Source organism: Lacerta agilis, chromosome 1, assembly GCF_009819535.1.
Source record: "Lacerta agilis isolate rLacAgi1 chromosome 1, rLacAgi1.pri, whole genome shotgun sequence".
Taxonomy (NCBI): domain Eukaryota; kingdom Metazoa; phylum Chordata; class Lepidosauria; order Squamata; family Lacertidae; genus Lacerta; species Lacerta agilis.
The window spans coordinates 76045941-76118029 of NC_046312.1; the positions used below are offsets into that span (position 1 = coordinate 76045941).

Sequence of the window (72089 nt, forward strand, 5' to 3'; positions counted from 1 at the left end):
AACAGCTTTTGCAATCTTCACCTGCTGTCAAGCAAAACAAACTGGATCCATGCGTTACTTCACAGTATGAAATCGAGAGCAGTGCTGGTCTTTGGAATGCTGCTACAGTAACAAGAGAAGCCCCAATACATGGAGGGAAAGCCCATGTTGTGGATCTTCCCTATATAAAGTGTGAGCATATGCTGCTTTGTCCAGAACTTCCCAAGCTACGCTGACAGCAGCAGAAGTAGCAGCACTGTTGTAGCTATCATGCCAAAGTATCATAATAATTCAATCAAAAATACTGTACAGTTTCTGCTGCAAGGAAATTAGGTTGTTGTTTTTGCCTAGAAAAAAGTAATACACCACCCAAGTAAGTGAATGAATTTATTGCATACAAGATCAATAATTTGGTCTGAAAGTGGCCAAATTTTTGCAGGGTTTTTGTTTTGTTTTGCATAAGTAATGTACAAGTAAGGGAATATAACTGGAGGCAATGAGAAGACAGCTGTGCACAGACTCACTGATTACCACACATTACAGCCTTCTCCAATTAAGCAACTGCTTGTTGTTCTGGGATGCTTACCCCGAGAACACAATTTCCCCATTCAGAAGAGCTCCCCTATTCATTTTAATGGAGGGCTCAATTTGCGTTTTTGAGTGCACATACGGTAGATCTGTTGATTGGTAAAAACTGCCTGTAAACATAAATCCATTATTGTGTGAAGTAGAAACTTGTAGAAAGCAAGCCAATGTTCTCAGGAATTCTGTATCTATGATTCTGTGTGAATTTCAGTGCACAGAATTGTAAAAGCTGTGCAGCCCTGATTGATTCTTCTTTAACTGTCTTTTCAAACCATTTGAGATGTGCTTTCAAATAAATGTTTAACTTAAATCCTTAAATTCTCCACCAGTTAATTTCTCACTCTAGTTCTAAAAAAGTGAACTTCTTTTTTTAAAAAAGAAAAAAACCTCAAAATATGAGCTAAAACAAAACCTTTTTAAAAAATCAATGATTTAAAACTAGGTTTATAATTTCCTATTTATTGGCATGAATGTTTTTCTAAACTTAAAAACCCTTCTGTAAGTTATCAATTTTTATGACAAAATTTCTCACAACACACAAATATTTACAACATATACATTTTTTCAGTCCTTTACACTGGATCTCAAAAGACAAACATTTTTATAGATCACCACAGAACAAAAGCTGTGACTTAGGTTTTTCTTTTAAATTTCATAAAACTATCATAAGTTAAAGTGAATAGGTTTCTTTAAATTCCTTGTAGCATTTTACAAGTGCAACAGAAAACTATGAGGATCCAATTCGGATAGCTGCAGTTCATTGGATAAATGTTGCCTGTTGTAATCACATTGTTTCACAGCAAGTTCTTGAAAAAATAAGCACCAATCATTCTTGCAAAGAACAATTTTATCTAAAAGTATCGAAAAAGTGTTAAATACAAGGTGTTTTAATTTACATAACAAGAAATAAATACACCATATCCAAACTTGGTATTCTGCATACTGCTACCTTTGTACATATAATGTACTAAAAGTCAGCAAACTGTCAACACCTTTTTTTTTTTTTTAAAGAAATCAATTTGACTTCAAACCAACGGTTTGCTACTATAACAAAGGCCACAAACAGTACGTCTGGGGACAGCATACAGTGTTAAAACTGACAAACTCCAAGGGGGAAAACATCTAGCAAATAAACTGAAAAGCTTTAGTTCATTGCTGGTGATATTAACATACTAGAAAACCTTAAATAGGCTGCTACTATGATTTTTTTTTAAGATTGTTTAGTCAGATGTAAGAGCAAAATAATGCTCTCACAGATTAAAAATAATTGTGAAGCCACATTATTGTGATTTAATTAACCTGCATGGAAACATTTGATGGCATTTTTGTAATTTTGCTTGAGCCTTTATTTTACAATAGAGCATTTTTCTAACTTAGAATTGCACATAAGAAGGCTATTAAAAAGTACAATAAAAATCTGCACAAATGACTTAAGGAGTCAGTATGCTGTACACTTTCTACAATATTATGTTGATATAAGTGAATAAACAATAAAGAAGTGCTTCCACTAACATTTTCAGAAAGTTCATCAGTTGAGGAATAATTAATTGGAATTTTGTTTTTTTTTAAAATGGACATCCTGTTCAGTTTAAGACCTGTAAGCTTATGCATTGAGCCTTAAAGACTGATCTTCTCGTCTCCTGGAAGAAATGTCAATATCTATTGAATCCTTGCCGACTATAAGCCTTAATCGCTTAGCTGGAGGCAGAGGAATAAAATCATCTTCAAAATCATCATCATACTCATCCTCTTCCTCCTCCTCCTCCTCTGCAGATGAAGAATCATCTACAGTCTCTTCTTCATATTGACTATAATCATCCACTTCCATTCGTGACTCTAACAGAGAAAGAGTATCACTACAACATACCCCGTTCTCATGGAGGTCATCAGAATATGTTCCCCTGTTTTCTTCTTCTCGCTTTAGCTGTATTTTTAATTTTGTTGAACTACTACTTGATCCTGAGTTAAACCCATTATTAAGCTTTGCTACATATAGATTATTATCCTTTTCATGGTCTTTACTAAGTTTGATGCTTATTTTTGAAGAACTCATGCCATCATCTTCTTGGTCGTTTGTCTTGCTGTTGCTATCATGCCGCCTCCGAAGGGTCAGTTTGGGAATCCCAGAGCTGTTTTCAAGGATTAATTGTGCATCATACCTTGTGATTCGCCTTTTCTTTTTGCTTTTCACAGTTCTAAACCGGTCCTTTACTTTGAAAGTGTCCGAAGTCACAATGGAGCAGCCACCGGAGGAAGGGACGCAGTCTTTATAGCCAATGGCTGAATCCACTACATTGTTCATCTCTCCTAGGTCAGAACGTGAACTGATCAAATCTGGCACTTTGTCCTTGCCAGACAAGTTGTGTGCAGGATCGGTTTCCTCCGTTTTCAAAGATGGCGTCACCATTCTTCCTTGTCGGGATTTCTTTTTGGCCACAACCCTGTCACTCTTCTGACACCTACCCTCCCGCTTGTGTGATGTCCCATGAGCCTGCTCACTCTCATGCATCACAAGAGACTGCTGCTCCAAGCTATCGGTTCTCATGCCAGTCAAATTGTTTTTATAGCTATTCAGCATATTTGGTTCAAGCTTTAAGTCAGAGGTCTCCTTCAGATTCATTCGTGTTCTCATTGACCTCCTTGTTATATACGTACAGGGTGATATCTCCCCAGGTTCATGAGCACCTTTCACTGAATTTAGTTTATATTCTCGTGCTGCATGCCTCGTTAAGCAGCCACCAGAGACGGCAACTTTTACTGGTCCCTCTGTGTCTTTTTCTTTCTTAATGGGCAAGTTTTTATACAAGACGATTTTAGGCTCTTTCAGAACCAAGTTTCCCATTTCGAGTTTTCGAGATGCATGTTTCTGCTCTGGCCTTTTGCACTGGTTTCGTAATTTTATCTTTGAAAGTAAAGGCTTTGCAGGCTTTTTCAATCTCTTTGGTACCCTGGAATTATTTAGATGAGTTAATCTGGATGAGGTAGAATTTGATGAAGCTGGAATTCTTGAAATAGACTGCCTTGTTAATGTTCTACTCTTACTGCTCTTTTTTACACCAATAGATTTGCGGTTAGCTGAAAGAGTAAACAGATTAAAGTTAGGTTTTCTTTCAAAGTTATTTCTCACGCCTGATTGCTAGCATGTAGTAATAACATTTCATCTGAATCTAAACAGGGGCTCTATAATACGTACATACAGCATACAGTGTTGAAGTTTAACTAAACCAGACTGTCCACAGAAAGTCACTGAATACTGCCTATGCAGACCTTTAAAAATATGGTTAAAATATTAATGAATAGTGATTAAAAATCACTAGCAAATCTATCCAAGAGAGCATAAGACTTATGGCTGCTATTTCTAAGCTACATTTGTAATTTTGGCTCCTAACCCAAGTTATCCACCAATAATTTACATTGGTATAACCCTATTAACTATAAAAAGTACTGTACCAGTATTCACAGTCACAAACTAACTGCATGCAATCTGTTCAGTTCTCCTTAAGCGCTGAAAAGAGAGAGCCACAAGAATCCCCGTTTTACTATGCACTTATTTCTTTTTAATGGACTATAATTACTTTGAGATACTGCATTGTCTGTGTTCTGCCTGTGGATAAAATACAAAATCTGTCTGATTTTTTTAAAAAAAGAACAAGTTTCTGAGCTTATCTACACTCAACGTGTTTCATTATTAGGATGCCTTTAATTTCATACTGGAAAAAGCTATCCTTATGTCTTTCTTGTGTCTAAGGCTCCAAGAATTCTGTCCATTTCTCACTTGTCAACATTGATTTAGCAGAGGGTTAGCAGACATGATGTCCATTAGATGTTTTTGGACTACAACTCCCACCATCTAGAGCACTGGCCACACTGATGGGAACAGTAGTCCAAGAAAAACTAGAAAGTACCACGTTGGTTATCCCTGATTTCCCATGACAGCAACAGTTTCATGGCTCTGAACAAATTTAAATTTTTGACCCTCTATGATTCACATATTATGATAATTTATTGCCAGACAATTAAAGCAAACTGAATGGTTATTTAAGTGACAGGCAAAGAGTATGATGAGAAATACTACCAAAATAGCTGACATTTGTAAAGATAAAGGTTTTCCCCCCCTACTCAACTTGCTAGCTTAACGCCAAGTCAAAAACTGCTCTGTAATTTTTAATGTTTATTTATAACGGATAATTATAACGATAGGGAAGACCCTTTTAGTACAAAGCCCCAGAAGTGGCTTAGTCATGCTGGCCACATGACCTGGAAAAACTGTGTGCTGAGCGGACAAACACCGGCTCCCTCGGCCTGTAAAGCGAGAAGAGTGCCACAACCCCAGAGTCATTCACAACTGGACTTAACTGTCAGGGGTCCTTTACCTTTATTAGTCATTTCATTACATTTTGAAGCATTGATTATATATATCCTAGAACCCTCTGTACTGACATAAATTTTCAGAGGCCTAACAGCACGTTATACTTCCAAACAGAATCTACCCCCAGCCCTCAACTTCTGAATGAAGAAATTCTAATGAAAAGCCCAAATTGTGTCTTCTTATAGGACAACAAGCATAGAAAAAAGACCTTCAAAAAGTTAGCTCGCATTGCTTACTTGCATTAGCTTTTTCCTGAGTGGTATCTGCATCAGTGTTAGAGCTGACAGACTGGCTGTCTGAATTTTTGCTGCTGTCACCCAACTTTTTAAGCCTGTTTAAACGTTTATCTGTTTCTCTGAGTCCGTATTTGCTATTGATTACAGGAGCAGGCGCAGGCAGTCCCACTCTTGATTTAAAAGCACCAGTTCCACGTCTATAAAAGAGAATAGAACATGTTAATAACTCCAGCATAGCAATAATAAAAAAGGATATCTGATGAAACAGTATTCTGAATCCCATGTCAATAACACATGTTTAGACAAATCTGAGCTCATGCCAACATTTCTACATTGTCAGCATTTCACTATTACAATTTTGAAGGAATTACTTGAACTAAAAATTACAGGAAATGATTCTTCATACTTTTCTGAAATTATTTCCCCTTTCTTTAAACATATAAATCTCAAGTGAATACACTATTTCTATCAATACCTGCTAAATATGAAATTGGAACCAATGTTTGTCCTTGATGTGAATCTGCAACTAGTGTAACAATGTTAGCATGAACAATCTCATTACACCTGGATAAGACCACCTGGAAACCCTATGTACCTGAAGATTATTGTATGAAATACAATAAAAGGAGCCGTTACATGTTAGCTCCTTTCCCTAGAGCTCAATATCACCCCTCATTATAGGAGAATACTCTTTCATCCTACTTGTGTTCTACAAATGAATGTAGTGTGGACACTAGGAAATGTGTACATTTGCATACCAGAGGTAAAGAAAAACATTTCCCCAAAAAAATATTTCCAAAACAACAGCCTTTTTTTAGCTTCCATTTCGAAGTATTTATAGAGGACAATAATGACAGTATCAGAGAATATAATCAAAATTACTTTTCATATGAAAAAGGTTTCTGCTCTTTGTGCATGAAGGTATGCACAGGTATGCACATCCTTGGGGAAGCTAATGCATAAAGGGAAACAGAATTTTCTAAACTCTGGATGATGGCATTGAGTATGAAAAGTCATACCTTCCTTTTTTAAAAAGCAACATAGCTTCTTAACAACATCTTGAACACATACTGAATAATTCAAGCAAATTTTAATACCGTCTTCTTTATTTCCAGGCTCTGGATGATAATGTTGAGTAGGAAAATTCATACCTTTATTTTACTATGAGTACCTTTACAAAATACAGAAATGCCTGCTTCTCGGTGAAGTTTCCATGATTGATTTTTTGACCACATGCATATACATGCAATACTATCTTCTGTCTGATAGTGTGGGATGTGCCTACTACCAGTCCTTTGTTCATTATCTGTGGTCCTAATCTCTCAGCTGTATGTAGTGATACCAAGTGATGGTACTAGGATATGTCTGGGTAGGCAGGTAGCAGAGAGTTATGAAGATGCTGCCCCAGTATCAGTGATGGTGGGCAAGGAAAGGTATAGTTGGGAGTGGAAAGGCTGATCATCTGTGGCAGAGGCCTAGATGTTTGGTCCCTGCACCCCATTTTAGCCCTCCCACTCCTCTAGAAGTTACTGGCAGTTTATCCATTGAGCCCACTGATCTGGTGGTGCAGTTACTAAATTCCACGTCAGTCCATAGTTTTTTGTTTGTTTTTTAAAAGTATTTTTATTAAAGATTTCTTGATTTACAAAAGTATGTGCAATGTCTCTCTCTTGTTTTTTTCCCATGTATCATTTTTTCAAATCAGTTTCATTTGTTGAGACATTGGGAAGAAGAGGGGGAAAGAGGTGGGCGGGGGTGGGGAGGATGGGTGGGGTTGGGTGACAATGTTTCTATTTTATTTAATATATGTAGGGTTTGATGTCAGCGTTGCTTGTGCAGGTTCTCTTTTGTTCGCTTGTCTTCCTTTGGTGGTGAGAGAGGTTGGGGTTGGCCTAGGGTGTGGTTGTTCATTAGCGATTGGCTGTGGTGGTCTCTGTTTTCATGTGTGAGTGGGGTGGGTGGGTGTTTTGGATCAGGTTAGCCATATTGATTTGTATGCTGTTGGTAGATTTTTGTCATTGTCTTGTTGGGCTGTGTGTGATAAAGGGGAACCATACCGGGGTGTACCCTGCTAACAGAAGCACCTGATGCAAGCTTGAACAGCTCTTTTGATCCCAAGCATAATCACTCTTGGGTTGATTTTCAAGAGCCTGGCTGACACAGCATGCAAATTTGCCTTTAGAGTAGGAACTGGGAGCCATGGCATAGAGAGAGATAGGAATTATACAGAAAGAGCTCTGGAGCTACTTCCCACACTTAATTCTACATGTCTACTGTGGTAGTGGGAGAGAGAGGGGAGAAGACGGGCAATCTAACCATTCTTTTCTAGTATTTTGGCACTGATGAAATACCTCACTCATGGCAATTCTTCAAGCACAGAGTGTGCTTGAATTTCAAGCAACAATTCAAATGCCATCTACTCAAAGCAGACCAGTTTTCACATGTTTTCTTTTCAGTCCTTATTTGGAGGACATCAGAGAAGGGCTCACAGATGGATTCAACAAGAATGCATGAGATATCAGTGTACCTCTTATGGAAGGGGAATGACTTTTGGATGCTGTCAAGTTCTTGCAAGACTAGCTGACACACGCACAGATCAACAACACAGGTGTACAATGAAACTGCATTGCATTTCAGTTCACTGTTTACATGACTAGAACATACCTTTCACATGTGTAGCATTCACAGAATTCATTATTTTCTCCAAAAAACCCATCCCCGTAGTAACAAGAAATTTCTTCTCCAGGTTCAATATCTCGCAGAGCTTTCACACATGCTGTATCCCGGCCAGTTGACACAAACTATGAAGGGCAATAAAGAACATGTAGTATTACTCAGTTAATCAAAAATAATTTTAAAACATCCATATATTTAAAAAGCTAGTTTGGAGGATTTTAAAACACCGACCACATACCTTACAGTTGGGTCTGCAATCTGAAAAAAAGTCCAAAAGAAAATCAATTAACTGCTGATAAGATCTGGAACACGAATAGTTACAAATACCTAAAGTAAGGTTTCATACTAATTTACTTATGGTAATACTCAACTGAACAATTAGGTGTATCACTAAGTAAGAAAAATATTGCACATTTTAAAAAAGTATTAAAGGTAATCTAGATAATTCTAATAAAACACAGGAGAGAAATGTACTCCAAATCAAGAAATAAATTAAAAGTATTCCTGAATATAACAATTAATTCCATTGTATTGTCTTTGTTTGTTACTTACCATGATTGATGAATGCAGCTGGACCAAGCCACAGTTGAGCACAATTCTTCCGTGTTGAGTACATGACACTGAAGTCATTCTCTCCATGTCTGAGCAGCATGTTCTCTTCTAATTCAGAGAGTTCAGCAATACAACCAACCAATAACTCTATTTTGTCATTTCGTTTCCTAACAAATGAAGGAAGAAACTGTTTAGTTAACAGAACAAACAATACATATTATTAATGCAGTCTTTCTCCAGCATAAAAATATTTTAACAGAATGAAATATAGTTGCATTCTGTACATTTGTTTGTTCACTTGTCCCCCTGGCTAGGCAAGGAAATCTTTTTTGATAACTTCTTATTAAAAAGCCAGGAGACTGTACATGGTATCTCTGAAGTGCAACAATTCCAACTAATCAGCTGTTCACTGCACTTCTAGTATATGTCATATCCAACAGTAATTCAGCTTCCTACAATCCCCAGAGAATGCTTCCCATCTGACCACACTGTGGTAAAGAAACTAACTATCATAGTAGAGCAGGTAAAGTTGTTCCAGCTGGGCAGTGGAATATGCTTCCAAAACGTGGATGGATGCATGCTTGATAGGGTGGGATCACTCAAAGAAATAAAAAAGTAGCACTGGAGAAGAGATAGCAGATCTGAGAAGCAATGGCTGCAAACAAACATTAAAAATTGAAAAAAATAGAAAGCAAGTCCCCCGCATTCTCCCCCATCAGCAAGTTTCATATCAGAAGTTGAACATCACGAGAACTTGGTGTAGCACTAATATTATTGCAATACTTGCCACTCTTTTGTTGCAACTATTTTGGCTCCATTTTGCTCTGATGAATACCGATTGCATGGCAATATTTCAAATCCACTGTCAGTTGCAAACATTCGTAAATAAATAAATACCTGCAGGGGGGAAAGGAAAAGAAATTATCCAGAACAGCTGCATTACTTGATGTGAATCAGTTGTTCCACATTTGGCAATTTGATTTCCAATGAGATTAGACAAGCGCCAGAAGTTTTAAAATGGACCTTAAAAATACTCTTATTCTCTGCTGCATTTATGGAACAATTTTGACTGGGTTGCAGAGATGATGATAATAATAATAATAATAATAATAATAATAATAATAATAATAATAATAAAATCTTTAATACGGTCAAAGACCAGCAAGATTGCAGAGATAGAGTTGCTGCTTCTATTATGTTATATTGTTGTTTGATGAGTGTACACAGCTTTTTATGTGGTCAACCCTCTCTCACAAACTCACTTCACATAACTTTAAACTAATGAAAAATACAGACTCAATGTGGATTTCATAAAACAATCCCTTTAACATTGTCCTTAAACTCACTCAGTTGGTTAAAACATGGTGCTGATAATGCCAGTGTTGCAAGTTTGATCCCCATATGGGACAGCTGCCTATTCCTGCATTGCAGGGTTTGGACCAGATGACCCTCAGGGTCCCTTCCAACTCTATGGTTTTATGAAAGGTGCTATCTTTCACTCTTATGCTGAGAAAGGGAGGATGGTAAATATATTCATAACTGAAAAGAGTCTGGCCTTCATTCTTGAATATCCTAGCCCAAGATATCTGAAGCTGGTTTTGTCTAGACATCAAGTACTGTACAGCAATGGACTCTCCAGAGATCTATGGCTTGGAACTTAAATTCTATGCTTCAAAAAAAAAAAAAAAAGCTTCAATACAATACACTGAGTACTAGGTCTTATCTTTCCAAAGTACTTTCAGTCTCCAAGTCTTCTAGTGGAAAACGTATCACCACCCCACTACAATACTTATCACCACTACGAATACAAATTTAGGGTGGAATTCAACTAGTTTTATTTCAGTTTCAATGGGTGTACTCTGAGTAAAATGAACATGAATACCGCCCATACCTTACTGACAAGGCAAAGTTGTAGCCTGATTATTTTAATGCATCAATTCAATGTCATATATACCTTCAAATGGGAGCAGTGCAGACATAATGCTTAATCATGGTTAAACAATCAGCACCTGCCTATAACTATGGAGGGCATTTACTAAATAATAAATTATTTCCTATTATTCCTTCTGAACAGTCTTTTCTACTGCATCTATCTCCCATCGTTGGGCAAAAGATTCCTTGAATGCAGGGGTTTGGACTACATGTCCCTCATGGTCCCTTCAAACTAGTGGCATACCTACAGACCATTATAGCTTCGACCATGTTGGACAGTTACGTATGGAGAACAGTCTCCATAAACTTCCATTAAATTAATTTCTATTAAGTTGATTTTAAAAAAACAACCCAAAGCAGTATTTGCTGAAGCTAAAAGCAAGGGTAGACAACACAAGCAGTTTCAGTTGAGTAGCATTCACAACACCTTGTAAACCAAACACTAACTTGGACTTGGATTAAGTATAAATATACCTACATGTTCCTTGAACAACCTTTCCTGCATTTTGTTCTTGTTAAGAAAATAGTGCCGGGCCCAGTCACCTGATGTCAAGGACTTGAAGGCTTTTTCCAAGTGCTCATCTTTTTTAAAACGCTCAATCACCTCTTTCAGTTCCTCCTGCCTTCCTTTTATTGGTCGAAATCTAAAAAGCAAGATATTAGTCATGTTTCGCTTACTTTCTTTATATATGTCTAGAACAATTGTATCACTGAGAGAGGGCCATAAATGAAAATGAACATTGCCATCAGCAGGCTCTACACAACTCTTGAGTATTAAAGGAAATAAATGTAACAGAAACACAGCTATTAATTTCCTTATTTAGAGAGCTGTGGAGATGTTTATTTGGAATGTTGTATTCTAAGCAGCATACCTGGCAGCTGTTAACAGTTGGAAGTGTCCCATTAATGGGAATGACAAGAGTCTTTTCCTCTGAGGCACCTGCACTCATGTAGGAAGCCAGCTGTGCAGATGTAACATAGAGAACTTCGGTTATGGGGCGGCACAGAAATACCAAAAATAAATAAATAAATAAATAAACAAAACAAAACAAAACAAGTGCCAATTCTTGTCAGTCACGTTGTCTTGCAGCAGAGCAGTGTGGACTGACACATCCCACACATCTGGGTTACAGGGATTAGCAGCACTGAAACAACACAGTTGACCCTCAAAATTAGAGCCATTGGCACCAACCCTTAAAGATGCTTAACACAAAACACAGCTCTAAGTACGGAGGGGTGCTTCATTCCCTGTAACACTGTTTAAGAAATTACATTTCCAAACAAGCAAAGCCATAAACTAGGCATGGCACCAATCTGTGTACAGATTGTTGTAAATTTGTATAGCATCATCCCACAATCTATGACAATCTCAAGTATAATCTTAGAATGCAGACATAGCATTGCAGACCAATAGCCAAAAATGGTTACAAGCAAGCGGGCACTCTGTCTCCCTCTTGACACCAGCAGTGGAATTCAAAAATCTTGTGCAACTGATTCGGTATTCTAGGCACAAATTCAAAACAATGGCCACATTTCTAAGGTATGTAGTCTGCCACAGGAAGATTCCCAAACCTCTTGCCCTGATTGCTTAGAAAAGTTATTTCTTCTAGTGAAAATCAAACAGTTTTGCTAACACAAGCAAAGAATAAACTGGATGAGTTCCTCAAGGACTACATTATTCAACAGTCTCAGGAATTACTTTGAGAGAGAAATAGGAATGTATTGCTGAAATTTGTGCACACCAAGAAGTTAGGAAGTGCTGATCTTGGTCAGGATATGGACCTATGAAATGACGCTAAAGGTAAATGCAGTCAATGAACACATTGGGGGTGTAGTGTTTCCAGTAAGTATAGGGAAACATCAGTACCCTTGCACAAGACACTGGGGAAGCCACATCTGGAATGCTGGGATGTTGTTTAAAAAATATCATCCTGTGTTGCTGTTGATTTTCAGATGTAAAGATGAATCACAAGAACAGCTATAGGAATGGGCATTTTATCATTACAATTAAAGAACCTGGCCTGCTTAGGAGATCAGTGCTGGGGAAGTTTGAGAGAGACTTTCAAATATATAACAGCAGTAACGATTGGCCATGTTGTCAGGTATAAAAGTTGTTGTCCTCCAAAATGTCTGGAGGGCATCAGGTTGAGGAAAGCTAAAACAGAAGGTTAAGAAGAGTTTGGCTACAATAAATGATTACAAACTAGAACCTTAAGATTTCAGGTGGTAACAGGCAGGCATTGTCATTGGAAATACAAATTTCTAAAATTACAACCATTAGAAAAAAAGACTTACCTGGGTTCAAAAAATAGCAGTGTAAATCTATGAATACCTTGCAGTTTTATATTCTAGTTTCCCTATGTGAGCTACTGGGGTCAAAAAGCCACCCAACCCAACATTTCTATCAGAAGCATTAAGGCTGCAATCCTGAACACTTTCTACAGAGCAAGTCCATGGAGCTCAATGTGATTTCCAAGTAAACATGCATAGGATTGCACTGCACAACTGCTAAACAAAATCATTTTCAATATACTCTTGAAGTCCCCCTTTGTCCTTTCCTTCTTAATTTTGCTTTTGTCACAGGCCATAGAAAAAGTGTAAGTTCAAAATTTTCAAGGTGTACAGAATACTTACACCAATCCTAGCCATAAATCAAATATAACTACTACGTATTGAGAACCAATGCTTGCTTTTAGAAGCACATATCCCAATACAGAGTGACTTTAGATATGGATATGAAACCTTAAATATTTTCTAGTCTGGTGACAATAAATGTTAGTATCAATTTATTTGGGCTGAAAAACAAGTCAAAAGAGAGGAAGTGAAACTGTGTTCTAAACATTTTAAAGATATTTTTTCAATGTCTGCTTTCAATTAAGTGTTTGTATATGGGACAATTTGCATTTAATAATTCTCTCATTTTTATAATTCTTAACATGTTCTTAAATATTTCTTGCAAACCCGTTTGCAAATGAGTGTTTCTTACTTGAAAGTATCATGGATTAAGTGCTCATATGAGAGTATGCAAAAGAACCCAATCTTGAACTAAAAAAAAATATGTATTCACCATGGACAAATAGCAATATGCTTTTCAGCCACATGGAATTCTATGGAGTGTGTCTATAAGACATTCACCCATGCTTATAACTTGATATTAATAAAAAAAAAAGTACAGGACTCCACTATTAATTGGCATCTTGAACCATACAGCCAAGAGTATTTTCTTCTTGCCAGTGCTGCTTCTAGATAGCTGCCCCTATTCTAATCATATCTGTCCAAAGGGAACTGGTAGCTGTGAACCAGCCAAAGCTGGAAATAGGCACTCCTAGTCACTGAGGTCACCTAGGCCACAAGTCACCAATTTGGATCCAGGAGTAGTTCAAAGACCTTTACTGTACTTGGTATTAAGAAATTAACACTGTTGGCAGGGAATCCCTCCCAGGGAATTACTTTCAAAGATTGGCTGCAACAACAACAAAAACCCTCTCCCTGGTTTTCATCCACTTCACCTCTGATGATGACTTAGTCAGTCAGATGCAATAGTGTAGAAGGCCCAGCTCTGTGAAAAGAGCTTGGAAATTGACTGGGAGCCAGTTAAACTGCTTCAGTGCTGGTAAGAAACCATAGTATCACAGCTCAGCCCTAGTTAGCAGTCAGGTGGCAGCATTTTGAACTAATTAAAGTTTCTGAACTGTCTTCAATGGAAGGTATAGTTCATTACAGTAGTCCAACTCTCTGGTTACCAAATTAATAATAATAATAATAATAATAATAATAATAATAATAATAATTGATTTATACTCTGCCTATCTGGCTGTGTTCCCCCAGCCACTCTGGGTGCCTCCCAACAGAGCATTTTATGCAGCTCTCTACACAAACTATTGCAAGCAAAGTGACTTCTAATATGGGAAATAAACAAAAACAAAGGAAGAGCTCTCACAATCAAATATGCCCACAAGCAAAAATATTGGTTTCCACACTGAACAAATAGGAGAAAGAAAATTATTGGGGCTCTAGCCTGCATATGCAGAGTTCTTGAGGTATTAAGGGAATAGCATTTCCCCCAGCAAGGTACTCTGGTAATGCTGTCAAGATCACTTGTAGTAAATACTTATTCTCAAACTGATTATAGAAAAGGGGCACATTATTTAAAAAGAGTCATGGCTGACTCTGGGGTCACACTAGGTAACACTAGCTCAAACAGCATTGACTGGAAGCATAATCAGAAAGCAAGAATGGGTTTTTGGGCAGAACACAGAATTACTTAAGCATCTTACAAATTTATCAGAAAGAACTGATGGTGGGGGAAGAGAACTTATGACAAATAACTTTTAAAAAGAAACACTAATTAGGGGTTTCAGGGGCCTATTCCTCTTGGACTGTCACACCATAAGAACTGTAGAAAACCAGCAGCTGACGAATCGCGATAGACCTTCACAGTTGTATTTCAGACTTTATTGGAGTAGGCCTCAATTCAATGGCTCTCAGGATCCAAACAAGAAGTTATCCAGTTCAAGTGTATTCCCCAGCTCCAAATGTAAACAGGAGCACTGATTTTCACCCTCAATGAGTTATCCATCAATTACAAGCTATGGAAAACCATACCACGGAGGAAAGAAACCTGTGGTCTACGGGATGTTGCTGGGCTGCAACTCCAGTCATCACTCACCACAGGCCCCACTGGCTGAGGCTGTTGCGAGGTAGAGGCTGACAGTATCTCGAAGGCCACAGGTTCTCTAGCCCAGTGTTTTTCAACCTTTTTTGGGCAAAGGCACACTTGTTTCATGAAAAAAATCACGAGGCACACCACCATTAGAAAATGTTAAAAAAATTAACTCTGTGCCTATATTGACTATATATAAAGTAATTTTCCCACGGCACACCAGGCAACATCTCGCGGCACACTAGTGTGCCACGGAACAGTGGTTGAAAAACACTGCTCTAGCCTGCCATAGCAAGACAAGTCTAAGATGCCAGTCAAAGGAAAGGGATTGTGCTGCCAGTGTTAAGAAACACTTACAAACTGACTCAATGTGTGTTGCTTCCACACAAATGTTCAGTCGGTTATTAAAGAGCAAGACATCAGACCTAGCTCCCTAGGACTACTTTACTTTCATATCTTCAATACACATGATGACTGATGTCTCAAATTGTAAAGAAGTCAAAATGTATGTGTGGTTAGGCTGCGGACCAGCAAGTTGCTTTCTGCTCCAAAATTTGCCCTTTTTTAAAATAAAAGTGAAAGTTGAAAATGTAATATTCTGAAAATCTCATCTCTAACTCATCTTCTTCTTACTGCAGTGGTTAATCTATTCTGACTCTCTCGTGACCACTGTATCAGAAACCATTACTGAACTAAATGTATCAAAAACATCCCCAGCACAGGGATAGAGGAAGGAATTGAAGAGATTAATGAATATAGAGTGAAGACTTTTTAAAAAACAACAACAACAACAACTGTGATTGGATTCTTTTTTATAACCAGTTAGCTGAAATGTGTTCTTCAGAAATTCTTTAGTATTTTCATTTAGATGACAAGGTACACTGGCTCTGCCACAATCAAATCCTGGCTTAATAAGACAGGAAACGCATGTGTTTCATACACTTACACACAACCCTTCTGCTCCAGCTTTGTTTCTCTCTTCACGTGAGCAGTGAAACACATCAGGAGTGAACTGTAAATGAAAGTTACCTTTCAAATTCTGGCATGTCTGGAAGCCATTAACCAAAGTTCCCACGTAACAAGAAACTATGGTTAACAACCGTGTCCTGGTTTGTTTCCTCATTCATGTGAAGGGTGAGGTGGGAGCAAACGGGTTGCTTGCGAGTACAAGCAGCTCATGTATATCCCGGCTTATTAAACCATGATTTGATTAAGCAGATGTGGGCTCTATGTTCAAAAGATATCACTTTGGACCATATTTTGCAGAACATTCTCATTTTTTGTAGAGCATTATCTTTAAGTAGGTTTAAAGGTATTTTAAAGAGCAACCATTTTATGAATTAGAACATTTCCCCCACAAAGTCAAGATGCAGGAAGATCCAGAATTGAAATATTTAAAGCAACTTTCTTCTCAAGGGCTTATAAAAAAGCCTCCTATGATTCTATGAGTTTCAACCAGAAATAAGTTATCCTAATACCTGAAACTGCCACAATCTGACAGATTATTCAAACTCAATTTAATGTCTAAGCACAAAGATCTCATCTAATAAAACCAGCGTAAAGACAGCTACACAGAAACAAATCTCCAAGTTTCTTAGAATCCCCTCCCCACAGGAATCTCAAAACTCTATAGTGGCCTGCTCTGTATACCACAATAACCTATTGTTTAAAACAAACTGTGGTTTAATGTGAAAATGCATCTTACTGGCACATCCTACCTAAAAGTTCCTGGAGTGCTACCCCAACTCCTGCCACATGACAAGTCAGTCCAAGTCTGGTTTATTGTGCCATCCAAACCTGGACTCGTAAGATTTTTCGAAACAAGCCACAAGCAGCAACCTAAGTTTTCTTTAGTTTACAATTCACAGGATTACATGCAACAAAGTTGCTCTGTAACCAGAAGGACTTCTGCCTACACAGTGGGACTGCGTCTCCCCCCCCACCCCCACCCAAGACAAATCTGTTCTGAGGAGTCGTCTTGCTTCATCTGTGGTGCAGTTGCTGCGGAGTATTACAGAAGCTTCTAAGCTGTGTACACTTCTGAGCCAGTATGAAACGTAAGGTTCAGCAAGATGCTTTAGAGGTTGGCTATTAAAAGTGTTATTTATTATGCTGAAAACTGAGCTTAGTGCGAGGAAAGTAAAGAGAACTGGAACCCACCTAACTAAAAATTATATTGTGGGCTCAAGAATGTGAATTTTAACAAAAAAAAGATGCCTACTACAAAATACAACAATAAATGGAGAACTCACATGTTCAATCGGCAAATCATATTACGTCAAGCAAATCACCTAATGAAAGCTAATCTAAGTGATAAAAGGCAGCGATCAATCATTTAATGATTGATCGTAATGACTGTCCATATTGTTAATGAGTGAGATATCTAATCAGCACATGAATAGTAAGATGTGGGAACACTTATAGAATGGTCTGGATAATTCAAGATTTTGGTAGCTGAATTTCTGTAGCTTTGGTTACCCACAGGATTTAGCCTAAGCCCTCACCTGGTGCAGACAATGGAGATTAAATGAAATATGAATGAATGAGTCTACTTGGCCAAACATTCTGGTCCCAAGGGAATATTTGAAGCACAATTCCCAACACATTGTTTTATTTTAAATGTTTTTTTAAAAAAGCAAGCAGAATTTGAGAGCTCATATCTACATTTTTTCTTTACTATTGATACACACAAGGCTTTATGTTTTCTAGATAGATAAAGCAAAGCAAGTTACCTAGTGTTCATTTTATGTGTTTGAAAACCTAAATATGGATCAAGAACCAAACTAGTTGCTAGGTCATCGTTCTCACACAGCTCCTTGGCAGACATTCCAGAGGAAGGCACGTAGCGACTTTGGCCCTCAAATCCCGAACCACCACTACCTGCATAAATCAAAAGAAATATTAGTATTAGCCAAAATAGACTACTGACTTTTCTGGATCTTCCCCATTTAAGAGGCAATCCCATGAAGGACAACAACATGAGCAACAGCTTTGAGACCAATGTGATTTGTCCTAATATGGAAGTTCAAAGTGGAGGCAACATAAGGTGGGAGAATGGGTCTCTGCTGTATGACTCCAATCACATCCTGTTTTTTTATTTATACATCATATAATAAAATAATAATAATAATAATAAATAATAATAATAATAATAATGTATTTATTTATACCCCACCCATCTGGCTGATATCACTCTGACCTTGGGGAATTTAGTTTTTAATATAACAAACGAGGTCCCTAAACTTCAGTTTACACCAATTTATACCACATGAAACTATTTGGTGACATTATGAACATTCAGTGATGCTGAATTAATCATTAAGAGCCATCAAATGACACTAAAGTTTTTTGGTGTCATTAGTACTATTAAATATATAACTAGCACTAAACAAATATATTCTAAACAAGATTGGCACGGTGGCAGCAGTGATGCTATTCTAGAAAGAAGCTAGTCCTCTATCTTATTTGCATTTGACCAGTGGTGCCTTTCAGATGAAGCCTACGTGTCATCCTAAATGCCTTCACAATACTTTTTGCAAGAGGTATATTGTATTTCATTTTATAATTGTCTTGCTTTGCACATTTCCAGCTGAAGTGCACAATGTTTATTTAATCCTGAAAAGCTCAGGTTGGGAATATTATAGATTCCCTTTTGCATATGCAAAATAAATTATAGAAATTGCCATGCATGCATTTAATTGGTATCCAAAGTCAATATTTGGGTTTTCAAAAGTTTTGATCTATTCTGGTAAAAACAGGGAAGGAAGAAGGAAGAAGACATCAGGGACATACATTTGGAGCTGGTGAAATGAGTCATGGAAACTATATAACCTGCCAACCAGAGAGCTAACAATGTTTTCTGTTGGTTAGTGAATATTGAGTAGATAAAGACTGTTCAAATATTTTGAAGACACAATGGCCTTATACTTAGCACATGCTTGGTTGACTGTGACATGCAAAATTTGCTTTTGGGCAAATCTTTCTCTATTTTAATGAAAAAGAGCCACACAGCTATCTCACTTCCCTTCTAACATTAAGTAACATTAAATAATATTTGCTTAAAATTAATATATAATGGAAGCGCAGTTGGAAGCCTCAATAGTAGAGCCCTACTTAACACAGCAGAGTTGTTTCCAACTGTATGCCAGTAGTTGACTTGCAGAAAAAATGAAAAAAAACTGCTTATGCATTTAGTCAATGACCAGCACAATAAGGGAGCTGTGATCTCTTATGAGATTATGAATACTGTTCTGTGAAAGTGAAAAATCATGTAAGTAGACCATGTGCATGAGCTTTGTCTTGCTTAAAACGTGACCATGTTGTCAAAATTTATTAGCAGAGTCCCTTCCAGCTTCAGATTAGGCCTGAAACATGAGACAGAGCATCCCACTTGCTGTCCAGCATAGAGACAGATATTGAGGAAGGATCCCTATTCCCTTTTTAAGGCTCTTAATTCCTAGGTTCTAAAAGTGCAAAAGGAAAAGCAGGGCATGCTGTAGACAGATGGGAGCAGGGAAGCACAGGTGACCACCCTCTGAATAAGTATTTGTACCACTGCTTTTTTTAAAAAAAGTTAAAGCTAATAATTTCAGGCAGCCAAATTTTGTACCAACTTAAATTTGTAGTGGCACGTGAAATACAAACACCTGCATAATAAGAATGAGAATAAGAAACATTTTTCTGTCATTAGTTGCATATGGCTATGCAATACCAAAAACCTTTTAGTAGTATAGTGTGTCTTGGGGCACAATGGTCAACCTTTTCCTTACATATGATAGAGTAGGATCATCAGATTTTTATTAATATCTAAGACATAAGTAAATAGAAATTAAACTGAATAAGCACAAGGTCCTTGCAACTACGGTATTGCCATGAATGCCAAGACCACAATCCATGTCCGTGTGAAGTAAATAACAAATCTCTCACTGATTTCATAGCTGTAGACTGCAGCATAATCTGGGACACAACATAATGTGGAAAAATTGAGGTATGCACAATTTTTCTGATAATTCACATTTAATATAGAAGAATATTCACATTTAAGCATTTATTGGAACTTAAGATTTATTTCAGAAATAAAGAATTATTCAACCACATTAATCTGTCATGCAATAAAGCAATTTGTTAGCCAGAAACAATGTAAATATGTACAGAGAAAACAATAAACTCAACAAATACATTTATTACATTAAAAATGCACACAATATTCCATAAGGAAACAAGAAATTACAAATAATTAACTAGAAATCACTCCTATCACATTAGCATATACATACATCTGCTTGACCGTCTCTCAACGCCATTTTTGCCAGTCTTTGGATTTTCCTTTCCAGGGTGCTGCAATTTGGACTGGTTCTGATGGTGATCATTAGATAATCTGCTTCCATTTCTCCGGCCATTCACCACCATGTTCTTGGATTCTCCCAGCCACTTCATTCCCACAGGCAATTTGTCCCCGTTGCATTTAGTCCTTCTTCCAAAGGCTTTAAGAAGTTAATTGTAGTTCAGCTTCCTAGTAGAAACAGAATACACAATAGTTAAAAACTCTGTTGTAAGATGTATTTATTTATTTACTGCATATGTCAGGTGGCCTGTAACTGACATACTGTGGGCAATGCAAAGATTATTAGGTATTTGGAGCATGTAGAGACTGCTACTTAAAAATACCACAGCAGTGTACAACATTAAAACAAAAAGCAACAGAACATATAAAATACGGCTGAAAAAATATACTCAACAAATACTGTCTGTGAATGAACTCATCTTTACAGAAACCCTAAATCCCTATTGGCTTAAAAGAAAACGAGCTATTTGATCCCTATTGTACAGTGTATAGACATACTTGTAAATTCAGCTCAAACTAATCATTTTTGAACTACCACTACAATACATTTAACGGGTAAGTTGCCAGAGTTCTACAGTTGTACCTTGGTTCTTGAACGTCTTGCAACTCAAAGGTTCTGGCTTCCGAACACCACAAACCCAGAAGTGAGTGTTCCAGTTTGCGAACATTTTTGGGAAGCCGAACGTCTGACGCAGCTTCCGATTGAATTGAGAACCAAGATACAACTGCATATTACAGTTGATGACCATTTCATGCAGGGGTTCCATTCCTGTCCTCGGAGTGTGTATAAGCACACCCTGCCCCATTCTCCCCTGTTCCACCCTTTTAGTGATGTTTTCAGGTCACTTCCAGGTTTGGTGCACACGTGCAATTGTGCAACATTCAGATGTGTGCTAATCAGTCATTGTCTCTAATTCATTTTCCAATTACATTACTGACTGATCTGGGATTTGCTGTACTAACTCATGGAAGGATCAACCACAAAGCTTAGACTAAGTGTTTGGAACATACAATAACAAAGTACCTTTTACTACCAGAATAAGTCTCACCTTTTAAAATCCAGTCTTGTAAATTAAGTCCAAAAAAGCTAGCAGTCCTTTATGGAAGAAGGGGTTTTCCTTTCTCTATGACTAACGTGTATAGCAGGTAGAGAAAGAACAGATTCCTCTGTCTTTTTCTCTACCAATTCACTGCATTTCCATGCAAGATGTGATGCATGCCTTCCTCTGCAGTCACCACAGTATTCAGAAGGCTGGCGGAGGAGACAACAGAGTGATCTGTCTCTCCTCTATCATCCTGCTCATTCACCAACATGGAAATCCATGCATTTCCCTGCATGAAATTCCTTACTGTGTAAAAGCTACCAGGCAAAAGCCTGTTTTAAATAACATGAAAGCAAAAGCTTTAATCGTGGCAACTCAATACACATAACTGCATTCATCTCTTTCAAATTACAAGCTATTAACTACTGTTAGTCATTAAACTGGCCACTGGTTTCACAATTGACAATAATACAGAGAGCAAGCAACTCAATATTTTCCAGTTCCCAATGCTCACCTATATTCCATATGTTGATGAGAGTAAGTGTTAGGCATTAACGCTTTCATTTTTCTACTTTGAGGATTAAAAGTAACTCGCAATTTATGAACATTTAAACTGTGTGCAATTAGCTTTGTGTGCTTAGCAAAAAAATTGAAATAAATAAAAGAGGAGGAAGAAAGGGGGCAAGCGTCCAGGAAAAGACTTTGGCAACCCCATCCGTCATTGAACCCAATACATTTTGACTACTGTAGATACAATTTTGGCTATCCCTGGAATGTAACCCCAGCGTAAGTTCAGAGTCACCTGTATTATATCTTCTGGAATAACTTTTTGCAGCACTGGTTCAGTATGAGAAATCATGACAAGAAACTGACTTGAAAAAGATGATTCATTGCAAGTACATATCTGCAGAAATGGAACTGCACTTCCCACTAATTGCATTTTTGTTAAGAGAAAACAGTCTGAAACACACACAGCAGCACTCTTAGTACTCAAACACTTATCCTTTTTGTAGGTTTGGTGAGTTGTAGGGAGCCTTATTCCAGTGCCTGAACAGAAGGAAAAGAAACAAGCAATAGTCTGGTCTTAATCCATTGTGGACCAGCTACCAAGAGATCCACTCCAAAGCAAAAAGTGAAGGCAAAGTTGGGGATGAGCTGAAGTCAGCAGCCACTGAATTCATTTAGAAAGCAGACAGGAACATAAAGGAGTATGAAGCAGGACACAGGAGCAGTATACTGTGATGTCAGCAGAGGGGACTGGATGCAAGTACAAAGTTCAGGAAGCAAGTGTTGCAGAATTTGACAGGCCACCAAAGTAACCAATTGCTGTTCTGGAAGTACTCAGCAGTAGTCAGCATCAATGTTCTACTGGCAAAGCAGCTGTAAAAGCATTGTGGAGCAGAGGTATCTGTATCTAGATCAGTGGTTGAATAATGGTTGATTGTTCTGGGGAAGGGCATCAAGTAAATGCTCAGGTTAACTGTTCTTTAGCATATCCACATAACTGCCTTCAATCTGGACAATATGCTTCTGGATGGGCATGCAAGCCTGTCCATCAAAGGCTGTCAGTGGTCCAAAGCATTTAATGCAGCAACATTGCTAAAACTTTGGATGTGGTCTCAATGAGTCCCTTTAATGGGAGACCACTAAAAGCCCCATAGTAGAATGGGAAGTATATTAAATATTAACACATGTTTAAAGTGATTTTTAACAGACATGAAAAACGTCCGTCATCTTGATGGTTGGGGGTGTTGAAGCTGTCTGAATGATGGATTGGCCGCAGTCTTACGGCAGTTTCTAGAGCAACTGCCTAGCATTGGATGCTTGTCCTAGAATGAGAAGAAATGTTTCAGTTTTATGCAGAATTATTGTCTAGAAATGTGGATGTTGCTCATTCCTGAAGACACAAGAAAACTGCACAATATTCTCCTGCCCCCCACTTTCCAGAGTACATGCACTGGACTCTTGTGTTGTGTGCACCACTGGATGGGGTTTTGGGGGGGATTTCAAGAAAGCTTTTTTCCTATGAAATTATTAGCACTATTAGGTCTTCGAGTCCCAACTATTTTTAAAGGTCAAAGTGATGGTGAGAGTCCACTACTCTATGGAAGAGTATCTGCAAATTTGGTGGTGGTCCTTTCCTCATCTAAAACTTATTACCTGCTTGGGTCACAGCAATCAATCAATCAATTGGAAAGATTTTTTTTTAAAAAAAATGAATGGGCAAAACCTCATAATCACATTCCATTTTAACAGATCTAGATATCACCTGCTTACGAACCAAACTATCAAGATGGAGGGATGAAAGTCCTGGAAGGCATGCTTCTTAAAACCTCTTAGGTTTCTTCACTTTGACAAAATGTACCGGCCCTGTTTCATTTCCCCACCCTTTTCTTTCAATACTGATTTCAGACTGTCAAAGAACATGTATGTATTCCAGCTTTGAGGTCTTCCAAACAGCTGTATGTTCTAATGCACAAATACAGACTATTATAATTAGTATTACTTACTAATATAGCAGGGACACGGGTGGCGCTGTGGGTTAAATCACAGAGCCTAGGGCTTGCCGATCAGAAGGTCAGCGGTTCAAATCCCCATGACAGGGTGAGCTCCCGTTGCTCGGTCCCTGCTCCTGCCAACCTAGCAGTTCGAAAGCATGTCAAAGTGCAAGTAGATAAATAGGTACCGCTCCGGCGGAAAGGTAAACGGTGTTTCCGTGCGCTGCTCTGGTTCGTCAGAAGCAGCTTAGTCATGCTAACCACATGACCCGGAAGCTGCACGGTGGCTCCCTCGGCCAATAAACCGATACGAGCGCCGCAACTCCAGAGTTGTCCATGACTAGACCTAATGGTCAGTGGTCCCTTTACCTTTACTAATATAGCAATTTATCATTTTTATTATTCACTGGAGCCAGCCATATCCCAATGGTCTGAGTGAACATAGAAGTATCAGATAAAATGGCCATATCTTTATTGATATTAAAATTCCACTATAGAAAGTTATGAATATTTTTAATTGTCTACACACCAACAGCTAATCAACTTCGTGTTTAAGAGAGAAGATAGAAGAAATCATTTTGTAAGCTACTAAGTTTAAAATAACTTCTCAGTTTGTGTACCACATATTATGGGATAATGGGTTGGTACAGTGGTACCTTGGTTTAAGAACAGCTTAGTTTATGAACTTGGATTAAGAACACTGCAAACCCGGAAGTAGGTGTTTTGGTTTGTGAACTTTGCCTTGGAAGTGGAACATGTTCCCCTTCCTGTTGAGTGTGTTCCATTTGTAAATTGAGTCCCTCACTGCTATGGGAAAGTACGCTTTGCTTTAAGAATGCTTTGGTTTAAGAATGGACTTCCGGAATGGATTAATTTTGTAAACCAAGGTACCACTGTATTCATATGTAATAAAGGAAATGCACAGAACTGAATCCACTATTCCTTGTCCTCCATGGGGTTCATTATAATTTGAAGTATTTAATCCCAAATGAAAGAAAACTGCTAAAAGTTGTTGAATAAAGTCTGTCAAGGCTATTCTCTATGAGTAGGCCTATCTCAAACGTTCTAACAATCTAGGTAAGAGCAGAAAGCACCTGTAGCGGTTGAAGCGCCCCTCCCAGGGAGCAAACACTGCAATTTGGAAAACTGTGATTTGAATACTAAGTATTACAGTATTTACATTATTTGCTAACTTTTTTAGTCAGGCTATTAATAACAAACAACCTATTTTAAAGGTTTATCAGAAGCAGAATAAATTGTTTAAACTAAAACACATACATCAGCCCAGGTATCCTAAGCCAGGTATCCTAAGCTATCCAATAAATACAAACAAAAATGATCCTACCATTTTGTTCCCCCCCCCAAAAAAAGCTTCAGTACCACAGAGTGGACAGTCCTAGCACCAGAGTTGGTCTGGAATAGGATTCTGTACTCAAGTGTAATCAAAACATTTACAGCTTCTGTTCATCACAGTATTGCAGGTGCTTTCAAACTCTGCTAGTATTCAAACTGTACTAGGAATAAAAGGGAGGGGGCAAAGACAGGAAGTTCAACATCAGGGGCCCCCAAACTAAGGCCCGGGGGCCGGATGAGGCCCAATCGCCTTCTAAATGCGGCCCGCGGACAGTCCGGGAATCAGCGTGTTTTTACATGAGTAGAATGTGTCCTTTTATTTAAAATGCATCTCTGGGTTATTTGTGGGGCATAAGAATTTATTCATTTTTTCCCCAAAATATAGTCCGGGCCCCCCACAAGGTCTGAGGGACCAGTCCCCTGCTGAAAAGGTTTGCTGACCCCTGTTCAACATGTAGCATTCATTTTAGGTCTCAGCTAAATGAAAGGAAAAGGGTGGAAGGGGAAGCAGACTATAGGTCAAAGAGAGTATACATGGAAACAAGGATCTCATTAAAACAAGAACAAGTATTCCACTGATCCCTATAATCCAAGCACGGACGCTGTTTACCCATACTCAATTACTTTCAGTTGAATACCCATTCTGTCCTAATATCCTTTTTACTTAAAACTGAATTGCTGTGGAAGTCTACCTTCAACTTCAGGAAGATACAGTGGTACCCCGCAAGACGAATGCCTCGCACAACGAAAAACTCGCAAAACGAAAGGGTTTTGCGAGTTTTTAGTTGACTCGCGAGACGAATTCGTCTATGGCTGTTTTTCACAAGACGAATTCGTCTGGCGAGGTACCACTGTAAGCCGGCACCGGACCGCACCGCGCCGCGTTTTAAAGCTGCAGCGAGCGAACAGCAGTGCTGCTGTTCGCCCGCTGCAACCTTAAAACGCGACGCGGCACGGTCCGGTGCCGGCCGGAAGGGGCGCCGGCCGATCGCGCCTGGCCACCCAAAATGCGCAGTCAAACCAAGATGGCAGATGCAATCGGATGGCACCCCTTCCGACCGGAGCCAAAAGGTAAGACTTTACAGCTATGGCGCGGCGCTGCGTTTCGGTCCGGTGCATGTCGGAAGGGGCGCTGGTCGATCGTGCCCGCCATCTTGGGTGGGCAGGTGTGATCAGCCGGCGCCCCTTCCGACCGGCACCGGAGCTTCGCGGCGCCGCGTTTTAAGGCTGCAGCGAGCGAACAGCAGCCTTAAAACGCGGCGCTGCGCGGCTCTGGTGCCGGTCGGAAGGGGCGCTGGCTGATCGCGCCCGCCAAGATGGTGGGCGCGATCGGCCCGGCGCCCCTTCTGACCGGCGCCCCCGGACTTTTTCCCCCATAGGAACGCATTAATTAAATTTTAATGCGTTCATATGGGAAATGGTGCCTTGCAAGACGGAATTTTCGCAAGACGAAAAGTCTTGCGGAACGAATTTATTTCATCTTGCGAGGCACCACTGTAAAGAGTCACAAGATCTGTCCCTCTGACCAGCTTTTTTCACTTGAGGTTGCCAATGACTCGATGTTAAGATGAAGTCAGTGCAATAAATTACATTATCAATGGCTCAGAATCTTTATAAGAAGAAGACATAAATCTTGCTAGAAAAACTACTTACTACAACTGCAACTTGCATACATTTACTGTAGATCAATCTTGCAACTTGCCAGCAAAGTGATAGAGCTGACATGATGCACAAAGCCTGCGTGCACTAAACATAAGGTTGCAACTAGGGTATTATGCCAGAATCCCATCAGCACAATCCCATGGGTTAATGCCAAAGCAGCAGTTACCACCACCACCTCCTATAGGTAAAACTACTTACTTGGTATATAACTGGTGAAAGAGATGATGATGGGATTATTTGTACACTATAAGCCTTTCAACCCACAGTAAGGAAGCAATATAACACTATTTCACACTAGTGTAACAGCCAGTTTTTAACAGTACAGTGGTACCTTGGTTTACAAACTGAATCCGTTCTGGAAGTCCATTCTTAAACTAAAGCATTCTTAAATCAAGGCACGCTTTCCCATAGCAGTGTGGGGACTCAATTTACACTCAACAGGAAGCGGAACATGTTCTGCTTCCAAGGCAAAGTTCACAAACTAAAACACCTATTTCCGGGTTTGCAGTGACAGCGTTCTTAATCCAAGTTGTTCTAAGAACTAAGAAGTACCGGTAAGAACTAAGCTGTTCTTAAACCAAGGTACCACTGTATACCACTTACATGAAAGGTAAGTTGGATTTGCCTCCAACTTGCTCTGCAAATACATCACAATCACTGTTTCACACATTTATTTGATCAGAATAAAAAATATTAGAATCATGAAATAATATGGAGAATGTACAATTAAAACACCAAAATATCACCTAGTGGCTAGAATTAAATTATTTTTAAATGAATTTTTATTTAATCCCTAAATTGAGTTATCATCTAATTCTAGGACCTTAAACATTACAGTAATGATAATTCGTAAAGTTTATTAATCCAGTCATTTACTAAAGGTTTGGAGGCTGTCCATTTTTGGCAAAAACAAACAAACAAACAAACAAACTACAGGACAAAAGTCAGGTGTATTTTTTTCTGTTTTTATGTAATTAGGCTCACTTTGGACAGGTACCAAATACAACTACAACGTAAATTCTAAAACAGTACAGAATAAAAAAAAAACCCTGCACACAAAGTGAATTATAAAGATTCAAAAACAGCATGGCTAGGTGAAGTGGCACCACAAACCACTCCATCTACAGCCCTGTTGCTCACATTAACCAGGGTGGAAGGTGTGGGAAGGAAACTTCCCTTATGCGCTGCCATCTCCCAGACTGGCACAGCAAAGGAGTTGGACTGAGCAATTCTACTACTGTCATTTGATGCTAGCAGGGCTAAGTCCTGTGCCAGTCCTGCCCTTGCACCTTTCTGTCTCTGATATGCCCAATTTCAGGTGTTTCCTCAGGCTACCACTGGAAGGGGTATTATCAGTGGTTGCTTATACCCACCCTTTGGGAAATTTGAGCACTCCTCGTCAGTTGCCAGCAGGGCTGCCTCACTGACAGAACAAGGAAGGGCTGGGCAGAGGGGCAACTTTGCCCCATCCAAACCCTCTCCAGCGCAGAAGATTGGGGTTTTGGAATACTCCGCCAATTAGGTTTTGCTACTTTCTTCTTAAATTTTATTTAACTAATACCTCCTGAAATGTTATCTACATAGTCAAATCACAGTTCAAGACTCATCCAACTCAAAAAAAGCTTCTTAAATTCACTAATATCCAATAAAGCATTTAAGAATACATCCTGGACAAGTTTTTACTTTAAGCGTACAAGAAGTGCCTCCTACATTTCCAATGAATTGGGATGAAAAACAAATGCAAAATATAACTTCTGTTATGATACACCCTGAACAAACATTTGTCCACAACAATGGTGGATATAATGTGCTGCTCTATTATTTAAATGACTAAGGTAAGCAAGGGAAAGGAGTCAATACTGAGACCTAAACAAATGCAAACAGTATAGAAGTAGTTGTCAAATTTATGGCAAGCTACTTCAACAAAATACTTTTCCAGTTCTCCACAGCTCAAAAGGGTGTGTACTTGTAATGGGTTCTAATGAAAGATATCACCGTATCTGTTTTGCATCCCTTCAACACAGCTCTCACAAAGAGCAGATGGTCTGAAATCTATCTAGGCTTCATCATTTCAGTAGGTGGGATTCATGTGATTGAATACTGCTCTATTCAATTGCCTAGGGATAGAAACTAGGAGGTCAGAAAGGACTCTAGCCTAACCTCTCCCTAGTATTCTAGTTTTCTGTGTGTAGGCAATAATTCTACCATGTGGGACCCACCTGCAGCCTTCAATAGCTGTTTGTAAGAAACAGTTCCGAGAACAATATATATAGGTGTCTTTTTCAAACCTACAGGAGCACTTTCTGTATTGACATCAGCAAGAAATCCCTGTGCATTGCAAATATTCAGCCTAATGGACAACATCATTGCCCTGCATGAACTGACAGCAGAACACAGCCAGCAGTCCCATGCAGCTATATACTGCAGGGCAACAGTGCTTGGGCAAGAGATTTATTAGGAAAGTCTGTTTCTGATCCCAATTAGCTTCTGATAATGCTAAGATATCCATGAACAGAGTATAAAAATAAACAAACCACTCTACTCCCCATCACCTAGATCTCAGCATTTGCTTGTTCAACTTCCTTCTGTTTCAAAACAACAATGTTCTTTAAAACAAGCATTTTGGTGGAAAGAAAAAAGTGCTGTCTCAGGTGAGGAGGGCTGGGGAACCTGGGGCCCTGCAAATGTTCTTGGAATCCAATTCCTTAGCCTCAGCTAGCATGGTCAGTGGTCAAGGAAGATGATGGAAGTTGTAGTCCAGGAACATCTAGAGGGCTGCATGTTCCATACCCCTGTAGGAGGTTACTGATCATATTGTATTTAGAAGAAACTGGGTTCATTTTGCATATAAAAAAACTAATAAAACCATCAACAAAAAATAATGGAATAGGGATTCAGTCAATAATTAAAATACACTCTTTTATATTCATTCTTCAGTAATCAGGTGTTTGTGATGGAAAAGCCAAAACAAGTTTCCTAGTTTAATACTGTAAGCATTTCTGCACACAGCTTTGATCGAATCTCATGCAAAGCGAAACTAGCGGTAAATCCTGACAGCTGACAGGATTAGAACAAACTTATTTTGCAGCTCAGCTGGATCAGGGAGGTAAGTCTATTCTACTTTCCGACCCTTAGCTGAAACTGCGGTGCCCCCTAGAGGTCGCCTCTCGTCTTCTTCAGAGGCCGGGAGCAATGCTCCTCCACTCAAGTCAGCCCTGCCCGATCCAGTCACATCTGCTTTCCGTGTCGGGCACCGCTCCCCAAGCCCAGCTCAAACGCTGGGTAAACGAGACACCCAGGATCAAGCTGCCTTTCCGCCACCCATCACAGAAATCCCGTGCCAGCTGCACCTCTCCGAAGATCCGCATCCCCTTAAACGCCGAAGCAGCACAGGAGGAGGGATGCCAGCTGTCACAGCCAACCGGGAGATGGGTGTGTTGCGGGTCTCACAGCCACGGATGGCCCAGCGCCGCTTTCTGCGGGTGCTTCTAAAACCTAAATACTGTAACCTAAGTGGCCCGTCCGATCTTCGGGGGTGGCTCCCCTTCCTCTTCCAGACCCATAAAAGCGGTCCGAAGGCGCCCCGTGCGCAACACCATTTCGGGAAGCCAAGCAGAGGCCTAGGCCTGGATGGGGGAGTCACTTAGGAACCTCCATGTATATGACACTCTCGAGTTCATTGGAAATGCGGACGTAGCTGGCAGGTGTACGATGAGCAGCACCTGGTGCCAGATTCCCCGCTGGGGGGGGGGGGATGCTCGGAGCACCTCGTCCTAGGCTGGACAGTTGCCCGACTGCTTTCCCGGGTGCGCTTGGTGGCCTTTCCCAGTCCCACCCGGTGTGCCCCAAGTGCTGACACGACCCTCTCCGCCACCTCCAAGGAAAGGCTGCCTGGCTCTTCCTGCCGGCTCTTCCATCGCCTCCTTCGCCGCCCGCCCCCCCAGCCCCACCGTATTGTCCTCATCTATGGGCGCCGGAGGGGGAACGAAGCGCACGATGCCATCTCTTTATTTGATGCCCTTAGAGAAACGAAGCCCCTCCCCACATTTCTGCCCCCGAAGACCCTCGTCTCCTCCGTCACAAGTAGGTTCACCCCACTTCGCCCACGGGTCGTCCCCCCACCTCGGGCCCTCCCCAGCCTGAGGGGGCCACGCTTCCATCCCGCCCCCTCCCCGGAAGGAGTGGGGCCCTCGCCGCCGCCGTGCCAGTTCCAGGACCCCCCCCAACACACACACCTCCGTCCCCTCCCCTCGTTCCGCCTCCGCCAAGCACTCACCTCCTAGCTGCCCCTGGGCACTGCAGTCCTCTTCGCCAGCCGCGGCCCCGCAGGTCCACAAAGCCTCCGCCGCCGCCGTCCAGAATCTCGGCCAGAGGCGAAAAAAAATAATCATCTATATATATAAAAATAATAATTCCAAGGGGAAAAATGGCGGATTAAAATCCAAGATGGCGGCGGCGAAGGCGAACGATATCTGGGAAAGCTACCTAGAGATCCATCCGCCGGGCCCCGAGAGAAAAAGTCCTCGAGTCCCCTCACGACGACCCTGCGGCGCAGCAACAACAAACCCAGGCACGGTGCTTCCTTCCGCGAGGAACACCGGGCGCCCCCAGCCAGACCCACTGAGGCAAATCCTCGCTGCGCGCTGAGGTCTTTTGTCTTCCTTCCAGACCCCCTGTTTTCCTCGCACAGCCAGAAGAAGCGCCTCCTGCTTGTGTGCTCCAAAAGCGGCGGAGGGACACGGCAGGCTGGGCGAAGACCTTGCGAGAGAGCGGAGGAATACGCCGCCAAAGAGATTCTTACCTTAGCGTTTTAACTCCACAGGCCGGAGCGAGGTACAGCAACCCATCCCCGTTCGCCTCTGCAGTTTCTACACCTCTCCCCGCCGCGGAAGGACACCATGAAGGCTGTTTGCACGCTTACTCGCAAGATTCGGTGCGGAGGGATACACATATAAACAAGGCCTGCTCAGTATAGTTTGAGAACCCGAAAGAAACCATTAAAAAAAAAATCAATCCGCCCCTTTACCCGCAGCCCTTTAAATAAGCTGGAGCCTCAAGCGAAGACTGTCAGGGCAGTTTGAGCTGTTGGTGGGTCGTCACACGGCAGGCTACCTAATAATCCTTGCGCATTGTAACTAGCCAAGCCGAACGTGGCTCACCGGTCATGTTATGGCCCACCAGGAACTCGACATGCCTTTTATTTTTGCTGCCAGAAATGGGGTTGTCAAGTCCCAAAATAAGCTGAAGATACGACATGGTAGATGGGCTCCGTTTGATTTGGGGGCAAGGTGTCCCGCGTTGTGTAGACCTGCGTTACTGTGTACAGTATACAGTATACTGTATACAGACTCGCTCCCCCTCCTGACTTCCATCACCAGCTTGGGTGGGGTTTAAAAATCTCCATGACTCCCCCCCCCAAAGCTCATCGGGGGGCTTTTCTGCCTCATAGGGCCCCCCCTTTTCCTTGTCCTCTCAAGTTCATCAAGCATTAGGGTGCTTGTCACCTGAGGAGTCGGGTCTATGCTGTCAGTATGCAAAGCAGCATTTTAAATAAACGCCTCATGGGGGGGCGAATTATTCACACCACTTAGGGTGTCAAAAGTAAAAATGACTCCCCGTGAATAGGAAGGACCTCGACTGTGCCCTGCTAACACGCCGTGTGCTGTTGGTGCTACCGTGTTTATACACTTCGCAAGAGAATATAGCAGCAAGGTGTCCTGCGAACAAATGCCCTTAAAATTAGAGACGAATTCCTTTACTTGTTCTACCCAAGTCCTTCAGTGTGCCTTGAGGGCTACATTTGAAGGGTCTGGCTAGCGTGGATTTGATCCTTAAAATTTGCAAGAGAAAAATGGAAGGTTTCTATCTTCTCTCCCTTCCCCTTTCATTGCCGTAGATGCGGAGGTCGTCTAGTCGTCGTTTGCAAGCAATTTTGATGCCTCCGAAAGGAAAAGGAAATTAGCTTTTTGTGTATGTTCATTTTAACGTCTGAAGCAGTGAAACTTAGATGGTAGCAGCTACTTCCGTGTTTAGGGGGGAAATGTATCTTGCAGTTCTGGTGGTGGAAGTAGCAGCTGCAATCTTCCAGTGTGTCCTCACGTCAAACGTTACACTGTTCATGCAAGTAGGCCTCTTGTGTGAGCTAGTTACTCGCAGATCAGTTGGCTGAGCTAATATCTGCAAGGCAAGCACTTTGTTTTCTCCTTTCTAAACCCTGTCTAGAGCCCAGCAGCATTTCCTCAAGCATCCCCCCCCTTGCTGTTGTGTATTCAGAAAGAGGGAGGGCATTATGGTAGAGACATTGCTTTTAATTGCTTCATATTAACATATGAATCAAATAAGATGAATGGTGTGGAATCTGAGGAAAATTGGAATATTCCCCCCATAAGTTCCCAAGGTCATATGTCAAGAGCACAATTTTACAAATCTTTCAGTATAATTTTCTTTCTAGATTTTACCTGTTGAATTAAACACACACTGGCCTTATGACCACTTTCTCTTCCAATAAGCCACTAACCCTGGGAAAGCCAACTTAAAAACAAACAAACTGCCTTTACTCTGATGGTACCTTTGAGGGCAGCTTGATATACAGAAATATAACCAGTGAAGCTTTTTCCTACATAAGGAAAGAATAAGCCTGGGAAAAGCTTCATCTGATACATTGTCTGTCACATTGACATTAAAGGCATAGAAGGAGAGCTGGGGTTGAGTGGGTATGTCATGCCCACTCAAAGCACTGCAGTACTGTATACCAGTATAACACAAAGTCAGGGAAGTGAGTGTTACTGTAAGTTATTAGTGTGCAGTAACACTAAGTGTACCAATAGGCAATATGAACTCAGATGCATGTGTGTGTTTTAATGATGTTAGTGCCCTGATGGATTATGCATTGCATTAACCCACTTCCTATGGATTACCCTGAATTGCCCCAAACAAATAGAGCAGTGCAATGACTCTTGGTCAAAATTTTGCAATGTGGAATGGAAACAAGAAGAGGATAAGCAGTACAACCCAACTCAAACTTGCATCTTTCATGAAGATACTTAATGCTGATGTATAATTGTTCTTGTAAAACAGGTTTCAGAATTTCTACCTTCAAAACACAATTTCCACATAATCTCAACTCAAGAGATCTGGACTACTAGAAATTGTGGCACAAGCAACTGTCTCCATAGCATTGAGAATCTTTATAGTATGGCAGTTCACATACCGTACTTGCTGTGGTTCTGTTGTCTGGCAAACGGAGGCCCTGATCCTGCTGCACTTTTTTCAATGTATTATTTAGGCTACCTCCCCACAAAGCCAAACAAGTATAATCCTCCATTGGGTGTCTTCCCATTTAGTCATGGAAAGCTGCTTCATGATGACGTTGGATCTTAGTTGACATCTGGCTACAGGAAGCAGTTCCCCCATTGCTCCTATATAGGATGTTCTGCAGAGAAATCCTATATCGATAGTCCATCTCTGTGGAACTTTAAGCTCTATTCTTTTGACTCACCATCCTTTGATGAGCTTAATGGGATATGGGTCTTTGATGGTAGGAGCTTCCTAGTCTGCAAGGCTGGCTGCTAGTTCAGAGGGAAGACACATCCTTCAAGGAACTAGTGGTGGTTCTACCTCAGGGTTGGTTAAGCTCATTACACTCACTTAGCGGGATCTGCACCCTCTCCAACTGAGTAATTAATTGTTTCATGCGCATACACACACATTCTGCTGCTAGTTTCCATGTGTTTACAGTCAGGAAATGAAAATAGTATTAAGCTAATCTCTGGTCCCAAGAATAGGATAGACAACTGCTTCTCATTTGTTTATGTTTTAAAGGTTCATTTTCATTGACATTTGCACACAGAAAATAAGAACAAGTGACAAATACAAAAATGCTTGAAGACAGTTATTGAAATGTATTGCATTTATTTAAAAACAGTATCAGAGTTTATAGATGATCAATATTAAATTATAGATGGCATTCTCTTAAATGCCTGTAATTCATTTGAGGGCTCTACTTATGTCATAAATTGCTAATATGCAGGCAACATAATTTGTTAACAGCTGGAGCCATCCTATGGTGAAGTACTCCATTGTATTATATCAGGCACTGGAAAGTGATCTTAATAAAATATGGAAATATTTCAATATAATCTTTTGAATGTGTTGATCTTTCACATATTCCTCAATACAGCCTTTTAAATATGTGGATTTTGCAATGAGGTAATATCTCCAGAGAATGGATGCCTTCTTTTCTCAAAGCAAGCAACAGCAAGAGCAACCCAAATATATTCTCGCATCCACCAATATATGTCCATTTCCTTCTTTTCAAATGGTGTTTAAGAGATGTGACTACTTACATAAATAAGTTGTTGTATTTTCTCCCCACTCTTCAGCTGAAAAAGCTCCTATAACAGCTTATGCAAGATCAATAACACAAGATAGTCCCTGCCCTCCAGCCAGCTTGCAATCTAAAAGGCAGGACAAAAAAGTAAAGGGGACCAGGAAGAAAGAAGAAAACAAGCACATTCAGGCAGCAGTTCTTAAAGTTACAAAGCTCTTATAATGGCCAGCTGGAATTGAAACAGTTCAGACAGAAAAAGGCAAAGTGAGTTGGTCTTTCAGCAGAAATGTGGGAGCAGGTCTTGTTTCCCTAGTTTTCCCTCTGTTTATGCTGCAGACTTCCAAAATTGAATGTACTGGTAGATAGATAGGTTGACTACAGCTGCTGCCCCACAACACATATTTAATTGAAAGCAGCAACATTCTGATGAGGTGAACAGCTAGTATTGAGGTGGGGAAAAGGTTCATTTCCCCAAACTAGCAGTAAGCAGGAAATCTACAATATCTGTACACATGCACCTATTTCACAACTTTCCCACGGAAGAAACTCAAAGGTCTTAATGGCTCAGCTGTGACTGACTGGACAAGGGGAGGGGAGGGTTACTCTGACAACAGCAGTTCAGCATATGGATTATTATTATTTTTAACCCCCTGCAGTTAACCTTCAACAGTCACCACCCACTGTACCGGTATTTTTTCTGGATATGCATCCTCCAGCTGAGCCTTACTATACAATGACTTGACTGGTCTCAACTGGCCAGGCTTTTGTATTGTAAGTTTGGAGTCATTAGGGAAGTGGAACTAGTGGCCACTGAAGAGACTGCCTCTGTTCCTTTTGGAAATCATGCTGCAGAATCCTCTAATGCAATAATCAAAAATCTATCCACAGGTTAATTCTGTTGTCACTTGCATGGAATCTAAAGCATGAAAATATGTCTGCTTCAGGATGAACTGTTAGTCAAACTTTTGAATTACCATTTCTCCCTCATCATTGAATCTCGAGATAAGTATCATCAAGCAGCTCTTACTGATGTGCTTTATATTTTAATTGGTTTCATTGTAATACTATGTTTTTGGTCTTTATAGTGCCTTGTGATATTTTATAAGAAAGTGTAGATTATCAATATTTTAAATAAAAAATGTTGATTTTTTTAAATAAAAAAAGCTCTTTGCTGATTATGAAATTGTCTTCCAGGGATCATGGGGAAATAATTAGTACAGCAATCATGTGACCAAAATGATGGCCTGATCATGTGGTAATATTATTCACAAGTATTTCATAGGTGGAGTTCTAGAAATTTCCCTTTATTTCTTTACACAGGTGAACACTACTCACTCTAAGCGGTTGGGTCATCAAATGCCAGCCTCTCTTACATCGTACCATCATGACTGTCAACAAGCAGCTCTGAGAAAGCTCTTTAGATGAAGTAATTCTTTCCAGAGCCAACCCTCTTTGGCAGTGTGTACATTTGAAACACAAGATCTCTGAACCTCACAGTTCTCCCTGAGGCCTTTGTCAAATGTTGTGCTAACAATATTAAAATATGCTACAAAGGTTTATTCAAAGGAAGCTCATCCTCATTTGGAGTTATAGAAACCAGTTGACTATATTGTCTTTGATGCTAGCTGTGATTGTACTTTGTCTCTTTGTTGTTTTTACTCTTTGTTCCTTTTCTCACTAAGTGGTCAGTTTTGTCTTTTGGAGATTTCGTATGAAGAGAACTCAACATGGCAGTGATGGAGATAGAGGAGCTAATATGCTCTCTCTTCATCACATTGATCATTCTGCCACTTCCTCCCTGTCTTGTTAGGACCACATACCATGCCGTCACTTCGTATAAAGTGACATTTATTTCTTGCTCAGTTACCACATGCCAGATGTTGTGGTATTTATCACTATTCCATTCACACTTTTCTTGTAGGAGTTCTGACTAAGGGCAGTCTGCTGAAAGAGGGGAGGGCTCATATACCTTTAATAGAAAATAGGTTACCTCAGCAAATGTATTAAAGGTGAAGGAGCATCCCACCTTTTTCACCTGGCTATCGTAGTTATGACCCTTCCTCAGCTGCATTTTGCAATACTGACAGTGGAATCATGCACATACCTTCTTGGAAGTAAGTCCCACTGAGTTCAACAGGACTTACTTCCAGGTAGTTGTGCACAGAATTGCAGTCGCAAAAGGTCCAAAACAAAATAGTTACTTACTATGAGAGAGTGATAAGGAACCCTCTCTCTGGAATAGGCAGCCTGTAAAAACAACCAACCTGGTTGTGGAACCGGGGAAGTTTGAAACCTTCTCTCATGATAGCCACCTACTGAAGTGACACAATTTATCTATTCAAACCACAGAATTCTACTTTGTAAGTCTCAAAACTTTAGAAACTAATGGGTATAAATTGGCTTAAAGGAGCTAAAGAATTTCCTGAAAGATAGCATTTTGTTTTTGCTTCTGACCCATCACTCTTTGTTTAAAAGTTGGAGAGAAAGAGATTCCATTTGTCTACAAGAGCATGCAATTCTCCTCAGGTTGTTTTTCCTCATTTGGCAGACAAGGACTGCCTTGTTTCCGCTTCATCTACAAATAAATCAAGAAATCTGTCAGTGCATGGCATCTGCTTGAGAAATAAGAAGAGAAAAAGAAAATATGTTGATAGAAAATACCTAAAGCTTATAAGGGCAGCATTTGTTTGTTTTTACAATGAAACTGAAATTCCAAAATGTAAACTTTCCCCAAAGACTGCTGAAACTCAACATGAGCTTATTACTTGCCAATGGGTAATTGTTAGTACGTATCTCATTCTGGAGGTTCAATTCTGATTAATTCCTGTCAGTGCTATTGCACAATGTAATTGCTATCCCTGCTAACCTCAGCAGTAACATCCACCTTTTGCTCCAGCATCCCCTTCCCATCTCCTTAAGCTCTCCTCTGGCAGCCCCCAAATTCTTACATCTTCCTCCCTCTTGCTCATTCACCACCACAACTGGTCCCCTCTCTTTAGTTCAGGACTCATCTCTTTAGATCATTATTGGATCATGCTATTCTCTGCAGCTTGGTTGTTGCATCCTAGTTGAGTTCTTCTTTTGCAGAAGCCCCACAACCCACCCTTTATTTTGTCAGTTAATAAAATCAGTTATCTACCATTGGAATTCTCCATTCATTTGCTGTACTCTTGAAAGGATAACTGAATCTTGGAAGGGTTTCCTCCCTGCTCCCTTCTTCTTCTAGTCATTTACTTCCTTGAAACCTACCTATTAGCATCATGTGAATCAATAAGGCTAAATGAATTTAATAGTTCTTTTAGCTTTTAGTTAGTCCCTGTTGTACAATTCTACCAGCTGCAACAATAATAGGGCCATTTATTTAAAACAACGAGATAGATCCAATTATAATTCCTCTTTGTCTTTTCCCATATCTGGACCAGTTTTGATAGAACCCTTTGCATCTTCCAAGTGAAAGTGTGGTTTGTAACATTATCACTTTGCTGCGGTTTGTCCAATTTAGTATTTAAAGAGCTCTGGGGTTGGTTTGTCCCTGCTCACATCCTTCTCTGACTCACTCAAGAGAGTACCCTGTATAATATCAATTGTTTCTGAATCCCTTGATGACTCTGTTCTCAGTAGCCAAGTTTCATGGAGTCATTCTAACACTCAGCAACTCAGTTTTCAAAAAAATGGCAGAACTAGAAAATTCATATAGAAAAACCATCCCTGCAGAAGCAAATGCTTCCTTAAAATAAAGGTGGGGGTGGTAGAGGAAATGACTTATTAAAGTACCAGTAGCCTGGTTCGCAAGAAGTGGCTTAGTCATGCTGGCCACATGACCCAGAAGCTGTACGCTAGCTCCCTCGGCCAGTAAAGTGAGATGAGCGCCGCAACCCCAGAGTCGTCAATGACTGGACTTAATGGTCAGGGGTCCCTTTACTTTTTTAGCCTGGAGAAGCCTCAACAGTGCTTTGCCACTCCCCATAGGACAAGCTGGTGCTGCAATTGCATTTTTTAAAGTGAACTACATGGTGTATGAAGAACTACTTCCTTTTGTCTGTTCTGAATCCCTCAACAGTCAACTTCATTGGATGACCCCATATTCTAGTATTATGAGAGACGAAGAAAAACTTTTTTTTTTTAATCTCCTCTTCCCACACTATGTATAATTCTATACAATCCTACTGTATCCATTTACTGCTCCCCACACTTAGCTTCCCCCCCCTAAATTGAAAGTCCCAACATTGTAACCTTCCCTCATAGGGTGGGGCTTATGACCTTTGATAATTTTCAAAATTTTAGGATGTGTTTTCTAGGCTTCAAAGAATAGCATTATATTTGACTAAAAGGAATCAGTATTTAAATCTTACCTCAGAATCCCTCTTTGCATTACTGCTACAATGTCATAGCCACTTTCCCAAAGCAGCAATAAATATGAGAATCCTGCCACCATATGGGTGAGATAAAGTTTTCCTCCCCACCTCCGGGAGGGAGGGCAGGAATCGGATGGAAAATAAATGTGCTCACACTGCTCCAATCTTTAGACACATAACACATAGGTGTGAGGCTGCACCACTGGAATGTGTCTTTCAAGTAGTGTCACAAGGCGGGGTCATTGGGGACTTAGCTAAAGAGTCCATAGGCAATAGCTGGTTATGTATAGCTGCCCTGTAATGTCACTTAATTTGTTCAGGAGAATTGTTTGATTACAGCAGCTTAGCTGTACTTCGGCTCTTATTATTATGACTACTTTATGATTTATTGAAACCAGCCTCCATGTTATCACTCTGAATTATACTGCAATCATTCTCTTACTATCCACACTGTAGATCAGTACACATGGTGTCTTAACGTATTGGTTATTATGGACTGAATAACACCTTAAAATGATGTCCTGGCCCACTTGGAAGACATTTTACAGACCCTAAAGAAGACAATGCTAATCTGTTTGAACCCCCTGACTGCAGCCAGCTTCTTCTCTTCTGCTGCAGTCTCTTTTCCGAAAATGGCAGGGCAGCACACAGCAGCTGCCGTTGTTGCCTCACAGCTTCCTGGAGCCTGATCTGTCAAACAGGAGCCACTGTGGGCCTCTCCCCAATCATCTCTCCCCTCTGTGCCAAATGTCTGGAGAACAGGGATGGAGGGGAAACGAGCAGCTTTCAAATCCCAAGGCAAAGTCTTCCTTCTTTCTTTCTGTCCTTTCTTGAATTTACTTTGGCATTAAAAGCAAGGCTTGCTTATGTCAACTGGCCAGAAGAGAAAAGATTTTGGTTCACGTTACAAATACCTTCTTGAGTGGGTGCAATTGCTTCTGCACAGATACAGGGATTTTCTGATGAGGGAAGCTCAACCTTGCATGCTATGCAATTCTTAATTTATAGAGCAGCTTGCTGCTGATGCAAGCCAACAACTGAAAGGTGAGGCCGAGAAAATCTGCCCGATGCTACATGCCCCTTGGAATCCCAGGAATTTATTGGATCCCCAAATATTTGCACCTACCAGTGGCTTAGCAGGGAAAGGGCAACTCTCCAACCCCATGCATATCTCTTAGGATACACAGAACAGAGGTTGAACCAAAACATTCTGCTGCCTGAGTTGAAGATGGCACCTTCCCATTCCACATATAAGAGCTGAATGGGATGGAAGCTGAATCTTACTTAAACACTGGCAATGGGTCAAGGTCCTCTACCTGGAGGAACCTGGCTATCTTAGAGAGTGCAGATAAAACCTGTTGTCTTGGATCCTAAAGTAAGAGCTTGGAAAACATTTTCTCTTTCCCCTTCTCTCTCTTGAATATACCCACACGCCCTGAAAAGCCTCTCTATAAACAGCCCCTCCTGAACTGTATGGGATGGGTGGGTCAGAGGGAAATACAGTTGACCTGAATTTGAATGATTCCCTTTTGGCCAACAGCCCTCTGTAACCCATCACACATTGTTCAGAAGGGACCGTTGAGTCTCTGGAAATATTTTTCAGTGGGTGCTGATAGTGTGGGGTGGGGAAGAGGGGGTGGGGAACTTTCTTTTCTTGAATATCCTTCAGTCTTACAAGTCATAATGGTTGCAATCTACCAGAACCTTTTGAAAACATTGAAAATCCTGAAACACAAGTTCTCACCACTGTTCATTGGTCCTGTACATGCCAACTTTACTGATCTACCAGGAAACTGCAGGACTAACCTTCAAGAAGAGGATCACTATTTGATAAGCCCCATTAATCCATTCTGGGTTCAGGGTTAAACGTACTTGGCTTGGAACAAAAAATGGATCAACAAGATTTACGGAATGCACATTCCCTGTCCCTGTGGTTTACTAGGATAGCAACATCGGTGGCAGATATGTTGAGTTTAAGTCAAAATTTCTTTAAACTCGCTTAATGGATTTAGGCTGCATGCCTTTCTTTCTACCTGAAACTGAGAAATTGCAGAGCATCTGGGCTGGATGTTTTATGATACCAAATTTCCTTTGACTTCTGCCAGGGCACCCTCTGGGTCCCCCCCCCTTCTGTTTTCATGGACTCTGTAGTTGTGACTGTGCCCTTTGTTCGTTGCTGCAAAAATGGCAGGTGCAAGTGAAGGGGTTCCTACAGCCTAGGCACACTTCTTAATGTCCATGCCTGATGTTGTTAGTGACAGAGGGCAAGAGATTAACTTGTTGTGGTCTTCCTAGTTTTGTTCCCTTGACATAGCAGAAAGGGGGGGAGAGAAAGAGAATATTCTTTCCCTCTCTTTTACTAATGATAACCACCTACAAACAGCTGTAGAAGGGATCAGGAAAATGGCCCAATAATTCTGAGAGCTAATGTTACAGGGCTCTGGAAAAGAAACAGCAAAGAGGGATTTCAATCTTTCCTCCTTGCTCTGTGAGTGAACATTTGGTCTTGACTATACACTCTCATATTTTACTAAGTACTTTTGTATGGGATTAATTAACCCAGACTAAATTTTTCGTAGGACAGTTCCTAGAGCCACTGGTGAGATTTGTGGCAATTCTAGGCACACTGAGGAAGAATCCTGAAGTATGTGCATCCAAACACACAGAGAGACGTGTTATCCATCAATGCCCATTCTAGATTCCAGGGCAAGTACTTGGCTGTCAGTATGAATTCGGGGGGAAATAGCGTCGTTCTGTGCTTTAGGATCCAAGACAATGAGTCTGCACTCTCTAAGATATCCAGCTTCCTCCAGGTAGAGTAGAGGACCTTGACCCATTGCCAGTGTTTAAGTAAGATTCAGTTTCCAGCCCATTCAGCTCTTATATGTGGAATGGGAAGGTGCCATCACATCACTTGTTTCCTATAGGATTAAATGTGTTTCTGAAGTTGGGGGAGGAGAAAATATATAAGACTCTACCTAGAACATCATCAGGAGCCAGCTTGTTGATGAAAGTCCAAGCCTGTGGTGAATAACTAGCTGAACATCAGCCAATTAACATCAGATCCTGGTCTAAAATATTCCACTGCTGATCCAAATGGGAATCCTTATTTCCTCTTCAGGTAGCTTTTCATATTATGGACAGTAAGATTTAATGGGAAACCAGTCCTAAGCATTAGTCTTGCACCCAAATAATAAGCAGGCATAAATTAAACCCCATTTATCAGGTGCAACTAGGTACAGGAATGCTTCGCTTTGTGATCACAAAAATCATGACCTGGCAAAGACTGTTATACTCATTACAGTGCAGAAAATGAATCCCTGTACTCATTTCTTTGGGATCGCAGAGCTGCTACATCGATGGATGAGGCAGAGTGCACACATAAGAGGTCTATGGTGTGCACATAAGGCTCTGAACTAGAGTGGTGTCTGTGGCTTTTTTCCATACATAAAGGCATTTTTCCATACTGTAAACTTTGGGAGATAATCATTTTTCTCAGGAATGGTTTATAAACCTAACATGAATTGTGTTGGGCTTATAACTGGGTTTTTGTGTTGCTGCATTATTTAATGTCTAACGTATTTCAGCCACTGCTGTTGATGGGGCTTCAGCTACTGTTGAATGCAAAGGCATGACGCATTTGGGAACGAATTTATCTCAGAAATACAGTTACTAACTGTAACTATTCAAGCTTTCAAAAAACATGTGGGGAAATAAAGGGTGAAGGGGACACAAGGCCAGCGTTGACCAACGTACACTGAGACCTAAAGCCTTTTGCACATTCCTCATTGTGGGGAGGAATCTGAAAACATTCAGCCAAATGCAGAAAGAATCTCCCTTCAGACCTCCTTGCTCACTGTGGGAAGGTTGGGGATGGAGCCAGTAGGGGTGGGGACATGCTGGCATGTGTGGCATCATTGTGCCCTCGTCATACTTCCTTCTCCAATGTGCTCTCTGAATGCATGTATAAGGCTTTATCTTCTGTCCACACAGATATCAAGAAATGGGGTACAGAGAAGTTGTCCCTGATTTGAAATGGGAAGGAGAATGGTACAAATATGACAGACTCTTTGTTCCAGATGTTCCTAATTTAGCTTCCAACCTAATAATAATAATAATAATAATAATAATAATAATAATAATACCTTCATTGTCAATGTACAACCTGTGTACAATGAAATTAACCTAGCACTTTGATCAATTGTGACGGAAACCTTACTACTGCTTCATCTCACCTATGGGTGAAGAAGTGTTGCATTCTCTTCTAGGTGAGTGGTGGGCAGGATCAGAGGCGAAAGGAGGGCACAGCCATTGATCTAAACCTCATGGTTGCAGGCACCTCCAGTCAGGGGCGGAGGAAGGGGGTGCGGTGGGGGCGGACCACCCCGGGTGTCACCACTCAGGAGGGTGACAAAATGCCGGGCGGCACTCACCGCAGAGCCTGCAGTGCTCCCAAGCCATGGTTTCTCCTGGACCTGCCATCTCCCCCTCAGCTGTAGGACAGTTGAGTGGGAGGAGGCAGGCAGACTCCTCAGAGGTCACAGCTCGCCCTGCCCCATTGGTGGCTGGCCCCGCCCCTGGGTGCAGGGCACACACGCCGCCCCAGACACCCGATTGGCTTTCTCTGCTGCTGCCTCCAGTGGAGACATCTTACAGACCCACGTTGTTCTAGTAGATAAATTGTAAAATTTCCAGCTGCTTATGGCCAACTCTAGTTTCTTATAGTTTAGATGTGTGTTTTTTTAAAGACCCTAAGTAGCTCTCATTCATTTATTTCAGTGAAATTCATGAAAATTTCCCAATGGATTTTGCCCTTTGAAAACAATTGGTGTGAATCATTTGATACTCGCAGAGCATTCATGAAATGAATTGAGGTGTGAACCATCTGGAAGTTTTAAGGCACTTTGAAAACTATTAGCAGCATTTATTCCTCTGCTACTAATGAGATTCTGCTGTTTTAGGTTTTCTGGCTAGCATGAATAAGAAAATGAACATAGCAAAAGAGATTTGGTCCACAAAAGTATATTCCACAAGATATTTGTTAGTCTTTAAGATGTCACAAGAATCTTGGTCGTACTGAAGGGTTTTATAGAAAAGAATATAACGGGACTACTGGACTTGCAAAATTGCAACAGTCCATTAGCCAGAGTTAAGAGTCACAAGCACCAACGAAGCATTTCAAAATAAAAATGTGAAAATTTTTGAAATTCAAATGTATGAATTTTAGATTTTTTAAAAAAATCTGTAAAACGTTCAGGGGCACCAGATCCCGGGGACTGAGTCCTTTTGGCCCCCCAATATATTTTTTTGGGGTGGCCACTCCCCATGTCCAAACAGTGCAGAGGCGAAATGCAGCTCCAGTGGCTGATTCCTTCTCCTCCTCCTCCTGCCGCAGAGGGGAAGGAGTGTTGAAGCAGCCTCCTGCCAGTGGCAGCGCCACGAGGAGGTGGAGGAGGAGCTGCTGGCCATTGAAGCTGTGTGGCTATGCACCCCGGCTCCTCCGCCGCACATGACATATCCCCCCCCCCGCCATTGCCCTCACAAATTGGTGATGGTCACATTATAGCCAACATTAAGCACTTCCACTGTGCAATCCTATGCAACTTTACTCAGAGGTAAAGTACTCTGAGGTAAATTACTCTGAGGTATATTAATCCCAGGGAAAATGTGCACAGAATGCAGCTTTGACGTCTCCTAAATTCTATGAGAGTGCATGCTTAATTCTCCAGCGGATATAAGTGGGAATCAAAAGTGCCTAGCTTTCTTTATATCCCACTTTTTATTTTTTTACAAAGTACAGTAACACAAATGTTTTACAGAAAAATCAAAACAAAAATAAAAAGATAAAATTCAGTATAAAACAAACAATTCACAGCAGAATGCACAGGAATTTAAAATAACAGCAGAAAACATAAAATCTGAATCCTAAAAAAAGTTTACTTACATAAAATGGTCTTTAAAAAAAAGTTTGCAGTGAAGGGGCTAGGTAGATTTCTTTTGGGAAGCTGATTAAAACCCTGTGTAACACAAAAGGTCCTCTCCTGGTTCCCACCTAATTTATTTCTCAGATGGTTTTGTAGGTCATGCCTACTGCTTCTTCCCTATGTTTCCCGCAATTTTAGGTGCATTCAAATTATAATGTGATGTGTGAGGAGCTATTTCTGTTTGCCTGTTCTGGATTTCCAACTATTCAGATTCAGTGGATGGTCTCAGGTTTTATGAAAGTGGGAGAAAAACTTCCCCCTACATCAAGTGTGGGGGACTTTTGGCCCTCCTGATGTTGCTGACCTACAACTTGCATGATCTCTAGCCACTGGCTATGCTTGCTAGGGATTATGGGAGCTGCAATTCAGCAACATCTGGAGGGCCACAGGTTCCCCACCCCTGCTCTACACAATGCATAATTTTATATACCTTTACTGTTATCCACCCCCCACCTCAATTAAAAAATGGCAGTTGCTGTCTGCACACTGAAGTGGTACAGTCTATAGCTGTGTTATCATTTCCCCCTAGATAAGGCCTTGCTTTGGATCCTAAACTGATGAGTGACAGACTATAATAAAGTATATGATTCATAGAGAAATAATTGTGATATGCTGTAGGAGGATAATACATAATTGATCAGGAATCAAGACACTTTCCCCACTAGTTCACGCCTCCCTAATACCTAAAATTTTATTAATCCACCTCTGCTTTTTAGCAGAGATCAGTCAAATGTAAAACACTGTCCATAAATAATTCACTTACTGTATTTGTAAATTAGCTATGAAAGAGAATATACTGGGATATGTAACCGTTAGCCATTCTTGTTTTCTTTCTACCCATTTATTTCTTCTTTGGCTGATGAGCTTAATTTTAGCATCTTGAATGCTTACGATGATGTGTTCTTCACCACAATAAGCAGCAACAGCTTAATATGAAGTATTGTATTTGTGTTCACCTTATGGAATGCAAGGAATAAAAGGACCACATGTATGAGATTTTTGCTGTAGCTCTCTTGGGCATTTGGAACTTTCTTTCTCTTTTTTTCCCCTGGAGAGAACACCAAACAATTAAGGCAACCAGAAGTGTCTGCTTGACGTAGGAGTAGCTTAGTATTCATCCATACCTAGTGCATCCAATGAAGTAGATTAAAATGTGTGAAAAGATAAACAGGATTAGAGGTCTAGTGTTCCCCCTGGATTTTGGATGATTGGGTTAGAAGGCCTTCTCAAGTCTCCAGACCTTGCTCACCAAGGTATTTGAGGGTAGATTCTAATGTACGGATTTGTCTTATTATTTTTCCTTAGATATAGATGTAAAAACTAAATGGGTTAAATGAAAGCAAGTTATTCCTAAACAGTAGGCCAAAATACACATGTGTTGTGGGAAGAGTTAAAGCAAGTGTTGCCAACATGGCACCCACAGGTTCACATGTGCCCACAGTGGCCTTCGCGGGCACCCACAAGGTCCCCTTCCCTGCTGAAATTTGGCTCGAAAGAAGCATTGTATTGTTGCTAATATAATTGGTTGCAGCGTGTGCTTGGCTGCAGTGTGTGTGAGATGCCCAGTTTGCAAATGTGCCTGTAAACCTAAAAAGGTTGGTGACCTCTTGTTTGAACAATAAATCCCCCATATTGAAATCATCCATGTTGCATTGGTCACACTCTCTTCCTGTTAATATATAGGCAATGGAAACATCCCAAAATAGGAAATAATGCAGGATCAGTCTTTCTCGCCACTTTGGCAAAACATGGTGGTAGCTAAGGCACTTTCCTGGCCACCCTGCCTAGAAGTCCTTGTTCTGAAGGTCCCGCTGGCCCTTTCCCCAAGTGAGGCAAGACAGAGGAGCAAGACAGTGGAGGGAGAAGTGGCGAGCCTCCATCACTGGATGGGCAGATGGATGGCCAAGCTAAAATTGAAGCAGAGGGGCACAAATTTGGCACGCACCCACTGCCTGAGAAAACTGTGTCATTCCACTTAATGGTTGGACCAGCCCTGCTTGAGCTTCAGACTTTTAAGAATGCAAATTTCTACATGCAATCACTACGTCTTCTGTGTATCTGAAGAAGTGTGCATGCACACAAAAGCTCATACCAATAACAAACTTAGTTCGTCTCTAAGGTGCTACTGGATGGAATATTTTTTATTTTGCTTCAACTATGGCAGACCAACACGGCTACCTACCTGTAACTACATCTTCCAGATTGCATCTCTTCTTCCTGTTGTAAAAAAATGCAACCACCAAACTTGAATATCTGTTCTAAAGTATGAATAATGCACTCTGGGCCAGATAACATTTACCGGTAATTAACCTCAGTATATATATACTCTAAACATATATAAAGCCTTCTTCCCAAATACCCTTTGCTTCTCCTTTGGAATTTAAATGTGCAGAGCCGCTCTTCAACTATTATAAATGTTGCTTAGCATTTGCCTCTGATATTATTAAGAAGCACTCCATTACCATCAACTGAGTAATAGAGTGTTAACAAAATGTTTCTACCATAATTCTTTTGTCCCTCCTTGTGCTCTGGAACTCAGAAGCCATATAATCTAATAGCAGCATAAGGGATTCTATGAACTCCCATTTAAAAGTGTTGGAAATGCAAGGTCAGGGACCATTCAGTGTGTGATTTAAGGGATTAATTCTGTTATTGGTCTGGATGACAGCAGACTCTGATTGGCTGGAGTTTCCAGTCATTTGGGAGTTAGCTTTAAGTAAGGAAGGTGGGATTTGACAGTTGCAGGAGTCTGAGGGAAAAGTAGTTCTGAATGAGTTTTTCTCTGTCCTCATATCAGTTCAGTTCATTTTATTATGCATTTTTAGTACAGCAGGTTTAACTTTCCTATATAATAGAGCTACTTACAATTAAAAAAATAGGTAGTGTGAGGCAGCTGCCATTAGGTAGTGTGATGGTACAATGATATGTAACAAAAGAAATCCCCTGTGTTGCAAACACAGACAAACTTAAGCAATAACAGGCAGCACATGGCTAATAATGTTATAACAACAGATATATAACCTGTATTATTTCACAATTCTTGAATAGTTATATATCCGCCATATGTTCTCTATTCAAGAATTGTGAAATAATACAGGTTATATATATGATGTTATAACATTATTAGCCACGTGTTGCCTATTATTGCTTAAATTAGGTAGTATGAGGCAGCTATCTCAGGCTTTGGGTTGTCATGAAGCGGCAGCAAATTGTTACCTGTTTCATTCTTACTGTAGTTTTACTGCTAGGGAGGGGGAAGGTGTTTGTGGGAATTTCTGCCTCAGATACCAAAACAACTTGTGTGCCCTTGGCTGCAATGCACCTTGACTTGGGGGAGCGGATGCCATTTGCTGTTCTGCCTCAGGCAGCAAAACATCTTGGGCTGGCCCTGTCTGAGGGAAAAATAAGAATTCTAATTTAGAGGAAAACACTTTAAGCCCTCTCTCCCCCCCCCCGCCCCCATTTTCTCCCATAATTTGCATCTCTATCTGTACTACTGCTGTGGTGGAAGAGTGAGAGAAAGAGAGAGAATAAGCAGACTTTTGGATATGGTATCCACTCATATGATGAACACAAAAGCTCCATAATTATTTTACATTGCTTTCTAATTCCCATTTCTTTTGCAACAAGACATGAAGCAAGCCTCCTCTCTTATTTAAAGATTATGAAACAAGCAGCAGAACCCATGTCTCAAACCTCCAATATTCAAGCTGCGATGATTTGGGAATAGGGCTCCTGATAAAACAAAGAACAGCAATTCCTACATTTCACATGTTTTTGGATCCCGTCCTACTGCTGTGACTGCAGTTGCTTCAAACCGCTTTTAATATTGATTTTAAATGGCTGTAAGCCACCCTAGGACCTAAAGGTGAAGGGCAGGTAGTAGACTAAATTAACAGAAGTAATAATAATAGTAGCTTCCCCCAAAGGATCTTGGGAACTGTAGTTTATCCCTCACAAAACTATAACTCCCAGAAGCACCTGTAACAAACTAAGCTCTTGGTGTGGGGGAGTAATGTGCTTTCAATGTATGGGGTGTGCTTAGTCTGAAGCTGGCGAAATCTGGGACAATCTTGCCATTTTCCTACATCTTCCTCAGGAGTTCCCACACAATAATATTAATAATATATTTATTATTTGTACCCGCCCATCTGGCTGGATTTCCCCAGCCACTCTGGGCGGCTTCCAACAGAAACCAAATACAACAATATCAAACATTAAAAACTTCCCTAAAAAGGGCTGCCTTCAGGTTTTTTCTGAATGTCAGGTAGTTGTTTATTTCCCTGACCTGTGATGGGAGGGCGTTCCACAGGGCGGGCGCCACTACCGAGAAGGCCCTCTGCCTGGTTCCCTGTAGTTTTGCTTCTCGCAGTGAGGGAACAGACAGAAGGCCCTCGGCGCTGGATCTCAGTGTCCGGGCTGAATGATGGGGGTGGAGACGCTCCTTCAGGTATACAGGACCGAGGCCGTTTAGGGCTTTAAAGGTCAGCACCAACACTTTGAATTGTGCTCGGAAACGTACTGGGAGCCAATGCAGATCTCTCAGGACGGGTGTTATGTGGTCTCGGCGGCCACTCCCAGTCACCAGTCTAGCTGCCGCATTTTGGATTAATTGCAGTTTCCGGGTCACCTTCAAAGGCAGCCCCACATAGAGCGCATTGCAGTAGTCCAAGCGGGAGATAACCAGAGCATGCACCACTTTGGTGAGACAGTCCGCGGGCAGGTAGGGTCTCAGCCTGCGTACCAGGTGGAGCTGGTAGACAGCTGCCCTGGATACAGAATTAACCTGCGCTTCCATGGACAGCTGTGAGTCCAAAATGACTCCCAGGCTGCGCACCTGGTCCTTCAGGGGCACAGTTACCCCATTCAGGACCAGGGAATCCTCCACACCTGCCCTCCTCCTGTCCCCCAAGAACAGTACTTCTGTCTTGTCAGGATTCAACCTCAATCTGTTAGCCGCCATCCATCCTCCAACCGCCTCCAGGCACTCACACAGGACCTTCACGGCCTTCACTGGTTCTGATTTGAAAGAGAGGTAGAGCTGGGTATCATCCGCATACTGATGAACACCCAGCCCAAACCCCCTGATGATCTCTCCCAGCGGCTTCATATAGATATTAAAAAGCATGGGGGAGAGGACAGAACCCTGAGGGCACCCCACAAGTGAGAGCCCAGGGGTCTGAACACTCATCCCCCACCACCACTTTCTGAACACGGCCCAGGAGGAAGGAGCGGAACCACTGTATAACAGTGCCTCCAGCTCCCAACCCCTCTAGCCGGTCTAGAAGGATGTTATGGTCGATGGTGTCAAAGGCCGCTGAGAGATCCAGCAGAACTAGGAAACAGCTCTCACCTTTGTCCCTAGCCCGCCGGAGATCATCGACCAGCGCGACCAAGGCGGTTTCAGTCCCATGGTGAGGCCTGAATCCCGATTGGAAGGGATCCAAATGGTCCGCTTCTTCCAGGCGTGCCTGGAGTTGTTCAGCAACCACCCTCTCAATCACCTTGCCCAAGAATGGTAGATTTGAGACTGGGCGATAGTTGGCCATATTGGCCGGGTCTAAAGATGTTTTTTTAAGAAGCGGTTTAATGACCGCCTCTTTCAGCGGGGCTGGGAAGGCTCCCTCACAGAGGGAAGCATTCACCACCCCGCGCAGCCCATCGCCCAGCCCCTCCCGGCTAGCTTTTATAAGCCAGGATGGGCAAGGATCAAGGAGACAGGTGGTTGGTTTCACTCGTCCAAGCAGCCTGTCCACATCCTCGGAGGTAACAGACTGAAATTGATCCCACGCAACTGGACTAGACAGGACTCTGGCACTCTCCCGCCCTGGCCCTGCTCCCACGGTGGAGTCTATCTCTTTCCGAATCTGAGCGATTTTATCTGCAAAAAACTTTGCAAACGCATTGCAGGAGATCTTGGGGTCCCTACCAGGCCCCGATGACGAAGGTGGCTCCGATAGATTCCGAACCACCTGAAAGAGTCTCCTGCTGCTATTTTCCGCAGATGCAATAGAGGCGGTGAAGAAAGTCTTCTTCGCCGTCGCTATCGCCACTTGGTAGGCTCGACGTTGAGCTCTAACCTGTGTTCGGTCGGATTCAGAATGGGTTTTCTGCCACCGGCGCTCTAGCCGCCTCAACGATTGTTTCATCGCCCTCAGCTCCGGGGAAAACCACGGGGCTGTCCGGGCTCCATGCAACCGGAGAGGGCGCTTCGGAGCCAAACAGTCAATAGCCCTGGTTAGCTCCACATTCCAGCGGGCCACCAGGGAATCGGCTGAAAGGCCATCAACATGGGATAAAGTATCCCCTACCACTCTCTGGAAACCATTTGGATCCATTAAGTGGCGGGGGCGGACCATCCGAATTGGTCCCACCTCCCTGCAGAGGGGAAGGGTTGCGGAGAAGTCCAGTTGTACCAGGAAGTGATCTGACCATGGCACTTCTTTAGTTACAAGGTAGGTAGCCTTCTCCAGGAGGACAAAGCTTGGAAATCTGAGCCAGCAAGTATAAAATAAAGCATCACAGAACTGTGAGTTCTATGGAGAGTACAATTTCCTTAGCTCATACTGGCACCACAAGGTGGGAATTGTAAATAGATGGAGAATGGAGGCTAGTCCAGCTTTACGGCTTGCACTACTATAAATTGGAAACTGCTACCGCATGTTATAAAATTATTTATTTACTGTTGAGCAAGAAGCCTCTGAAATCATCGATCTAATGTAATTAGTTTAGATTACAGATCTGTGCCTTGAGTACTGACTCTTGACTATTTCAGCTTTCCGATGCCCACCCACTTGATTCCCAAATGACTATGCAGCTCTTTCTTTGTTGCTTACGCAAGCAGCAGCAGCAGAACATTGAAGCATGATGGCTTTGTTTGCATTAGGACTGGGTTGGCTTAACAACACGGATGGGCGAGATTGTTGGTGTGATCACAGGGTTGGGAATTTTCACAGTGTTAGAATCTGTGACAATACCAGGTTGCCCGATACTTGTCTTTGAGAAGGTACAACACATTCCTCCTCCTGCTTCTGATGTAGATGTAGATGTAGATGTAGATGTACATATATGCAGTGTGCAGAAATATATAGTCTGATAAGGCTGGTGGCTGAAAGAATAAAAAACTTACTCCTGGCAAAGCAGCCATCATGGTGTCATGAGGTTGAAGAAAAGGGTCCCAACACTAGGTCACACAAAGAAAACTGACTGGAGAAGGAAGAAAAGGGAAATAAAAGCCTGAGAACACAACGTACAACACAACACTTCTGACCATTCAGACATGTCTTGACTTGCTCATTTTTCTAAGATCAGAGCAGGGGAGAATTTGTGTTGTTTCCCTTCCTTCTGATAGTTTCTGGGAAACACTTTTATTTTCCTTTAATTGTCTTTTCGTGTGCCACATTTCAGCCATCCCCGTTGGCACACAATCCATCTTGCAGCGGTGCCTTGCTTATGTCACACAGTGCTCCTAAATCGATAGCCTGCCTCTTTAAAATTCCTACAGTACAGCTGAGAACCAGAAAGAATCCCCAGTGGGAATACTAGGAAATTGGAGATTATTTCACATGCAGAGGTTCCCAAGGTCTGGCCCCAGGAGAACATTCACATTCTGGTTTAACAAGGAGGAGTTAATCGTACCATTTTTATGTATGTGAAAATTTATGTATGTGACTTAATGAGCAGTGTTTTCCTTAAGGGGAGGGGGGGAATTCAGATTTCTTTTCATTGAATCATAAACAGCTCCCCCAGTACTTAAGGCAACCAAGTTCAAGCTCAAATGAGTCCTCCATTTTATCATTGGGATTTTAAAGCGTTGTTCATATCATAGCATCCTTCCAGCCAATGCGTTATCTCAGCAGCTCTTGAAAAGGAAAGAGCTCCAACCTTAACTGTTCATTGCATACAGTTATGAAGTTGAGGGCGGGGTGGGGGAGAGAGAAGACTTTCCCATACTCTCCTTCAAGTCCTATCTTGACAAAACAACATGTTTTCTTAGCCATGGGCGCTGCTGTGCTCCCACTTCCAGCCACATAGCTCCAGCTGTTCTCTAACAAATACAGCCGCAACACACTTCTTTCCTTCTGCAGCACCCTAATAAACCAAGAGTAAATTACCGAGTGACCTACTTACTGGGGTTGTTTAAATAATCCTCAACGTGGCACTGTAATTTGATGTTTTCCACTGAAGGACAGAGGGATTTCACATGAAAACGTAAGCTCGCCACAAAAAAGCTGGGAATTAAAGCTAATAATAATAATGGTGGGAATGGGCATAAAATAGCTGCTTGGATGTTTTGATAAATAAATAAAGTTATAGTGTTTTGTTTTTGTTTTAAAGGCAGCGATCGGTTGGCGTATCATGTGGTGTGATTCCATTATCGAGTCCAATAAAGAAAATTGATTTGCAAGATTAATATCAAATCATTACATTGCATCGTCTCTTTGTGACACCATCATTTTTATGGGAGGCCTTTTATTTTCTTGCATTTGCTTCTACTCGTCTCAAATTGCAATGTGATACACACACCATACATTTAAAGCACATTACTTTTCCCCTGCCCCATTAGAGAATACTGAGAGCTTAGTTTTTACAGGTGCTGGAAGTTATAGTTTTGTGAGGGATAAACTACGGTTTGCTGAGTTTTCAGGAGTAACACAAAGCTGTGGAGATAGAGAAGTGAATGATCCTTAGAAATTGGCGGTGCTGCTGCCTCAAGGCCATAGCATGTAGCAACTTATCTTCCTGAGTCCGCTGAGGCTTTCAACTTCCCCTCCTGTTCAGCTAAAAATATGATTGTTCCTTTGTAGCTGTGGCTGTGCCTGCCCCACACACCTAACGTCTTATGGTGCCAGTGGTGGGGCAGGTGGCCAGGGCTTGTGGAAAGTGGCCTCATGGGCCAAACTAGGAGCTGCGGCAGGCCCCCACCCCACCCCAAGTCCCATATAAACCTCTTGACTTTATTCAGTTGAGGATATGTCTAAATGTCTTTGGTTGTCTTTTCTGTCATTTTTATTTATTACATTTATTAGATGTCCCACAACCAAGGCTCTCTGGGTGACAAAACTATATAAAATCACAAATCCAATAAAAGGCCAGCCAAATAATAGCACAAAAATCATGAAAACAATAAAAAGTACATTAGAGCAGAGATGAAAATGATTTCGGCCACAGTTGTGTAGTCTAATAACAGACCGGTGTGTATGTCTGGTTGGATTCATCTCCGCCTGTCCCGACTGCCCAGCCTTACCTGGCCTCTAACCCTTTCCCCAACCTCCATCTTCTCTCCACCTTGGTTGCCCTGAGCTAGCGACTGTGTCTCGTATGTGTTGTGATTCCTATGTGGCCGTGGTAATTGACTGAATCCTCATGAATTCTGACAGAAGGGGTGGCCTTGACCCAGTTCTGATGCCAGCCTGGGGTATGCACCTGCGTGCTTGCCACACGACAAAAGCATTATGCAGTCTTTCATTCAACAAGCAAGCCGATGCATTTCTTACAGATATTGCTTTTCTGCTGTGCCATTAAAAACTTCAACCAGACCTGTGCCTTTTCACCAAGTGATTACAGTTCAGTAACAGTGCAAAGTACAGCGCAGAGCTCAGTTTTTATTTCCTTTTTATTGCTTGATCCCTAGATGGCTGGATATCGTGCAGTGTTCCAGTCAGGGTGTGGCCCTAGTAAGCAGGATACGAAGCTGGACGTATGCTGAGTGGAGGCCTATTTGCGGTCTGGCAACGGATGCAAGTCCAGTCCCTTGACTAAGCAAATAATGCCTCCCAACTTAGTGCTGGCACACTTCCACTGGTTAGTGTAATGTATTTTCTAGGCAGGGCTGCCCATCACCATCATCAGCTCCTTCCACTCCCACTTCTGCACTATGAATATCCAAATTATACACAAAGGAAAGCTATGTCTGTGCTCATAGTCGCTACTATTTTAGTAATAAAAAACATGCAGCTGTTACCAACTGTACACTGTCCAGACATCAGTTCTTGATGTGTTGCACTTTCCCAGCACCAGATCCACTATATTTTGTCCCTGGGAAAATGCATATCCTCTGATATGTTGAGATCGTCAAACAAGGTGGTTGTTTCCACGTCAGAGAACTTCACTGGAGCTGCAGGTGACTTCCCACCCAGCCCACGTCTGTGTTGCTCTCTTGGTAAAAGATGGCCATTTGGGGCAGGTCTGCAAGTCGCAGCTGCAGAGTCAAGAGACGGAAAAGGAAAAGGAAAAGGAAAAGGAAAGTGTAGCAACCAATACCACTTGCACAGTCTGAAATCACAGTTTTGAATAAACTTGGTGAGCTCATTGAGGCATTTACTACGGTTGCTGAGATTTGATCTTTGTGTCTGATGTTCCATCTTCCCATCAACAACCGGGAGTTTCACAACACAACCACCCCAGATGTGGTTTTGCAGCAGAACTGACTTGCTAATGAAACTGAGAATATGTTTAAAAGAGGATGCCCCATGGAGCAGTGGTTTGGACAGGCCTTTCTCTGTGGCAGCACCCTGGTTGTGGAAGTTTTCCCCTTTGGAAGTGTAGTTGTTCTCTCATGGTCATGACCTTCAGACATCAACTAAATATATATTTTGTTGCCCAGGCTTTTGAGATGTGTATGTTGATACAGAACTGAAGCAGCTCTGGATTTTCTAGTTGTACATGTCAATGGCTTTAGCACTGCATGCTTAGATTTTTAACATTTTTATATGCATTGTATTTTGTTAAGTTGTATGACCCCCCTGGGCTCACACAGGAAGAAAGGCAGTGTAAAAAATAAAAGCAAGCAAGTAATTGTTGCATGTGAGTGGTGAAATGTTACACAATTCCCTTGCCTAGCCCAATGCTTGTGGCATTTAAAAAAACACCCTTTTATAACAGATTTTATTCATTTAGACACTCAGCATTCTTTACTCTTCCAGCGCATGTGTGCTCTGCTGCACATCCAGAGGCATCTCCTTGTATGTGAGAAAGTAGATTCAAGTCCATAAATGTTTGTGCTGCAATGAATGTGTTAGTCTTTAAGGTGCTACGCCTCTTCCTTATTAAAGTTATCCCTTTCTGACTTTTTGTTCTTTTATTTTATTTAGTTATTTGAAGGTTGTGTGCTTCTGCTCCCCAAGTACTGGAGCACAGATATATCCTGAATATTATATTTCTGAGAAGCAGAAAACAGCCATACAGCCATCCCCACTACAAGATTGTACCACACCCCTTTAATTGCACAATGACTTCATCTCGTAGTGTTGCCTTTTGATAGGGACATCCGGAAATAGAATACATTCTGGGTAAGCTGTATAAAATGCTTCAAGGAAACTTACCAAGATTCCAACAGGAAATGGTTGTGACAGTAGAAATCACACACACACACACACACACACACACACACAAAATGACCGTTGTGCAGCAGCCTCATGCTGTCTGTTGTGACATAAGTCTGTCAACTATTTTAAAAATGCGTGGTTGACCATTACCTTTATAGTGAATTAACCCTGAAATCCTACACATATCCTGCACAGGATTGCAGCCTAATTCAATTCAATTTTAATAACTCTGCACATTACCTAAACTTCAATATAGGTGTATTTCTGGAATACTGAAGAAGGTGAAAGGTAACTTACAGAATCTACCTCTCACTATTGGGAGGAAAGGCCACTTTTAATGTATTTGCTTTTATTATGGGAACCAAAAGAGTCTCACAATTGGCAAGTGTGCCTTTAACTCTTTGGTGATTAAAAAAAAAAACCCAATTATAACTTTTGTTTATTTACTATTTAGAATGATTACAGGCTGAAGCACTAGCCATAATATAATACATTCTTTCTAGGTAAAGGACCATGCCCAGGGTGCCTCTAGAAGGCACATAACACACCATATCTAATGCCACCAGTCCAATTACAGTAACACAAGGAGAAAGAAGGTAACAGAAGCTGTGCATTAGTCTATATGGGCTTGACACACTGGTATTTAGGAACCTAAACATGTTATAAAGAGAATCCTGTGCAGGGCCGTCTTAAGTGAATCTGGTGCCTTGGCGCAAAGATCCCTCCGGCACCTCTCACGCTCTGCCTGGCAGGGCCAGGCACAGCGGGCAGCTGCATGGCGCGACACAGCGGGCGAGGACACCGAACTCGTGCTCCGCCAGGCAGGGCCAGGCGCGGCGGGCAGCTGGATAGCGCGACACAGCGGGCGAGGACACCGAACTCGTGCTCCGCCAGGCAGGGCCAGGCGCGGCGGGCAGCCGGAGGGCGCAGAGGGGCGGGTGGGGACGCTGCCAGCTGTGCTCCGCTTCCACCTCCGCCTGCTCGGCCTAAGTGGTGGTGCGGCACTGCTGTCCAGGGAGCCCTGGCTGCAGCGCCAACGGGAGGCTCGCTGACGGCCTCCCCGCGTCCGCAGCCCAAGAAGAGGTGGGTGAGAGCAGCGCTGCCGGCGGGGCTGGAGGGCGCCGTGGAGGGCGCCATTGCACCTTGCGCCAGTAGCCTCAATGGCTAAGACGTCCCTGATCTTGTGTTTGCTATGATCTAATCACATGTGTGCAGTAGCCAAGTGCAGTGGTACCTCGCAAGACGAATGCCTCGCTAGACGAAAGGCATTCGCTAACGAAAGGGTGACTCGCAAGATGAATTTTCCTATGGTCGCGACTCGCAAAATGAAAACGTTTTGCGATTCCCCCCCCGTAAAACCGCGCTTCCTCCGACCGTGCTTCGCAAGACGAAATTTCCACTATACGACAACATTCACGGAACGAATTAATTTCGTCTTGCAAGGCACCACTGTGATTTAATTTTGCAGTTGGAAGAAAGTAAGGAGTGTTTCCTACCTGAAGACAAGTTTGTTTTTAAACAACAGTCTAGCTGTTGGCTGCAGGGTGCAGACAGAACTTGTCGGCTAGGGAGGTCTATTTTTGTTTTGTTTTTAAGGATGCTGTTGGCATTTTTTCTGTTTGTGAAAAAGACCCATACCGAGTAGGTAAAACTGGCAGCCCCACCGTAGACCGATGACTGGGCGACAAGCCAAGATCAGAAACAGACTTTTCTTTGCATTTCTTGTGTTTTACAGAAATATTATTTAAATTTAAGCATCAGTTCTGAGCTTTACAAAATAAGAGAGTGGGAGGCTGTCACTTCCCATAGAGACTGTAGTCTAAATGTGAAAAGGGTTGTAATAAAGCAAAGGTAGAAAGCGACAAGAACAGGATGTGGAACAGTATGTCTCTGTGATAAGAGTTATACTATTTCCTTTTGGAGAACCTCAGTTAACATGTGTTGTTTCTACATCGCAGATCCAACTCAAACCTTCCTTATTTCACATATGGGAATTTTCTCAACACTCAGACTAACCAGTGGTCCTATAATATGTATTTTTAAAAAAATATCCCACTCTAGTATATGGCATGGCTTACTTGTTTGAGCAATCAATACATATTTTTCTAATCTCATTTTTCAGACATACCAACCATTCTAATTCCATTCTAGTTCTTGTACTTACCATTCTAAATCAAATGTGGGCAAATGCCAGACTTGTGGGGTCTACTTAAAAACAACAACAACAACTTTAGAACAATGGCTGATATGTTTTGGGTGAGATTCTGTGTTGAAATTCCACCCAATGGCTGTAAATATTTCATCGTTTGTTCCTACAAAAGAATAAAAATATAGCTTTTTGTTGTTGTTTTTTAAAGCACAGAGGGAGTGGGACTATGTACACCACCCACACCCACAATATCGCCACTGGCTCCACCCCTTACCACTTGCTTTTGAAGAATTCCTGAATGCAGCTACTGAATACTGCCTATCAGTCAAATCCTTCTGTGTTACAAGAATTCATAGCATGTTCTGGTCCAATGACAGATCCCATGGAGAAAGCAGTGAGGCTGGTGAAAGGTTATCAGACCATGGATAACTCCAGAACCTCCAAGTCTTGCTATTTTCCAGGGACATCCCTGGTTTAAAGAAGCCATCCAGTTTCTGATTTGATACTGGAATTCCTGGCTTTTCCTTAGGATGTCCCTATTTTCATGGGAGAAATGTTGGAGGGTATGGTGTTATCCAACCCCAGAGCCGTCTGAAGGCAATCCAGTATAGGTAAGTTTTGTTAACGTTTAATGTTTTATTTTGTTTTTATATATGCTGGAAGCTGCCCAGAGTGTTGGGGCAACCCCAGTAAGATGTGTGGGTTTTAGTAAAATTATCATTATGGAATAGAATGTCCTGTTTTCATTGGAAAAATGTTGGAGGGTATGTAACTCTGAGTGAGCAGCTTGCTCCATCAAAGGTTGGGAACTGATTGATGCCCTTTAAGGCTTTATCTCCAGGCAACCTCCTCCAGGCTCCCCCCGCCCACTTGTAGAGAACTTCAGCTCTCTGGCCTGAAGGCAGGCACTCCTGCTACATTCCATTGCCTTCCTCCTGGTGGGCTTCCACCGGACTGATGAGTGGTGGGAGGCATCTGGACTGGTTTCTTGGGCTTAGGCTTAGCGGAAAGTGTCCATGTGGGTCTGGGGTCTGGTCCTATCGGCTGGGGTGGTCTGGGAGGTTCCTCTGGGGGCTCCTGTCCAACAGCCTAAGACACAACAGTCTCTTATCTTCAGCAGTCAGCTCTGAGCCCTGAATCTGATCCAACACCTCATCTGGTGCTCTTGCAGCTTCTGGCTCTGTGTCCAGATAACTGGTAAATTCAGGGCTCATGACAATTCATCTCTGAGGGGAAGGAGAGAGCATATGTATGTGTGAGTAACTTGCCTGAGCCCATTCTCTCCTGCTCCCATGCAAAGCATAAATTTTCAAGCCTTTCTTCTCTTTTCTTACGGAGATGACATCATAGGCCATGGCAAGGTGCCTGCTGGGACTTTTCATGGACAAGAAACTTCTTCTGCACAGAGAAGGAATTTTAAAACAATCAAAATCCCGAGGAAGTGGAATTAGGAAGGTCCAAGCCTACTTCTAAATTAATCAGGATATCCTCTCCATGAAAGGTCACAGGCTCTAGTGAAACAGTGTTTTCCTCATGAGTTACTCTGAAAACATTTCTGCACACTTGATGTTCCAAGCTCCCAAAGGAAACTGCAAAAACTAACTGTGGTCCAGCTCTGATGTAATAGTTGGGGCAAACAAGATGTTTCCTAGTATGGTTCCTCTGGGTGCATTGAAGGCAAAAGGAATGGATGATCCATTCAAGAAGACCACTTCACTGCTATATAGAGATGGATGAATACTCCTGTGGCTGTCCTCAGGCTGACCTAGAAATGAACTGATCTCTCAAAAGTGGAAACAAATTGGCTCATATCCCAATCAAATGCAAGGAGCTTGAAAAATGAAAAGGCATTATCTGCTCCAGACTGACACCATTTTAGGTTTAGGGAAGGTAAAGGTAAAGGTAAAGGGACCCCTGACCATTAGGTCCAGTCGCAGATGACTCTGGGGTTGCAGTGCTCATCTCGCTTTACTGGCAGAGGGAGCTGGCATACAGCTTCCGGGTCATGTGGCCAGCATGACTAAGCCACTTCTGGTGAACCAGAGCAGCACACGGAAATGCTGTTTACCTTCCCACCGGAGCGGTACCTATTTATCTACTTGCACTTTGGCGTGCTTTTGAACTGCTAGGTGGGCAGGAGCTGGGACCGAGCAACAGGAGCTCACCCTGTCGACCTTCCAATCGGCAAGCCCTAGGCTCAGTGGTTTAGACCAGAGCACCACCTGTGTCCTGTTAGGGAATGTAGGTTTGCATAGTTAAAGTGGATTAAAGCACTCTGGTGCAGCAAATCCACTTGCTGATTTATTTTTTAAAAAATGTTTTGCGATTAGGATGAAAGGATGATATATAACTTCTACACACACAATTTAGAATGAAATCAAGTTGAATGTTCATTGTTGTATAACTTCCACACCAGCAAATCAGAGGGAAAGCTTAATAAAGAGCAGGCGTCATATGTATAATTTCCGTGTAAGTTCTGTGCAAGCAAATCGGAATGAATGCGCAATAAACAGCTCATCTGGAAAAGTCCACAAGCTCTCTGCTGCTGATGCTTTGTCAATAAGGAAAGGGGGTGATTGGCAAGCAACTCTTCCAATGTCATCACTTCTTTCATGCAGTCATTTCCTTGCCACTTTTTCATTATGAGGCACTGGCTGCTACACCAGGGGGTCTGTCTCCTGCTTCAGTGAAGGGAAATGCACACTGCTTTTCATTTCCTTTTGTGTTTCTTGTCACATCAGCCCACACAGGCTGATAAGAGACATATGAACCATGTTTTGGGCGTGTCCACATCTGAGTATTATTTAGCTATTATTCCACTCCCTCCACATTCAGATTCGATCGGAGTAGCCCACACCCACACGTATTTGATCTGTATATGAGAATCAACTTCACTTTCCCCCCAGCAGATTTCAAAGACAAGAAGTTGCAAGGAAAGGAGGCATGGCTATCCTTTCATTCCTCACCAAAGAGGGTAGTATCAACAAGGAGGGACTAGGATGTGTTGAGCAATTTTCTGTTTACATTCCTGGTCTCTGGCAGTTACCTGAATCTTCATTTTGTGTGTGTCTGGGGCCCCTATGTGTCATCAACAGTACAGATGGGCAGACTTTGGGTCCAATTAAACATCCCATGAATTTTCCTTAAGAGAATGCTTGCCCACAACATTATTTCCTTTTCAGTGAAATAGATGGGCTTTCAGTGCATCTTTATGGCGGTCTGGCTGAAATGGAAAGAGAACTTGGTGGCAGCGTAATGGGTGAGAAGGAAGTGGAGGATGTGGATTTGCTATGAATGCCTGAGAGCTTCTACATTTCAAAACAACATTTTTCTGAACTGAGCCCTCATCACAAACAATATCTAAGTCAAAGGTATTAAGTTCATGTATTTAGCAACTTGCATAATGGAGAGTAACTTGAAGGAAGCAACAAAAAGGTAGATTAGTGTACTGAGTGGTTTCTACAGTTTAATTTGTTATCATTGGAAAGAGTAACAGTGCTTAGAGTAATTCTCTCTCTTTTTTAATCAAAGCATCTGGAAAGAAAAGATATAATCACCATGTGTTATAGGTGCATTAACTATGTGCACTGGAAGCTAGAGGCTTGTGTGCCAGGTGAGGGGCATTAGCCAAGGGAGCATAAAATCTCACCAGAGTCATACCTAGGCTCCCTTGCACCTTTGGCAAAGAGTTGTATTGGTGGCTCTCCAGTCCCTTGTGTCCTTGGCAATCACAGCTCTCTTCATCTTTCTTTTGTGATTTCTGAGCCCCACTGGGCCTGGGCCCTTGGAGGGGGCCAACCTAGCCAACCCCCTAGTAATGCCCCTGACTATAACTCAGAGGGGTCAGCTTGAGTAAAATAGGGGGGGCAAGTAAGCTCTGCCCCGCATAATCAATCACACAACATTTAAATGGCAATGCCCATCAACTTTGTGAGGTCCTGCCCTCTCAAGTATTTTACTGGGGAAGCCAAAGAGACTTCGGCCCCTAGGCATTGGCTCCTATGACTCTAAAGAAGGTAGAGGGGTTGAGCCCTCAGAAGGCTGCCAAGATGGTCTTCAACAGCCAGTTTAAAATACAAAATTTCTTCTATGCTTAAAACCACTTTTAAACCTCAGGTTTTTATTTTGATTGGGATTTATTTATTTTTGCCAAACACAGTTACCCCCATACTACATTTGTAAAATATATAACTAAAAAATAAGTCAACATGCAAACAGCAACAATAACCCATAGGCTGAGGCGGTAGAGCAGTTAGATCATTTCAGACTCTGAACTTATGCCTCCTTTCCCTTCAGATGGTAATGCCCGCCTCTGTCTCTTTAGATGGTAATATGTATTATATCAATTACTTCAAAATGTGGTAAGCTAGTGTTGCCTTATTTGAGGTTCGTGATCATTCTCCTGAGTGGGGCCCTGGATTTCTGTCCAGAGTCCTGTCCTGACTAGGCTGGGAAACAGAAATTGCACCCTTACTTTGGGCTTTCAGGCATCTCTTGAAGACATTATTTAAAATTTCATTGAGTAGCCAGTCATTTTAAATACTGTTTTGGTGAGACGTTTGGGTGTGGCTGCCAAGTTGTATTGCTTGTCTCTGTGGTGTCATAGCACTAGCCACAAGGTGGCTGTGATGTCTTTACAACCATACTTCAAACTGCATAAATGGTCACAATGAGGCCATTAACTGGAAGAGGGGGAAATGGCATTTCCCCCACCATTTTATTTTTCTGTTGGGTAACTGCAATTTCCATGCAACAGAAGTTCTTCCTTTTTCCATTACAGCTGAGTACCAGTAACATCACACTTTTTATCATGCAAAATTACAATAGTTTGGGAATGCTAACGCTTTGTTTAGCTAGTTTCTACCCGAATGTTCACTTAGGAATGCTGTAATTTAAACTCAGACAGAAAGAAAGCCATATTGTCCAGAAACCCAAATCAAATGTGCACAAAAGCCAAACACTCTGAATACAATTTTAATACCAAGTACCAAAAAAACAGCCAAAAAGGGAACCTGTGATTGTGGTAAAAATGTAACAACAGATGGGTGAACAATTGGCAACTCGCTGCTTAATAGTTCCCCAAATCCTGCCACCGGAGCGGAGCTGTCTAACCCTGCTTAATGGTAAGACTGACTCTGACGTAGTACTGATCTAAACTCCCTGCAGCTAATGCCAACTAAAATATTTATCTCTCTGTCCCCCCCCCCCCCATCTCTAAATTATAATGGAAACAGTGGTTCCAAACTGTTTCTTTGCCCCCTCCCCCCTAGCTAAAGAGTGTCACCTCCCCAAAAGCTGGAGAAAGCCTTCCAGCCTTCAAGGAACGTTACTGTTCTTTTGTTAAACTCCCTGGCCGGTTGCCCATTGACAGTAATGTAAACAGTATAAACTCATAACAGTGCTCAGGCCAATTCTGCTTAGCTTATATGATATTGAATCAGAAGACTTGAGCCAACAAAAGTGTGGCTGTAGGCCAGGAACGAGTTACAGAAAGGCAGCCTGTCAGGTCTGACTCTTGTGGACACCAGTTTCTTTTTCCCCATTGCTGGCATTTAGATACCAGTAAGCTGGAGGGGATACAGAACTGACACAGTAGATCTAGTACTTAGGTTGCAGTGAAATATTTCACAAGCATTCAAGATCTCCATTGTCTACAGGGAAGGAGAATAATGACACAATGCTCTCTTTTTTTTTCTAAACAGCTAACAGTTTCAACGTGGTTCATAGGGAGCTGTTCTACAAACAAACCTGCTCACAGAATGAGCGAAAGCATGTTACTCCATTCACAAAGGTGAAAACGTAATTCATTCCAGCTTTACTTTCCCATGCTCTGATTTTCTACATTGCTTTGGGCAACAGTAATTGGCGGGAAATGTTTAGATATAACCAGTTTCCAGGGCAGCTCCATAAAGACTAGCTCAGAAAAGCAAAGGGGTGTCAAATTAACAAAACAGAGTATAATTAGGAAAGCAAGGGTTTAAATGCTTATATGCTTTAAATGTTATACAGTATAGGAAATTTAATATACTATGATTGAAACTGGAGGAGCATCTACTTCCCCCTGGAATCATACCTGCTAGTTTTCTCAGGCCCTCTCTTCATACAAGATGCCATTGTTTCTGATGTGATTGAGTATTGTTCTGTTTCTGAATGCCCTATCAGCTGCTTAGTATTTGTATCTGCTCCAGGACGGGTTTAGGTTATGAACTGCACATTTAGCATTCCACGATGGGGTTTGTTCTCTTTAATTCTTACTCTGTGGGCTTCAACTGACACATCACATGCATGTAAATTTCGCCTTTTCTGTATGGGATGCATAAATTCATGTGGTGGAGGAAAAGTGCATTTATATGTTTTGAAAACGACTAAGTCCATATTGTTTTTACCCCTTAGCTACATTAAGATTACATTACTTCCAGTTGCTATGTGGAGACAGGAAAAGGAAAACTAGCTGAAGTACCTCTCAGCAGAGGAGATAAGCTATCTGGTCCAGGCACCTGGGCTCAGAGCCTAACTCCCACACCAATAGCTCCATTCATAGGGGCCATGTATAAGGCACAGAGCTGGTATCAACTTTGCCTGCAATCAAATTCTTCATGCTAACAGAATGAGCCTGAGGTGTTGTGGCAACAATGAAATGTTTCCTTGCATGGACCAGCTTATCCAGGCACAACCCGGTACTGCTGCCGCAGTGGCTATTGCCCTGATTGGTAGAAATAGCACTTCTTCTTCTTCTTCTTCTTCTTCTTCTTCTTCTTCTTCTTCTTCTTCTTCTTCTTCCTCTTCCTCTTCTTCTTCATATGTATTATTATTCATAATGTAGTGTAACCAGGAGGGGTCAGGAAGCCACTGCAAAATGGGAACAATACAAGGTTGTCATGAGGAAGGGAAGGGAGGAAAGAAGATGGTAAAATATTTGGAATGTGATAATGATCTCAGGGACGCGGGTGGCACTGTGGTCTAAACCACAGAGCCTAGGGCTTGTCGATCAGAAGGTTGGCAGTTTGAATCCCCGCGATGGGGTGAGCTCCCGTTGCTTGGTCCCTGCTCCTGCCAACCTAGCAATTCGAAAGCATGTCAAAGTGCAAGTAGATAAATAGGTACCGCTCTGGTGGGAAGGTAAACAGTGTTTCTGTGCACTGCTCTGGTTCACCAGAAGCAGCTTAGTCATGCTGGCCACATGACTGTATACCGGCTCCCTCGGCCAATAAAGCGAGATGAGCACCGCAACCCCCGAGTCGTCCATGACTGGACCTAATGGTCAGGGGTCCCTTTACCTTTACCCTTTAATGATCTCTCAGCTAGGATTTTGACTTGATGAATTACTGGACTGTTCGAATATAGCATGTATTACGTATCCAGTCATGACTGAGCAAAGGAGATGCCATTTTCCTAAGGACACCGTGAAAGAAAAAACTGGACTAAACAGACCTTTGAGCTGGTCAAACAAGGCATCTCTTCTCTTATGTACTCAAGACAGCACTGTCATGGAAATGACTTCTCACCTGCTCTTCACTCAAGCTCTGTCTGGATGGAAGCAGATGTACTGAAGAAACACAACCAACTCTTTACATTTCTTAAAAGCCCTTGGCTTCTATATTGCCTGAAACTCCATCTGGGATTTTATCTTTGAATACAGCTGTGAGCGCCAACAAAGGAGGATGCATCCATGTACTGAGTTGAAGCAGGGAGTGAGATGAGCCCCCTTCTAATTCCTGGATCCAGCGTAGATTCAGTTCCTGGAATAGCCAGGCTAGTTTACTGGTGAGGTAATAGCCTAAGGATGGGCCATTAAGGTAACCAAGGAAGTGGCTCTGTGCAGATGGGAGTTAGAAAGACAAAAGGGCAGAGTTGGGAGTTGCTAGGCTGCAGGCTGAGCAGCTGGGAGACAGAACCATGCTTGATTTCTGCTGGAATCCAAGGCTGTGGCTATGGGAGAAGCAAGACCCACTTTGGGTGTTAATGTTGTGAACCCCCCTCCATTGTAGGCTTAAGTTGTATATATGTGTAAATAAACCATATATCATAAAGACATCACACTCTGCACTGTCCCTCATTCTGAGGAAACTGAACCCCAGATAAGCACCTGGAACCCCTGGAATCTTGCACCATTCAGAGATTGGGGTGGTGTGCATGCTATAATCATTCTGCCATGATAACAGCTGGCTGGCTAAACTACAGAATGGTGCAACGATATAATTCACAAGCATGCAACTGAACACAAATGGCACAGGGACAACAGCTTGAGGAGCACTCACCTTAATGTCTAGATTCAGTAATATTTCACTGATAATTCTTGAATATATATGGTTGTTCACTCTGATCTAAGGGCCTTTATAAACCTGCCTAACTGAGTGCTTCTTTTGCATGAACACATCTGATTTTTACACTCCTGCAAATCCATCTTTTCCTCTGTAGCAGAGTTAGAACTGACAAGGGACCAAAAATAATTGCAGACCCATCCAACAAAGACTCTGTGTAGCAGAGACAGAGGCCTGGGGCTCCTCTGCCGTAATTAAGAGGCACATGCAATATGCTGTTTTAATTGCCGCATGCACTAAAAGTATAGTGGAAAGGGGAGTGGGGTTGGAGCCAGTATTCTGTGTTTATTGCAACACCCAGGCTGGGAACAGCTTGCATGCCATCCTCCCAGCACACTTGATTCTATCTCTCATCAGCATGATTAAGCATAAGTAATGTCAAGCTGTTTGGTGCCGAGGCAAAATAAAATAAATAGAGACATATTATAGGAGGACACTGCCAAAACATTTTTCCATATATTTTCCGCTTAGGGTGTTCTCAGTTAAAATATGTACATATATAGGCCATCTTTTCTATCCACAGTTGTTGACAGACTGTCGGCATGTGGTTAAATTTCACATCAGACTTGACTAATATTTATCTACCCCATAAAAGGCGCTCAGAGGGCAACACCAGGTCTTTCAGCAGTGAGGTGGACCTGCAGCTGGACACCTCCATTTCTCTGACTGGGCTTTTCATTCTGAAGCATGATTTTGATTCATTCCACTTTGGGCAGATTTCATACTTGTGGACTGATTTTCACAGACATTCAGTGGCAACAGCTTCATACCTGTGTCGGGGTTTGGGTGCTGGAGCTCCTCGTGCACAAACTTGGACTGCTCATGCACGAGGTACCAGTAGCGGGGAAAGCGGCCAGCGTTCCGCGTGCTTTTGAGCACGGGCGCCGGCCAAGTCTCACAATCCGAAGGAAGCTGAGTAAGCCGGGTGATGACTCCGAAGGTGCATGAGTTCTTAATTGCCTTCTAACTAAAATATTGCCTCGAGAAATAGAGGATACCCTGACTCTGAATAGATAGATCAACTCAAGGAAATTAAAAAATTTACCTTAAACCTTTTACTCCCCCTTTTACCCCAAAGAAAGACAGACACCGGTTATATCTTTAGTGGCTTCGGCAGAACCCGCGTAGGCTCGTCCCCTAAGCTAAGTTCTCCTAAGCTCAAAGTCCCTGCGCGCCCAATCTTCCGCGAGGCTAACTAAATAATACTAAAACCGAAATATCTTCCGCAAGCCTAGCCCTAGGCTAAACCTAAAAGAAACCTAACTAAAGCTAAACCGAATGATCTTCCGCGATCTAACTCTAACTAAAGGAAAAACCCATCCAACCCGTCCAGCCCGCTCCCAATACCCTTAAACTAAACTTGACTTCAACTAAAACCCAACTAAAGCAAAACGGTAAAAACGTGCCCAAGCGGGGAGCCTCAGCCTTTTATTTAGGAACAAACGTGACATCATGATCAATGCCTCAACCAATAAAATTACTGTTGCTGCCCTCCAAAAAGGCGGGAAGCAAGTTTAACGCTCATTAATAACTTTGAACATGACCGGGACTACAAAATAAAGGCGGATTCAGTGGCGGAGTAAGGCTCCGCGGTACCCGGGGCGGCAAAGGAAACGCCCCGGGGGCGGGGCGTCGTGACATCACATTGTGACGTCATGACGCTCCGCCCCCAGGGCGTTTCCGGGGGTGCCGGCGCCGCTTCTGCAGCCCTCTTTTAAGCCGAAGAGCTCGCTTTTAAGCTCTCCGGCTCAAAAGGAGGCTGTGGAAGCGGCGATCCGATGACAGAGTGCGCCTGCGCGCGCAGGCGCACTCCGTCGTCGGGCCGTGCGCTGCCGCTCCCAGGGTGACGGAGGGAGCGGCAGCGCGTGGGAATGGTGGGAGGGGCTGCCTCCTGCCACCCCCACGTGCCGCCGTTCGCTCCGTTGCCCCAGGAGCAGCAGCACCGCACACACCGTGCGCTGCTGCTCCCGGGGGGGGGGGACGGAGCCAGTGGCAGCGCGTGGGGCTGACAAGCGCCGGCCCCTCCTGCCACTCCCCACGCTGCCGGTCACCCCGGGAGCAGCAGCGCTGCACGGGTGGGGTGCTCCCTCGGCTGTGCGCTGTTGCTCCTGGGGTGACGGAGGGAGCGGCAGCGCTTGGGAATGGCGGGAGGGGCTGCCGCTTGTCACCCCCATGCGCCGCCGCTCGCTCCGGTCGCCCCAGGAGCAACAGCGCACGGCCGAGGGAGCACCCCACCCGTGCAGCGCTGCTGCTCCCGGGGTGACCGGCGTTGCCTGGGGAGTGGCGGGAGGGGCGCCGCTTGTCGCCCCCACCCGCCGCTTGTCGCCCCCACCCGCCGCTTGTGGCCCCTGTCGCCCGGGGGCGTACCGCCCCCAGCGCCCCCCCCTAGCGACGCCCCTGGGCGGATTAATCTCATTGGTGAACCAAACTATTCATTCTTGCTTTCGCTTTCGCTTTTGCGCGTAGTAATACCAAAAGTAGTTCCCGAAAACCTCATTAAACAAATAAATAAATGTGGATCCTATGGCGGATCCGTGCAACGTATTCCGACATACCTGGTCAGGTGAATCTAGTGGAGCACAAGTCTCCCAGGCAAACTAGTTTAATATTTGCCATGGTTCAGCTTCTGAAATGAGGAATGGCAGATTCATGATCCTGCTTGGGTGCCCTTTCTCCAAATTGGAGATATGAAGGTTCTAGTTCTGGTAAGAGAAAGCCACACAACTAGAGTCCCCCTCCCCATTCACTTTATCTCACATCCAAATACTCAGGAGTGTATACATTTTATATTTATAGAGGCATTTCTTTCAAATGCCTGTTCTCTGGGCAATCAGATCTCTCAACTACTCGGCTAATCCTAATCCAAAATACAGCTATGGCAAAGAGGTCCTGCCCATGTGTCTCTAAGCAGAAAAAAGTGACAGATTGGACTGCCTAAAAGTCAGCCCTAGTAGAAAAGCTCTTGCTCATCTGTTGCTAGGAGGCCTGTCCAGAACAACCACTATAAGCAGATAGGGAAGGAGTTAGAGCTGCTTCAGAAACAACCTTATGTGGTGGTAGGATTAGCATATGAGAATCATACACTGAGCTGTTTTCCTGAAGGCCAGAGAAGAAACAGGGAGTGTTTCCTAATTTGAGGAGCTGTTTGTTTGTTTAGTTTAGTATTTTTTGTGACCTTGTTAGAGAGAGTGAACAAGCAAGCAACAGCGAGTCTCTTTCTATAATAAGTATCTGTTTTTCACTTAATCATTTTGCTTTTGCAATGGTGGATGGCTTGTGTATGTGTTGCAACAAACTCTGGAATAAGCATTTCCCTACATTCATTCATTCATTAAAAGCTGCAGCAGCTGCTGGATGAGGCAGGGCAGGCGAGACAAGGTCTAACAGGGGATATAGCTTGAATGCACGATCATTTTTTTTTGTAAATTGGCTGGAATACTTCTTTCTTTTAATTTAGGGGGGAAATGTTTTGGATCATGAATCGTTAAACTGATATTTGGGAGGAGAAAAACTATACAACTGGAAGCAAGTTTTCACCACGTTTTAAATATATTTTGTGTTTAGTTTTTTGCTATGGATGTGTAAGTGTAAACCAGTGGTTTTCAACCAGTGTGCCGTGACACCCTGGGGTGCCTTGAATGATGGTCAGGGGTGCTGCGGCAATCACTGGCCTCTATCCATCTTTCCTTCTCTCCCTCTGGAGCTGGCCAGAGGATGCTTCCCAGGCCTCTGTAGGGCAGTGTGAGGAGGCACCTCTCCTTGGCGTGGGAATGAGGAGCTCAGAGACCAGGGACAGCACCAGCGACTGCCTGGACTCCCAAGGAGAGGGGAGAGGGAGGGTGTTTGGAAAAGGGGTGAGAGGCTGGGAGCTCTGCAGGCAAGGGGTGACATAACTGAGCTCCTGAGCCCCACAGGTGTGCAGCAGACAGGATGTACTTGGTCAAGGGAGCCGAGAATCCTAAAAGGTTGAAAACCTCTGGTGTAAATAATACATGAATTCAAAAACGTATGTCATGTGGTATGACTTAATTTCAAATTAAGAGGTATGGAGTCACTCAGGGCTGTCTCGCCATAGGGGCTGGGTGGCGCGCCGCACCAGGGCACCGGGCCCCCCAGGGGCGCCCCCGCGAGCCTGCCTGCATACCGGGTGCCCCCTCCCCAACCCGCCCCCGACCCCACGGGCGGGCGGGCGCTCGCACGCCAGCAGGCAAGTTGCAAGCCGCCCGCCCTCCAGAGCCCCAGCTGGAGCACTGGGAAGGGCACGCAAAGCCCCGCGCCGCTCCAGCGCCACGCCCCTCATCCCCCACTCGCCCACCCCCCTCCCGAGGGGCGGCCAGCGCGGGAGGGAGGCGGGCGGAGAGGCGGCACGCCGGGGGCGCCGAGGGATTGCCGTGCCACGGCGGCCGATCCCTCTAAGACGGCCCTGGAGTCACTCTTGTATGACAATCATATTTGGGCTCTTTATATGAAAGCTCTTTCCCTGCCCATTGATGTGTAGCAAATAAGTGACTTTTTAGGGAGAGAGGAGACAATGGCACCCTATACATGTTTAATGGCACACTTTCCTAAATCAGTGCCATACAAGTCCTGCTGTGATGGTTAAAAAAAAGGTTTTAAAAATTGCAGGCCTACCAAGTCAAAATGTTAGCAAGCTTCGCTGAGTCTTTAGCTGCAGGTCTTTGTGGGGAGAGCCTCGCAGAAACCCTCTAGAAAGTCTAGTTGCTAACAGGGC

At 42.4% G+C, this 72089-nt stretch overlaps 1 protein-coding gene across 4 annotated transcripts; it reads right to left on the minus strand.

Annotated features, from left to right (window-relative positions):
- Positions 1 to 960: 960 nt before the first annotated feature.
- On the minus strand, positions 961 to 31838 carry KMT5B (lysine methyltransferase 5B). Of its 4 annotated transcripts, none has more exons than XM_033156089.1 (10): positions 31694 to 31838; positions 20269 to 20504; positions 17725 to 17872; positions 10808 to 10973; positions 9185 to 9294; positions 8398 to 8564; positions 8084 to 8103; positions 7834 to 7970; positions 5170 to 5366; positions 961 to 3639 (listed from the first exon to the last, which is right to left on the minus strand). In XM_033156089.1, the coding sequence occupies exons 2-10, from the start codon at positions 20426 to 20428 to the stop codon at positions 2168 to 2170; spliced, it is 2577 nt and encodes an 858-aa protein (XP_033011980.1). In that variant the 5' UTR covers positions 20429 to 20504; positions 31694 to 31838; the 3' UTR covers positions 961 to 2167. The 4 variants fall into 4 exon arrangements, with proteins under 4 accessions (XP_033011980.1, XP_033011971.1, XP_033011983.1 ...); XM_033156080.1 differs by lacking the exon at positions 31694 to 31838 and adding an exon at positions 31169 to 31684; XM_033156092.1 differs by lacking the exon at positions 31694 to 31838 and adding an exon at positions 22182 to 22340.
- Between the last annotated feature and the right edge of the window lie 40251 nt (positions 31839 to 72089).

Coding starts and splice junctions, on each gene's coding strand:
- KMT5B (XM_033156089.1), bottom strand. CDS start 20,428: ATGAAGTGGCTGGGAGAATCCAAGAACATGGTGGTGAATGGCCGGAGA. Junction 10,974..17,724: donor ACACATAAAATGAACACTAG/GTAACTTGCTTT, acceptor CTTGCTTTTTAG/ATTTCGACCAATAAAAGGAA. Junction 5,367..7,833: donor GAATGCTACACATGTGAAAG/GTATGTTCTAGT, acceptor TCTCTTTTATAG/ACGTGGAACTGGTGCTTTTA.